Source organism: Gordionus sp. m RMFG-2023, chromosome 2 (genome assembly GCF_954871325.1).
Source record: "Gordionus sp. m RMFG-2023 chromosome 2, tfGorSpeb1-WG-v2, whole genome shotgun sequence".
Taxonomy (NCBI): Eukaryota; Metazoa; Nematomorpha; class Gordioida; order Chordodea; family Parachordodidae; genus Gordionus; species Gordionus sp. m RMFG-2023.
In genome coordinates, this window is record NC_088776.1 from 25,267,882 (window position 1) to 25,339,970 (window position 72,089).

At 25.9% G+C, this 72,089-nt stretch overlaps 2 protein-coding genes across 3 annotated transcripts in view; one reads left to right on the forward strand and one right to left on the reverse strand.

Moving 5' to 3' along the window:
* Window positions 1–416: 416 nt before the first annotated feature.
* Window positions 417–47,047, reverse strand: LOC135923161 (polyamine-transporting ATPase 13A3-like). The gene is made up of 31 exons (XM_065457756.1): window positions 46,933–47,047; window positions 46,694–46,887; window positions 37,487–37,654; window positions 36,242–36,294; window positions 34,327–34,519; window positions 32,308–32,402; window positions 32,154–32,228; window positions 27,801–27,870; window positions 24,298–24,432; window positions 19,045–19,111; window positions 18,517–18,648; window positions 17,875–18,030; window positions 12,628–12,773; window positions 12,338–12,541; window positions 12,233–12,297; window positions 12,010–12,151; window positions 11,875–11,967; window positions 11,671–11,824; window positions 6,990–7,110; window positions 4,359–4,483; window positions 4,103–4,311; window positions 3,929–4,060; window positions 3,731–3,853; window positions 3,519–3,628; window positions 3,374–3,470; window positions 3,251–3,323; window positions 3,059–3,209; window positions 2,841–2,986; window positions 2,699–2,787; window positions 2,559–2,642; window positions 417–1,449 (listed from the first exon to the last, which is right to left on the reverse strand). The coding sequence occupies exons 2-31, from the start codon at window positions 46,880–46,882 to the stop codon at window positions 982–984; spliced, it is 4,065 nt and encodes a 1,354-aa protein (XP_065313828.1). The 5' UTR covers window positions 46,883–46,887; window positions 46,933–47,047; the 3' UTR covers window positions 417–981.
* A 21,515-nt stretch (window positions 47,048–68,562) lies between these two features.
* Window positions 68,563–72,089, forward strand: part of LOC135923812 (mannose-1-phosphate guanyltransferase alpha-A-like) — a 10,736-nt gene continuing 7,209 nt past the window's right edge. Inside the window, exons 1-5 of one of the 2 annotated variants that reach the window (XR_010571275.1) lie at window positions 68,563–68,713; window positions 68,758–68,855; window positions 68,897–69,000; window positions 69,038–69,230; window positions 69,271–69,330. Coding sequence is in view for 1 of the 2 variants with exons in the window: in XM_065458761.1 (XP_065314833.1) it covers window positions 68,671–68,713; window positions 68,758–68,855; window positions 68,897–69,000; window positions 69,038–69,230; window positions 69,271–69,330 (498 nt within the window). In the remaining variant the exon portion in view is untranslated. The remainder of the gene's footprint in view (window positions 68,714–68,757; window positions 68,856–68,896; window positions 69,001–69,037; window positions 69,231–69,270; window positions 69,331–72,089) is intronic. The other variant, XM_065458761.1, reaches the window with a different exon arrangement.

The following is a 72,089-nucleotide window of genomic DNA, read 5'->3' on the forward strand; positions in this document are numbered from 1 at the left end:
CGATGTAAGGATATAGAAATTTAAACCTGGATGAGAATTCGGTACCCTATAGAATAAAATAAAAACGATAGTTATTTATTTATTATAATAGGATAAGTAAAGTAGCCAAAGGATTTCATATTAAATTAATTATAAATTTAATTCAGATGAGACCCTATTTTTTAGGTGAATTTTTATTTTATTTAATTCGATATTTTTATCAATTATAATGTGCAATTTATTTTATTATACTATGGTAGAGTGTCATTGTCAATAAATTTGAAATGATTATTATTAAATAAAATATTATTTACAAATTTTACAATATATATATATGACTAGAAAAGAATAATTTTGGAATTTCTTAAAACAATCGAGTAATAAAACTATTTGTAAACATTCATAACACATCATTTTTAATATATAAATGAAAAAATATATAAAATAAAAATAAATTGTTAAATATTTTATCATAATTATAGATATTGAATATAGGAATATATGTTCGTGTTATAATGGATACCAAAATTATATCAATATTTCTTTATACATTTTTCTATCATTTAAATTATAAAAGATTGTCAATCTATTATTACTATAATTGAAATTACATGAAGAAAGAGTATATGTATGTCGTAACGGGGTATGAATTCATGGAAATTCGGATTATTGTAATTTTAAATCATTTACTGAGCGAGATTTTTAAATTTGAAAAATCTGTTTGAACAGAAATGTATCCCAGCATGTATAGAGTACCCATATGGTAATATTTTTAATTTATATGAAAAATCTATATAAAAATAAATATAAATAAAATAGTTCAAAGGTTCACGACAAAATTGTCTGAAATTCACCCGATATGAACATATAAATGCTGGAATATATTTCCGGTCAAATCAGATTTCTCAAATTCTAAAATCGGCATCTGTACATGATTTAAAATTAAGGGATTCCGAATCCCCACGGATTCAAAATCCCCTTCCAACATATACACTATATTTATTAAAAATTACATCTAAATAATGGGAATAAAAGATGGGTATTATTTTGTTTACAGATCAATATTGCACGTTTTGGGCCATGAGAATCGTTGCGATATATCTTTTCGAATAAATTATTTGAATTATTATTATTTTTATTTAAATATTCTTCTCCATGTCCATTGATGTTACCTATTCTCACAGAATCTAAATTTTGAGTAAAGTCGAGATTCATTTGTTTTTTCAAGAGGCCCGTACTTTTTAAAGTTTCAGGTTTAGCTGATTCGGTTTCAAAATTATAGCCATAATCACTTTCGCCTGATCCTAAATTGATAAAATGAGTAGATGGTTCTAAACCGATATTCACAATCGAATCTGGTTCTATAGAACTCATTTCTTTCTCCAATCTTTGATAGGGATATTTAGATGATTTTCGTTTTTGTATGTATTTGTTTAGAGTATTTTTTAAAACCCTTTGAACTAATATTTTCTGTATTATATTTTTTTGAAATAATTAATAAAATTATTCCTGTTCAAATTAAATGTATACTTTAATTAAAGCAATGTTGTAGTAAAGTAGGGGGGGGGGGGGCAAGGGCAACTCCCTTCGGCCTCCGAAGTTTGCCTATCCTAAATATAATTTCAAGCGAATAAAAATTTCCCCCTACATCTCCCCACCCCCTCTTCCCAAAAAATTTATACAATATATCACTATAAACAATCGAAAAAATAGTAAAAGTTAACAATTTTTAAATAACGACTATAATTCAAAATTGATTATTTTTATAAAAATATAATATAGTCTATAGCTTATAATAAGTGGACCTAAAAATCTCCAATAAAATTTATGCGGAAAAACCCACCTAATAATACCCTCCCCCCACCCAGCAAAATCCTGGCTACGCCTATACTTTAATTAAAATAACCTTTAATAAACGAAAGCTAATTCAAACATAGTAAGTAAAAACCTTTGCCTGAATTCAAATATTAATAATTATACTTAATAGAATACTTTTTATTTATAATGCCTTTTAAACTCTATTTAAAAAAAATCAAAAGGGGGAATAATTTGAGTAAGGGAAACAGAGGATCTTATGAGCTTGGAGTTCTTGTAAACCCTGTAATTATTTTCTGATTACTATCCAAAATTTTTTTTTATCATATTGAGCATTTACGGCTATAATTTTTTATTTATTGGATCTATAAATTGTTTTTCCAAATTCTTCAATTTTTGAAAAATATAAAATAGAGGTTTCAAATAACTTAAATATATAATATACTACATCGTATTCTATATAAAATTAGACTTTGAAAAAAATACATTTGGATTAAACCATCATAAAATTACATTTTAAGGATAGGAGGATCTGTGGCTTTTCGGAGGTTCATAGGGTACCAATTTTAAAAACCAGAAATTATAATGTAAACAATTTTTAAATAAAATTTATGATGCATACGAGTAAGGCTCATATTTCCCAAATTTCTTTTTGAAAAAATGATTGTGGTTAAGTATAAAATACATTTTTTAATGATATTTTTTTATCCAATGTATAATTAAAAATATAAAATATTGAAATTTTATTATTAAAGAGTAATTACCTCATTCAAAATTAGTAATAGAGAATTTACGGCGACAACAGCTAAAATTAATAATTTAAAATTCATGTCTGGAATTTCGCGATACTATTAATAATAATAAAAAAATTATAGTTTATATATAAATAATTGATTTGTTATACTTGTAAAAACATAAGAAGTTTTGGATGTCCAAACAATAGAATGTAACTACTCACAGTCAATAATATTACTACGGCAGCAATAAACCAATCTTTTTATTAAAAAAATAGTTTTAGTTTTAAATAATTTATATTGTAAATTTACAATTAGTATATAAAGGCATTCTAAATGGAGGGCCCTTAGAAAATATGACAGCTAATATGATGTATTGAAAATTCGAAATTGTGAAAACACAAGCATTTTGATAACTGTAATAATCTTTGGTATGAGTTGGCACTAACGGTTCAAACCTTTGTAAATATAAATTTTTACGATATTTATTAGTATATCAGTATTCCAAAAACATCATTTTAAATACTTACCAGGGTTGTTTGGTAACCATAATGAAAACTGTTAGCTGGGCACATACATTAATCACGAGGCAAGATATTATAGAAAATATAGGCATAAAGCTTATCAGGCTTAATGGTGGACGTTCCTTTGATAGATAAGGATAGGCTAATGTTCTACCAACTTAAATTTAATTGTATTTTTTTAGTAAAATTATGTTTTACATGTTATGGCTAGAAACATCATTTCAAACAAATCGACATATAAATATTCGAAATCAGTAAGACTAGCTTTTACCTATAATAATATATTTATATTAAAAAATGATGCAAAAACTATGATTAAACCCAATATAATATAGTCACTGAAACAAATTGGACCATGCTATAACTGGCCAAATATTTGAATATACCGAATGAAGTGGTTAAAGCTGCTCGCCCTTCTCTAAAATTGATTGATTGATTTATGAATAAAATAATAGTATTATGTTACCTTAATAACAAAGGAACACATGTAATACTTTGAGTTTTAGATGTAAAAGGTGAAGCTATTGAGGATTCATTTTCTGATAAGGATATTCCAGCGTGAGCCATCTTTAAAGCCTTAAATATAAAATTGGAATAATTAATTTGTTAGATTAAGTTATAAACACAAATATAATACTTTCAAGTCTTAATAAATTTAAAAAAATAAAATAAAATAACCCCACAGTCATTGGCCCCATCTCCACACATTCCTACATAATACCCTAAACTTTGAAATGATTCTATTAGTTGAGCCTTCTGCTCTGGAGACATTCTGGCAAACACAGTACCACGAGACAATATCTATGAAATAAATTATTTATATAAAATAGACGATAAATATATATTTCTATATCTATACAGGTTAAATAGGTTTACTTTTGGTAAAAGATATGGATGCCAAGTCTGAATAGCCTTTAGTGTTTTTCCATTTAAAGCAAAATGATATCTATTACGGTGTATTTTTTTAGACACCAATTCTAAAGACTCTAGTTCCTCCTTCGTTCGAGGCTAAAATTCTATAAAATTTAATGCAAATAGTATATTGATTACTTTGTAAACACTGCTTCTCCTCTTTTCTATATTTTGGGAATAAAAGTGACCCTTTTTTGCATATCTATACATAATCAGTGGTTTGCTTTCGTTTATTTCTGTCTTAAGAGTTCCTTTATTTTCAATTGCCTCCACTATAATAACATTCTCATTTTGTTGTATCATATCCACATCCTTCGCCACACAAAGAGCTGTATAAAGATTATCCCCTAATTAAAATTTCAAAGGGTCGTAACCTATAATAAGATTTTATTACCAGTTATCATGACTGTTCGCAAATCGGCATCTTGCAATAATTGAATAACTTGTCTTGAATCCGACTTAGGTCTATTTTCAAGGATCATAAATCCTGAAAATATCATATCTTTTTCCAAATCATTCCTATTTTTAAAAAAATGATTTGTTTGATAATAGAAAAAAAATCCCATGAAATCCATTAGAAAAAACCTCCCAATAAAAACAAAAAAACCTTAAGAAAAAAAATTTACCAGAAAATAAACCCCCAGAAATAATCCTCTTGGGAAAAAAGCCCGGGGCGTTTATTTTAGTAAAAATTATTTTCTATTATTTGTCTATATAACTTATAAAGATAAGTGTATCCATTATAATGCAAATAAAATTATAATCCAAACAATATACCCTTATTATTCGAGTGAAAATTTAATAAAAAAGGGAATTTTTTTTCAGTGAGGTTTTTTTCCTGGAGATATTTTTTCTTAGGGTTTTTTTCGGGATTCGATTTATTTTATTTTCTCCTAAAATTTAGTTAGATATCAATAAATATATATAAAACTAATACAATCAAATGTTTAATTATTCGATTCATTTCATATATATTATAAATGTAGTATTGGAATGAATCTCGATTGTAAATCATACTGAGAACGATTTTAAAGTTTGAAAATCCGATTTTATAGTTGTAAAAATTTGTGATGTGAAATTCATAGTGTAGGTTACACATGATGGAATACATTTATGGTTAAATCGGATTTTAAATATTTAGAAATCGCCCTCAGTAAATGATTTAAAATCGAGAGATTTTATATCCTCATGGATTGCATATCCTAATACATGTATATTTAATGTTATTAATATAATAATAAATGTAGTGCTGTAACGTTACTTCAAACAGGTTACTCGCTGCGTTAAAAAAGGAACTCGTTGCCGTTACTCGTTACCTTGTGAAAAGGAACGCGCGTTACTGGTTTACAAAAAGTAAAGAGTTATTCGTTACTTGAAAAAATAAATATTTTATATAAAAATTCCCTATATATAATGTAAACAAAGTTATACAAAAATATTATATTATAAATAAGATATTTTTATAATAATTTTTTATTTGTTTTTATTTACAATTGATTTTCAAAATTTTAATCAGATAAACAAGAGAGGGCTCAATACATCTTTCGTCGTGCTAAACACATGTTCAACTACTGCAGAAGATGGGAGTGTAGTATTATATTAAATAAATAAAATGTTTAATTAGAGGAATTTATTAAAAATTAAAGAATAATTTTTAATGAATAATTTTTAATAAGAAAAAAGCTCAATAGATCATCTACAAAAGAATTTTCATTCTGATCTTCATCAAATTTTTTTTATCTTTATCAGAAACTAATCTGGTATGTGTGTTGTTTTTTAAAGGAATCAAAGTTACTTTTCTTTGTCAAATATTTTCTCAAACTCGAAAAAAGTTCAAGCTTTCTACTTTCGTTGACCTATAATTTTAATCAGGGCTAATCTAATCAAACAGTGGGTGAATTATTACTGATAGTGTATATTAATTTTATAGATGTGTTCGATTCTATTGAAAATAAATATAATCAAAATATAAATTGTAAACAATATTTTAACTGGCATACCTTTTATCTATATCTTGAAGAATTGCATTAATAAGTAGCTTACAAAACTTGAAATTATTTAAATCTGAGATATCCCAAATGTTCTAAAATCGAAAGTACCATAGCCAGGTTCCATCACATAGAAAATCAAATATATATCGTATTTTTTAATTAACGCTAACCATACAATTTTTATCTATGAACGACTTGTCATTATCTAAAAATCTCTGCAATTCGGATTTATCATAAGATTGGTCAAATTGCCCAATCTCCTTAATAAGCCGATTAATTTCACGGAATTATAAAGAGAGTTCCATTTTGTTATAACCAATTTAATTAGATATCTTTCCATTTTCCTTAAAAATGGCTTCACAATTTCGAGACTGCCTATGTTTATTCCACAATTGTGGATATATTGAATTGGGACACAATTTTAAAAAGTGTAGACGACTTTGTACCCTTACTTCTTTTATTGGGATAAAACATGTTCCATATTGGGGCCAGGGCAGATTAAATCATCTTCATCTGAAAAATGTACAATTGACATAATATTCTTTATAAAATAAATTATTTGAGAATAAGAATATAAATTAACGTATCTTGATTGATTCAATATTAATTAGATTAACAAACTTGACTGGAAATTTAACAACGAAAATTTAAAATAAAAATGAATGTGATGGTTAATCTGACTTAAAAACTCGGCTTAAATTATTTATAAAATTTAAAATAATAAAATAATTTTATGACACAATAAAATATGTTTTTTCCATATTTTTTTAAGAAAAAATTTAAGTAATGAGTAACATTTTGCATTACTGTTACTCAAAAATAGGAAACGCCTTACCTCTAGAAAAAGGTAACGAATGGCTTTCCTTTTCATCAAAAAAGGCAACGCCTTTAATTTCGCATTTTTTGACATTACTTTACAGCACGATAAATAGTAATTATTATATTAAACATCAATTTTGATATATTTCAAATTTACTTGATTTTATATATAATTTCTTAAATATCTTTTAAAGCATATGATAAATAATTTATACCTTGTTAAATTTGGGATATCTTTAGTTAAATTATTAACTACGATTGATTTCCATGCCAGAGCAATAACTCTATATCCTTGTTGAGTGTAATGCATTAGTTCTTCTGCGAAATTTTTTGGCACTGCAATTAAAATATAGTCATTGTATGTACAGGTAAGGATCGTTAGGAATTTTCGAAACAGATATAAATACTATTTTACAAGATAATTGATAAAAAATTTAAAAAGTAAAAAAAAATAACTTAAACTTTGCTTTTTATAGAATAAAAAATGCGATAATTAATATTTATAATTTGAAAAAAAATATGTGTAGATCAATTTTGGTAAAAAATGGACAAAACTTTTTTTTATAAATTTCCCAAAATATATTTTAGGAACCGAAATAATATACGGAAACGAATTAAATATAGATTGAATTTGAATAAATAAGAATGATTTCATGAAATAAGATTGCCGAATCAGAATAAATGAGATTTTAATATAATTGGAAAATTATTTTATATACGCGCGATTTATATTTTTATTAACATTTTTTAAGAAAGTATATAAATAATAATGATTATAATAAATCCACGTTATTTTTAAGTATTATTTATAATATTCAAATATACCTTATAGCCTATGACGAGCTGGTCTATTGACAATGTTTGAAAATTTAAAAAATCCCTACACTGGTATATTGAATTTAAGAGAAATATCTTATATATTTTTATAATTAAAATAAGAATCAGATATAGCGGCTAGAGGTGGGCGCGGGCCGTGAAATTACGCGTGACCCATCGTGTTACGGTGGGTCACGGCGTGAGTGTGAATAAATTTTAAATTCTAAGGCGTGGCTGGGCGTGACGGGCCTTCGCAAAATTTTCCCCGGGCGTGATCTAGCGTGAACATAAATTTCCCGTGAATCACGGAAATTTTAATTTTTAATATTGTTTTTTTATAAATATAAATTTGCAATTTTATAATTATAAATTTATAAATTGCAATTTTATAATTATATTTTATATTTTCCTATTTAATTTAGTTCTTTTTTTAAAAAAATTAATTTATGAAAACTAAAATTCTTCTGCATTTTATAAACAACATCCGGTATTATTTCGTTAGTTCTTTTTTCTTTTTATGTTTAGGTGTTTTTTACCGCGAGACTTTATGCTAAATTTTAAACATTTTACAGAAAAGTCAGTTAATTTTTTTTTGTAAAGATCTTCAATCTATAAATGCAACAGAAAGTGAAGGATTTTACAAGCTAGGCCAAGAGATTTGGTGTTACATATGGATAACAAAATATAAAAGTTGTGAACCGAAAAACTCTCATGAATACTGTAGGTCCAAAATATAACATAAGATTAAAAGCATGATCCATAATAATTATTTGTCCATAATCACTGATATTTGATGACTATAAAAATCTAAGTTTTTTAACCGGACATATTATCATTAAGAATTTTAAATTAAAAACATTGTTTTGGCCACAAGGGCAATGGAAAAAAAACGTCAAAATTTAAAGTGCAGTCAATTCAATTTTAGGAGAATATACAGAAGTAGAAAATTATTTAAATAAATGTATAGTTGTGAGTGATAACGGAGCAAATCTTATAAGTGCATTATAAGATGATGAAACGCTAGCATGTATATGCCATATACTAAATAATATTATGCAGTATATTTTTGACAATTGTTTAATTGAAATAGCCTTAAATATAAATTGTGTAAAAAAAATATTACAATATTTCAAACAATCTACAACTAATAGCAAACTAAACCACACCTTTAAACAAGATGTAATAGCGAGAATAACGAGATGGAACTCTATATACATTATGATACAGAGTTTCTTAAAATCATATTCTGAAAGGTGTACATGTTTAGCAAGCAAGAATTAAATAGATTAGCCACAATTGATATCAGCATCATACGCGAGTTAGATAAATTTTTATCAATATTTAAAGAATGCTCGGATAATCTGAGAGCAGATTCTCGTCCCACAAAAAATGAAGTTTGTCTATGGAAACAAAAATTAATAATATTTTGTTAACCTTCTGAACGTGATACAATAATAATCAAAACCTTAAAATACAGAACAAGATTTCTTTTAAAAAATTATTATGCAGCCACTACATAAGGTAAGCTTAATTCTAGATCCGAATTTAAAGAAGAAAATGATATATATAAAACAATCTTAAAAATGCTAAATGATATAAAATTAGATGATATGCATAAGTCAATGCCAACTATCATTTATAACTTTCCTAACTTATCCTAAACTCATAAAAAACCGTATATTCTAAATGGTCAATACCAACTATCACTTTCCTAATTCATCCTACACTCATAAAAGACCGTATATTCTAAATAAAAAATTTAGAGAATTTCTAGATGATTCTGATGAAGCATCAACATCACCGATGAAGGCTGTGAGGATTAACTTAAAAGATTCATATAAGATATATAACAAAACAATATTTGAAGTTTTGGAAGCAGGAATATTCATTTCCTTTTTTGAGAAAATTATAGAGTAAAATTTTGTCAGCTGCAAGTTCGGCTTCTAGTGAAAGGTTATTTTCTGTAGCCAATCTCTTATTAGAGGAAAGGCGTACACAATTGAAATAAAAAAAGATAAGCATTCTTCTTTTTCTAAATAAATTTCGATTTATAGATTATATTTACTTTTTGTTATTAATATGGATTATGAAATTAGGAATTCAAAAAAGTGTAAAATTATAGCAATCTTTTTGAAAAATTAAAAACACCGTGAATTTTCGGGCTTGACGGGCGTGGATCAAAATATTGCTTGTCGTGAGCGGGCGGGTCGGGTCGAAAATTATTTAGTGGTAAGCGTAATATTTTTTATTTGCACCGTGAGCGGGCGGGCCGTGAATGAAAAATTAGGCCCGCGCCCACCTCTAATAGCGACTAAAAATGCCATTTTAAAATCAATATTGAAATCATAAACTTTTATATTTATTTAAAGACTCTTTTTATTATACTAGACAAAAATGTATAGCCTCTCATAGTAACAATTAGTTTGACCCTGTCAATAGCTATGACCAAGAGATACTCCTTTTAATATTCTTGTTTCAATTTATTTTAATTCAGAGAATCAATTATTTATATAATGCTTGTTCATTTTAATTTAGACCAAGATTCCAGCTATTAATCCGTGGCATAACTAATATTTTTAAAAAAACTAAGACCTGATAACCTTGCCATTCTTTCATCTATCTCATTGCCATAGCATGTAATGAATTTAAAAATGGCAGGGGTATGATTTTACACGTTTTATATTTGTAGTCATAGGCGCGGATAAGAAGTAGTAAGGGATGCCGCTCGACTCTCCCTGGAACATTAAACTGTAATATTATTTAAATTTTTTTTAAATATTCGTATGCATGGCCTTGGCTCTTAAAATTATAATTGCAAAACCCACTGCGCATGTCGGGAAAACCTATTAAATTATCGTCTTATCTTTTATTTTAACCTATTGTATATTTTATCTTTAATATTTTTTCCATATGGATAAAATTGTAAATTATTTCAAAAAGGCAAATTAAATTAAATTATATTTTATATATTTAATCTTGACAATATACCCAAGGATTCAAAAATAATTTCTTTGTATATAACAATATTTCAGGAAAGTACATATTTGTCAATATCCCTATATTTTTTTAGACATTTTTTTATTAACTTCATTCACTTCTATTGTAATATTAATCAAATTGATATAACATATAAATTTTAATTAATAATATTGGTTTAATCATATTATTTATTGAAAATAAACGCAATAAGTATTATCTTAGTCTGTTAATACTTCATAATCAACACTTAGTATAGTTGTGTTTTCTAATAGTAAAATAAAAAAAATTATAAGTAATTTATTTTCTTGCTTAAAGGATGACCCTAAATGTTCACTATAAATGCAGCAAGTAGTGTAAACAATTTCAATAATGATATTGAATTATTTATTTTTAAAATCATATTTACAAAATAATATTATACACCTAATAAAGTAGGGGAGATAAAGCCCGAGATATTACATTAAAATGGTATAATATAGTATGATGACTAATTTTTTTTAAGATGAGAAATCTCAATGGGTTTAAAGTAAATTAATTTTTCTTTTTATTTAGGATGAGGATTGCAATTTTAATTAATAAAATTTTAGATTATTTTATTAATATTTTTGATTACTTTGGCAAATTTTAAACTATATTTTTGTAACAATGAAAATTTTATAAATGTTTCGAATTATTTTTTAACCAAAAAATTCTGAATAAAAAAATCGACCTGATAAATCCGAGCCCCTGTTACGTTAGATATCATTGAAAACAGAATTTAACCGAAAAGATGCAAATTCAAGTCACCTAACTGTTTATCATTGCCACCCAACAAACAATATTTGTCAAAATAAATGATAGCATGTCCATAGTTTTGAAAGATAAAATAAAGTAAAACAAAACGATCAAAGGAAAACAATATATTCAATATACAAATGAAAATTCGGATTAAAATAATGACCATTTAAATGTGGCTTGTAAAATTGGGCAAAAGGTTTTTTTTTTAAAGTATCTGAATAAATTCGCAAATCTACCGAAATTAACCATGGGTTATGCTACCAGCTACTGGTAAAATAAAGCATAATTTGGGATTTTGATTTATTAAGCCTAAAATGAGATAACTTGATTCTGGTGTGCAAATAGTAGCGAGTTTTTCGGGAGATCCTTTGATATAAAATTCTAATTTATCAGAGTACTCTTGAATCAATAAAACGGACATGCTTTGGGAGGATGACGTGAAAGGAAATTGTTTGATTACTCCTAATTTTGGCATTTTCTAGTAAAAAAATAATTTCATAGTTAATAGTTAAAAACTTTGTTCCTTACATCTAAAGTTTTAGAATTGGTTGATTTATAAAACTCAGCCACAACATTTATTTTAAAGTTATCCTCTATAATTTCATATGAGTCTTTCATAATCTAAATTTTTTTAAAATGATTATAATGAAAATATTAATTTACCCAATGTGTAGCGTTAAACATTTTAATATCCAGCGGGTCGCCAATAAATTTTCCATCTAATTTTGTAAGAGAATGACAACAAATTAAACCTTTTAATAATGGTGAAAACGTCAATCCTATTATATCTTGGCATGATTCAAAGCTTTTAATTTTTGTGAAATAAGAAAATATGTTAAACAACAAATTAAAAAAAATATAAATTGTAGTTCATTTATATAATTACTGGTTATCACGATCAATAGGAACTACACCCAACATATCAAGATCTTCCATGGTGATTGTGCCAGTCTAAAGTATTTCAAATAAAAATAAAAATAAATTAAATTACTTTATCAAAACATATTAAATTTAGAGATGCAACTATATTTATAGTTTTGGGACTGATACAGAACACTCCCAACTTCTTCAATCTACTCTGTGCATAAATGACTCCAACAGCCATTGAAATGGGCAATGCAGGTGATACGGTTATAGTAATTAGATCTAATGCTCTTATAGCTATGGTAAGGGGATCAGCTTTATGTGAAATTATCTTAATTTTGTAATAGTTATATAAAAAATATGGATTAAAAATTTCATCTTGTTTATAATAATAATTATATCGAAATTATAAAAAACCATCAAGCCTAACGTATAGAAAAATCCAATCATTGCTATCAGTGCCAAGACTCCTATAAACTTGTAGGTGTGCTTGTTAAATTTGAAATCGATGGGTTTAGGAAATAATATGGACTGTATAAGTTGACCCTTTAATGTCATGAAGCCTAAATATATATAAAACGCAACTATACCTTGATAAAATTCGCAAGTCTTCATAAATATAATTTCAAGCGAATAAGAATTATTCCTCTATAAAGCACCTACCCTCTTCCCTCCAAAAATGAAGACAATAGGTGATTATAAACAATAATTTTATTTTAAAATAATCGTTTGAAACTTTAATAAAATAATATTTTAATATAAAAAAGTGCCAAACCAAAATTAAAAATGTAACCCGACCAAAAAATCTGCAATAAGCGAGCCAAAAGCAATCAAATTAAATTCAAGGAAGGAAATGCCACCCAAAAATTTCCCCTCACTTAAAAAAAATCATGGTTATTCCTATGAGCGTTGGAAGGGTCTAAAGAGTTTAGAAGGCTTAAGGAAAATAGGATTTAAAATATATTGAATTACAGTAGGGCAGAAGGTGAGGCATGTCAAATCATTTGATCCCATTTTTAATTTAAGACACTGTATTTAAATTTTGTTCTTACATAGATCAGAGTAATTTCAACTACTAATTAATCATTATAAAATATATTTTATTTTTTCTTTGGTTATTTTGTTGATTAAGTATATCAAATTTCATATTATAAAAAAAATGTGGAAGAACTAAATATTAATATTAATAAAATTATCAAAATTATATTTTAATATTTATAAATATTTTAGATAAACTTTGTTGCATAATAGAATATGAAGATTTAAATTATTATATATCATCTTAAGAAACAAAAATGATATTTTTATCCATTATAGGTAAATAACACTCAATAATTTATAATATTGTTTCTCAATAATCTCACCGATTATTATTATAACTTATAATTTCTCAATAATCTCACCGATTATTATTATAACTTAATATCAGGCGCGTACGCAGAAATTTGGTCTGGGGGGGGGGGGATAATAAATTTTTTAAGAAATAATATTTTTAATTAAAAATACTAAGCATAAATTTATTAGGATTAATAACTTTTCTAATACACAATTTTAAACTAATGTGAATTAAAAAAATTATATATATAAACCGGCATTTAAATGTGAATCATAAAATATAAAGTGAATATAACCCACGATATGAATCACTTAAATGACCCAAAATTGAAATTTGAATTTTTTGAGCTTTTAAAATATATAAAGTATAAAAAATTTAAATGTTGTAAATATAAATTAATACACAAAAAGTTTCTTAGGAATAATTGTATTTTGTATGTTTTGAGCTAATTTTTCAATTATCAATCCTTGCTTGGCGTTTAATGTCTATGAATATTCAAAAGATCCAAATCATTCAATCTACTTCAGATGTTGTATTTCATAGGTATGTTTTTCACAGACTTGCAGGCCCGGCTCCCGAATTTTAATTTTTTTAAATATACCCGGGCCGGGCTCGTAATTTTTTTTTTTAAAAACACCCGGGCTGGGCCTGAAAATTTTTTAAGAAAAAATATCCGAGCCGATAGGTATATTTTAAAACCAAATATTTGAAATCGCCATTATTAGCTATAAATATCAAAAATAAATATAATTTATTTTAAAAAATTCGGGCTAAGCCAGCCGGGACGGGCCTGAAAATATTTTAAAAAAAAACCCGGGCCGGAAAAAATTTTAAAATAAAATCTGGGCCTGGTCCTGCAAATGGTACCTCTGCAAGGCTCTGTTATTCTTCTTAAAAAAGTGAATGTTCTCTCATTAGTTTACTAAAGAGCTGCTAATATATATATAACCATTTTAATAATTGGGAGTATAATCTAAAATGTGTTTGAAATAAAAAGCATCCATAGCATTTTTTGGGACTGTATCAACCATAGTTAATCTTTTAATCATAGTTATTCAGCTAATAAGGCATTATAAGATATTTTAACATCTTCATGATAAAAATATAACAAATATTTATATTTTTTTTCTATCACCATATGAAAAAGGTTGGGAGAGGGGACATTTGTTTTATAATACTCTTCTACTGATCCTATATTAATGTTTTGATGATGAGCTTGCTTGCTGCAAGTCGAGGGGGACAAATATTTAACACGTATAGCTCTGCTTTTGACTCAACAATAACATATAAAATATGAAATTCTTCAACAACACTAGCTCTATTTCCTTGAGTTCTAATAAAATGCTCTCCTCTATTCTCATCTTCTTAATCAAGTCAATGTTATGTTTTTGAAAAGTATTACATAAAATAGTTGTATAATTAAATAATACATTCTAATGAGAAAAAAAATTTGAAATAAGTATTGAATCCAATAATTTTCTTGCTTCTGAGGAAATATTTCTTTTAAGCCATTGTGATATAATAATCAGCTCTTCTAACTCCAAAATAGCTGTTACTGTGGCGGAGACTCGATCTCGTTGGACAAGCTTGCAATTTTTTTCTCCCTGTTGGACAAGGAGTTTCAGAGATAATTATTATTTTATTAGAAATTTAGATAAATATTACGCCACTAAAATTTGAAAATAATAGGTAAATTACGCCAAGGAAAACTTGAAATTGAAATTGATTGATAAAATAACTTAGTAGATGAATGTGATAAATAAATGTAATTAAATATATATATATATATAATATATGAGATAAGAATAAATATTAACAAATATAAATTAATATTAACAATAATATTTTTGAAAAATATAATCCGGCATCTGCATTTTTTGGCTTTGGGGGGGGGGGGGGGTTTGTCCCCCTGTCTCCCCCCCCGCTGCGTACGCGCCTGCTTAATATTAATGGTTAGAATTTTGAACATTTTACTACTATTTAACATTTCTTTATTTTATAACTTTTTTTAAACTAATTCCAATATTTTTATAAAACAATCATAAAAATCATAATAATACAAAAAATATATATAAAAATTCTTTTCTTTGTTTTACAATTATTATATTCCTCCGCGTTAATTCTTTATCAATCAATATAAACAAAAATCAATATTTTTTATGTTTCTAAATATATATTAATAATTGATTGACATTTATCATTTAATAATATTAATATTGATAAATATATATATATAATATACCAACATATATGAAATATCTAATACAAATATATATGAAATATATATCAATAGGCAGAAACAATGGTTTAGGAAGCCCCATAAGGCAGTTTGACTATCCTTAAGATTGAGGTCTGCTAAATATAATTAACAATTTATAAAAAATCCAGGCTTCTGCAGCAAGCTCATCATTTTTACTGTAAAGAAGCGTTAACATCTTGATAAATGCAATTTTCTGTGATTTTTCTCAAGTCAAATTTTGACAAATGAATATATAGTTTTTTTTTGTAATTTTCTATTATCTACCATGGCGAAAACCGAAATTTTTTCCCATGCCATTTCTTTTATACCTTTATTAGTCTCAACCAAATTTCTAAGATACAAAAATTGCTTATCGATAATAAAATTTTGATTTTTGGAAAAGTCTCATTAACTATTTGATTAATGATTCTACGATATACCTCAACTAGATATTTGTTAAGGGAATCACTAAGCCGTCCATATTAACATTCCTAAAAATACATATTGTTTTACGACTAATTAAATCGATATATTTAAATTCTACGTATGTGCTGTATAATATCTCATTTCGGACAGTTTTTTATTATAAGATAAAGCAATTTTTTAGCTTTTATTTTTAAAGATGCAAAATCTATCCAAAGTTAAAGAAAATTTGGCATCTTAAGTTTTCACTCTGAAAATCTAAGTTTTTAGTTTACATATAGGGGAGACGGAGGCTAGTCGCACCGATTTTTGCAAAACAGGCTATAACTCCTGTGTTTTTTTAGATGTTATAAAGAACAATTAAATTGATACCTATTAGCTATACTCCATAAAGAAGCCTTATAAATATTTTAAAAAATATAATCATATTTTTGAAATTTTTTTCTTGTAAAATTTGAAATTTTGCCAGCCCCAATAACGGGGTTTAGGCAAACCACAGCAAGGGGCTTCCTAAACCATTAATTTTTTTAAGGAATACATTTTTATTTATTAATAATGATACGTATAGAATAATCTTATTATTTTATTGTTTAAAATATCATTACTTTTGAAGCAAATTATATAAAAATTGAAACTTAATTTTGAATAATTTAATATACATTTTGGACAAATAAGGATCTTAAGGAGGGATTATGTTTTCTTAGGATAAATTCTAAATAAAAATCATACACATGAAATTTTCTTTTCAATATTTTGAAATATTTTTTCATATTAACTGCTATATTTGAAGTGTATGGTTTAGCAAACCCCGCTAGCTCTAAATTGATTAATCATAATTGAAATATCTAGACAAAATAAATACTCGTAAAGCTTTCTCAAATTATAAAAGGGGGTTAAACTTTGCTATAAAATTTAATTTATATGATTATATAAATTAATAAAAATTTAAATTCTGCCATATAAAAATCTTTTAAATTTGACATCAAAATTTTATTTTCTAAATAAAATTTTTAATAATTAATTATTTCAAAAGATTTTTTGCCTGTATGCATACTAATAAAAGTTATATTATGATTTGCCAAGCCCCAGGGTTCACCTAACCCCAGTCTCTTCAACCTAGTAAGTATACTATAGTATATTTATCTAAAAGTGATTGGACTCAGAAGATGCATTGGGGTCAAAAGTTTTCTTATGAATTATGTGTCGTAAAACACTTAATGCAATGGATATTGATAATATATTCATAAAACGGATATCTCTCGTGCTCACCATCTTACTTCATCAATTTTTTATACTTTTCCCGGTTTTAACATTTTGCACATTTAACGCCTTAAAATTTCTATTCAAAATATATGATTTAGAAGTTAAACCAGGTCTAAAGAAATTGGAAAAAAAAATCAGGACTGGGTTTAAAAATCTTTGCACATAATTTGTATTTATTGCTAAAAAAAATTAGTTTTATTTAGCGATAACTTTGAATTTTGAATAATATAACAATGCATCTTAATAGAAAATAGGCGGCCCAAAAATTTTCTTACTAGGGGAAGGTGCATATAAATTGTTACCCGACTAGATCACTGATACATAGCGTTTTGATTAAGGGAAATAAAGCTTATTTAATAAATATTTTATAATTTAATAGAAATATAAAAACTGTCAAATTTACCAGTTCTAATAACTAGTGCCTTGACTGGTTCTCCATGGGATGAACGAGTTTGCAATATTTTTGTGCCATTAAATAAAATTGATTTTGATTCCATTTTTATATTGAAAATTTTATCTTCTGGAGAAAGAGGTGTTTTCGTAAATGCCACGCTTTCACCTTGAGATAGATATTTAGAATTAAAAAACTAGCGTGGTCTCTAAAAATAAAATGAGCCTATCTCATTAAAAAGATTATTATCACATTATTTATTATAGAGTGATATATAGTAAATTCAAGGTATAAGCCAATCAGATAAATCAAATCATTTATATACGTTGAATAGCCTAATTTGGTGTAAATATGTTTCAACTTGTATATAGTGCCTACCCTATGAATTTCGAACAATTCTGTGATGTAATTAAATTAATTCCTCAACTTTTCTATAGACTTATATATAAATTCAAGATTTCGAGGCGCAATTGTCTGAAATATATGGCATTAAAGGCATGCCGAAATATATTTCAGGTGAAATTAGGTTATTTAATGTTTAAAAAGGCACTACAAATGATTCAAAATAGAAAAATTGGCGAATTCTCTTAATTCATTTAAACCATATGGCATATTATATAAAATTCAAAACACAAATATATATTTTAGATTTACCCGTAAGCATACTCTCATTTACAATGACGCTGCCACTCAATACTACCGCGTCGCACAACATTGTACTCTCATTTTCAGGTACTAACATTATGTCACCTGGAACTAATTCCTCGTATGTAATAGTAAGGATATCTAAAAAACACCAAAATTTAAAGCAGGGTTCTGGACTGACAAAATATTCCCCAGGATTGTTACAAATCCAGGTTTGAAATTATTTAAAAAACAAGTTAGGTCCAGACAGATTTTGACAGGACGAACCCAAACCCGGTTGTAAACTGGATATTTTGTCGGAAAATTAAGTGTAGTGCGCATATGATAATGTTTCATTAAGTTCATGTTAATGTATATAATATTTAGAATGGAAAAATGTAATTTAATGGCATATTGTTAAAATAGAGAAAATACTAAGGTGGGGCAGCATTGGAGTAAGACTAAATAAGCATAAGGGCCAAATTTATATAGCGAAAATAAATAGGCTACCACTTTTTAGCATCTCTAAGTAAAAAATAAAATATAATTATTTTTTACTTTTCAAGGAAGTAAATATTTGCACTGTGCCATTCATTGTCACAAGGTCTCTTAAATCCATTTGCATCTAAATACCAATCAAAATTATTTGAAATATTGTTTATATATTTAATAAAATTTGTCTGTGAATTTTTTTTAGTAAATAAATTAATATAATACATATACATACATTAACTTTTGAGTGCTATAATTGTACAACAACCCAGGGATATTCAAATTGTTACTACAAAATGAACTCTCAATGTTTTGACCAGTAGCCTCCAATTTTATGCTAAACTATGCTTATACAATGTTTCATATATTTTATTGAATGATTTTTATGATATAAACTTTGGATTCAAAAATAATTTTAGATCTCATAAATTATTTTTTTAAAACACGATATTAATTAATTATAATTAAAATTATGATTTTTAGTATATACATTGGCTTAGTTAGGGCTTAACTAGGTAGGGAGGGGGGAGGGTATAAATGTTTGTCAGCTTTGCCTTCAAACCCTAACAATTTCCATGTTGAAAAAATATGATTAGATATTTTTTCTTGCTTTTCAAAATATGTGTCAACCGCTTCACTGCAATTTCCAAGGCCATAATTCTAGACACATCATCATTAATCATCGCAAAAGCCCTTAAAAGAGCCAATATCCTATTTTTCTTAGAATCCATAGGGTTAAATTCATTGGACGACAAAAGACCAGATGGGTTGACTCTGATACCCTAGGGGAAAGGTATTGGTCTCGCTTGGGAATATATCTGCATAGATATATTTGCCAAATCACCATGAAATTCCATTTCCTGAAAAACAGCAAAAAAAGAAAAACTCATTCCTAAACAATGCCCGCTTCGTTCCCGTGGTACCACTACACTTGGCAATTTTAGACATGAGGCCCTCGCCTTTTTAAATCTATAGGAAAAAAGCTTTCGTGTTACTGATGATCATAAAGAATACTAATATCTGCGCCATAATATTGGCTCAAAAATTTGCAGATCAAGTTTTTATCGATCCATGGTTCCATGCAGTTTTCATAGATTTTTTTAAAAAATTTTTTTTATATGGTTTTTAAATTTTATTTTAATATAGTATATATTATGTTATATGGCTTTATTTGTAAATTTTGAATATATATTTTTTTAAATAAATAAAAGTTTTAAATAAAAAAATAAATAACATTATATCCTTTGCATTAAATTTACCAAACAATTGGAATCACTAGTTCTAAAATATATACCAATGTTTCATATTTTATTAGTAACTATAATTGCTTTAACAATTATAAAGTAAAAAATTATTAGTAACAAATTTTTGCCAACCTTACGATTGAAAAACGACTGAAAGCATTTATTCTTAAAATTTATCAATATTTAGGGTGTGTCCTAATTTGACTTATTACTAAACAGCCGTAAGTAAGAGAAAAAAACCACTAAACAACATCAAATACTTAAAACGAACTAAAATTTCGTTTATTTTGCATTAATGATTGTGTTATTTTTTTGTTTTTTGCGTTTTATTCTTTCTTTTGCTTTTAAGGGTGTTAAGTTAATACTAAATAACCGGCTAAACAACTGACTGTTTAGTAGGCTGTGTCCTGGTTCGACTTAATTTTGATACTTAGTTGCTTTTTAGCCTAGAATAAACGGCCTCTGACTAGGACGTACCTATTTTGGGTTGGTCATAAATTATTGTCTTTTTTTTTGTTATATTTTTTTTCATTCTTTTTTTGTTATATTTTTTTTCATTTCTTTTTGTTACTAAATATCTGGTTTAAGTTAATATTTAGTCCTTGGCTATTAAGGGAGACCCGGAATAGTGTTATCCCGAGGCAGTTAATTTCTTCTCAAATAATGTTAAAACTAATTAACTTTGATATTTGAATTTTAAAAATGTATTTTATTACGATGCTTACTTATAAATGTTTTAAAAGTTCGGCATACACATGAGATGTTTTAAATGAAAATTTAAATTTTTAAATTTTAACACGTCAAAAGTAACTTTTTATTTTTAAAATTTTTTACCAATAAATTTGTTTATAAATATTACAATTCTAAATGATAAAGTATACAGTACACTCAATTTCACCCTTTACATGTTTATTTTATATCTTAAATTATTTTATTAAAAGTGAATACCTGGAGCAGGTTTTGACGGGCTGCGTATTAGCAATTTTCAAGTAGGGATTTATTTATATTTAAAAGAATCCAACTAAATTTATAAGAGAACTAGAAGCCCTGAGTAATAACAATATGAAGTTGTGTGACTTATTTTTTGTAAATATATAAGTTAAAGTGATAACAAGTTCTTTCGAGTGATATATATTACATGCATGAACCTGATACTTTTAACATATTTGATAATGTATATTTATTAACTTAAGATAAATATTAATATAAATTTTTTTAAAAAATCTGAAAAATAAAGAAGCGCATGTAACACACCGTGTAAAAGGTACTTCAAGTGTTTTTTATTTTTATTTTTTGAAATTTATATAAATAAAAAACCAAAAGATTTTTTTCTTAAATACTAATTTCTACCGTAGAAATACATATAATGAATAACTACGTTTAAATATTGTGTTTACATCAATATTCAGCGCTTTGCTTATTAATTCTTCAATCAATACTGACAACCACAAAAAGGTAACCAAATTATAAGCCAAATAAAAACTCTGGAAGCATTAACTCTGATTCATACCAATAACTGGTGCGTATTTGGTAAATTTTAATGCTTTAACCCGTTTGGTAGAGGGTTTCAAGAATAACACATTATTGACAACTAAGGAAAAATAGCAAAGATTAGCATCATGCTAAAATAAATATAATAAAAGCTCTGAATATCTGTATGCGCAAATATGTAATACCTGCTTAGTATACACCAATTCATCAATTAGCTTTCCCAGTCAATAAAACAGAAACCAGTGATAATACTTTTTAGGCTTAGTCTTAAATATTGGATTTCCAATTGCGATTCAAAAATCAATTTCATCTAGAAACATTAAGATCTCTTTTTTTCCCGATTCAAAATAATTTTAAATTTTATGATTCTGCTATCTATTCGATATTATTTTTTTCTTTTCGATTTATTAAATAGATTTAGAGATAAATAGTTAAAACCTAATATATTTTGAATCAGTTATATTTTCAAAAATTTTATAAATACTTTTGAATCTCATATTGAACCTCTGTTAAGTATGAAGTTTGTCAAACTTTTAAAAGCACGAATTCTAAAGCTTAGGCAAATAAGTAATGCTTAACTAGTGTACATTTCAATTTAATCCTTAAATCCGTTTGGTAAACAGTATAAAATAAAAAAGGTATTAGAAAAATAGAAAATTTCGAAAATTAATATCAAGATTCAAGACAGAACGAAGAATATGGAAGAACAAAAGCAATTATTATATAAAAAAAATTAAATTAACGAAGTGTATTTAAAATAATTATTATCGTTATATCATAAAAATCAACTTTTTATCGTATTTTGAAATATGAGACTCGATGGGTAGTAGCTTTGATACTTTTATAATTTAATAGAGATTGCATAAATAAAGTCAAATAGATATGTGGCAACTTTGAAAAATATGATACCAAAATAAGATGGATTGATTACACTGAAATTGAAAACGATTTAGATGATTTTTTACCCCCAAGTTCTAAAGGTTGAGAAATTGTTTAGTAAAGTAATAATAATAATAAGTGCATTAACAGTAAAGGTCAGTCGGTGCACAAATATAAGCATCTTTTGAATGTATCCCGTTTTTTCAAAACAATTTTTTAAATGTGATTTGATAGAAATAGAATTTAAAAGAAATAAAAACAATATCTACATCAGTAGCGCTAATTGGTGGGGTGGGGGAAATTGGAAGGGTCTCGAGCCTATTGAAAAATTTTAATTTTTTGAAAATATACCAAAAAAGAAGGTAATTTTGGAAATATTGTAAATACAAAATTTTACTACTTCTATTTTCCATGTGGCTGAGGAGTTCAACTCCAAAACTCACCCTTGTATCTGCCACTATGTAAAAATATGAAATATAATTATAAGGCAATTTTGCTTTATTTTCGATATTTTTTTAAAAATTTTTGATCTTTTTAATTATATTAAAAAATAGCATGATATAAAATCTATATTAAATGAACATTTAAAAAAAATTAAAATGACATTAAAAAAAAATAAAATAAGTAAACAATTTAAAAAAGACAAAAATAAGTTTTATAAAAACCATGGGGAAGATGGCAAAAAAAGAGACTATTGAGATCCGAGGAAACTAAGATAGTTGCCTCGAAACACAGCGATTTGAGTTGATGTAACATTTTAAAAGAGGATGATCACCATTATTTAGAATTTTTTTTTACCTAAAATCTTTAAAAAATGGTAACTTAGGGGGCCCAGAGACTCATTGGTGGAAATAACTATTGGGATAAAGTGAAAATCAGAAAAGTCGTAGTACTTTCTAATTTTTGACCTTTCAGCTATAATCATCGGATCAATGTTTGGGTTAGAGGAAAATTGAGAAACACACACAAGTGAAATCCAAAATAAGGTGTTTTCCTCTAAACTAAGGAGTGCTTGTAACCCCATCTAGTCTTTTCCCATTAGACAAGGATAAGTGGACGGGCTTCAGACGGTTAGAGTAGTTAGCCAACCCTAATTTATTAGAGATTATAGTGTTAATAGCTCTATGGCCTGAACCGTCCTTTAGAATATAAACTGTTAGATCATGTCGGCTCTTAGGATTGGAGTCTTTCCCGCACCCCCTGCATTTATGTGGTAGGTCACAGCCAAGTCTATATCCTATGGTCTCCCTTAGCTCCTCGTCGGATAGCAAAAGACCAAGATTGGCACTAAGGACAGCGTCAAGTCATTCATGGCTAGAGTTTTGTCCCAAGTAATATTTAAGGATTGAAATGTCTTCAAGGGAGGGGTGATCTCCACCTATTTCTTAAAGTTAGCCAGAAGGGGGCTAAGAAAGTCTCTTTGTGGCGAGTACTGTAGAAGTGATACAAGGCATAAATTTTTCTTCCATAAGTTACAGGCAGTTTCAAATAAACTATTCCTAGCCCTCGCTTATTTATAACCTCCTCGCATTGAAGACCAGAAGAAAGTTAAGGTTTAATTTAATATAGTACAAAATATCAAAGTTTAACATATTAATTTAGTTGTGATATAACAGTTTAAAAATGGGAGTGAGTTATTTCCATCTTATTACTCAAGTGTAATAAATTGTAAAGATATTATTGATGTTTTCAATATATTTCATACCTTACGTGTCCTTCGAATAGTTATCGTTATTAGGATTATTGATAAGCATATTATATAGGAAACGAAATAGTAGTAGTCTTGAAAAATCCATAGAATGCATGAATACACTTGAAAGATGTAAAACGGATTTAAAACCTAACAATTAAATAATGTAAAAATATGACAATTCAAGGATAAATAAATTTATTCTGCTGTAATATGTCTTGATATATATATTTGTCAAATTGATTAATATTAAATAAATTGTCTCACAAGTCTTTAAATAACATTGAATAAATTATAATTCTGGCATAATTTACTAAGGGCGTGCCGATACCACTTTTTGGAGATCGATCCATCTTATATTGCCGATATTAAATTGATATCGGCTGATTACCGATACGATCCTATATCATATCTGATTTTGCATTCTGTAAACATACAAATCGTTTTAATTTTTAACTCATCTCATACTTTTTAATAGTATAACATCTATAATTTAACTATACCATAGCATAAGTCATTTAAATATATTGTAATGATCAGTTATCGTTTATATTCATGAATCTAAAGGTATGTAAAAATTTTTTATTGATAAATCACTTATTTATATAACATTGTTCTATTTGCATAATAAGTAACAAACAAATATATTATGAAATTTGAGTTAAATTTTTTAAAATTAAGACGCCATTTTATTAAATCGGATCGAAAATTTTATAATATGGCATAACCGATATTTAAAAAAGAAGAAATACAGACCCAATCCGATAAAAATTATCTGTACATCCTTATAATTAACACATATTATTATACTACAGGCAATTTTCCAAATTAGTAAATATAAATTGCCTGAAAATATTAGGCAAGAAACCGATTATTTAGAAGTCAAAGCAGTACACATATTTCTAAAATTAAGCAAACTAACAATAAATTTTTTTCATTGATTAATAATTTTATATCCATATGTTAGTCATAGTGTTTAAATGCTAGGTGAAAAATAATTTTGCATTATTTGGAGACAATAATTTAACATAAGTGTGGCTGAAATTTATCTAAGACCTGTTTTTCGGTCAGCCAGAAATATTAGCTCTTATTAATTATGAAAATGACTTACCGGAATATAACATAAAAACGTTAACCAAAGAGCCAGAGTAGAACCTGATGCCGAACCGCAGAACCAGAGGAAGCAGGATCAAACACCAATAGAATAGAAGGATCACCCAGATCACCCAGGGAAAGATCAGTTCATTCATGAATTAATAAAAAGCATTCAGGGAATAACCTGACATTGAGTAAAAACTGGGCATGATCAGAAATAAAAAAACTGCAGCAAGAAAAAACTGGCAACAGATAATTTTGTATTCCGGCATAGTTCAAATATAGTGGTGTTGAAAATGTCCCAGAAAATACTGATAATAATGCCACCGTTCCCATCCCATTACTAGGATGAGATATCCTCATTAAGAGCGTTATACTTGATCTTAGTAGCACAAATTATGCATTTAAAAGTTGTTGCCTAAATGTAATGTCAACGGTTAAATAGAATAAGAGCGGAAATGGAATTGAAAGAGTAAGTTAAACTAGGCTAGAAGCAAACGATGCACATCAAAGAAATGCAAACGTTTTAACTCACGTATAAAATTCAATAACCATATATGAGTTAAATATGGATTGCTATTATAAATGGTGAATTTGAATTATGCTTTTATTGCCTTATTTTTTTTTATTAACTGTCATATATTGAAAAATCTTAATAAAAAGGTGAAGAGTTTTTTTCGAAAATTCATTTTTTAAATTTCATACTTACCAGTTTTAGAATCGATTCCTAGAAAAAATAAAACAAATACACATATTCAACTCACTTCGGTTTTAGGTTAGAGGATAATAGGGTGAAATATTAGTTTTTTTTAAATTTGTCATAGAAATCGATTTTAAACTTAGTAACTCTAATATTATTTAAAAAAATTCTAAATAAATACTTTTTGGCAATCACCTTTCCTATTTATTTTCTGTAAGTTGATGAGTCAAACATTAAATATTTCGTATTTTTTTCTAGGAAGAGATTTTAGAAATATTATTAACTTTCAAAGAAAATTATTTCGCAATCTACCTTTAATTTTTCGGTTAGCTGAAGAGTCATAATATAATATTTTTTATAATTTATTTATAAATCGATTCTAAACTTAGTAATAACTATAAAAAAAAGTAATTCTATTTAACAATCTACTTTTTCTAGTTCTTCAGTTACGGTTGTTGACGAGTCAAATACATATTTTAAACTTAAGATTAACTATAACAAATATTTCCAAAAAGAAAACTCTTTAACCATCTCTTCCAGTTTTTTACTTAGGTGACAGGTTTTTTAAAATACTTTTCTATAAATAGTTACTAAATTTCGTAAAAATGTGAACAAAACTATAGAAATCTGCCTTTTCTAGTTTTTCGAGAAATTGACAAGTCAAATATAATTTTTTCCCATAAATCTAATATAAATTCAACCTTTACTACAAATATTTTTTTAAATAAATTTTCAAAGAAAACGAATTTAAGTGCTACTTTTTTTAAATTACATTTTGTTTCTGCCCATGTTTTCCTCATAAGAAATTATTGATGAATAAAAAAAATTTGATTGCTAGATTATTTTATATATCGTTTCAAGCGATGTTGGTAAAAATTATATAAAAAGGAATAGGTATATTGTCTTATTAACACTTATGCAATGTTTGCATTAACGGATGAATCAATAGTACGTATTATGGCAGGATTTCTAGAATGCCTGTGATATAATATTGGTTATGGTCTAATTTTGGGTATTTATTTTACAAGAAATATCTTGTACTTACATTGGAATTCATTTAAAATTTTAGTGTTGTTAAACGGATCGACTTGAGCCGATTTTTAAAAACGACTAATCAATATTTTTGTCGAAAAATATTGCCTAAACCTGATTTCATTAATCGATGTATGCCCAAATCTTTGTGCCATCTATGACTAAAATCTTTAGACTTGCATAATATTTTTATGGGTAAAATATTGAGATAGCCGTTTTTAAAAATCAGCTCAAATCGTGCCATTTAACAACACTATAAATTTAATTGAATTAAAAGAATAAACCTTAACTTAAAAAATGTAATTTAATGATATAAATATACCAGACCTGCAGGCCCGGCCCTAAGGCCAGCCCAGGTACACAGGCCGGGCCGAATTTTAATTTTTTTAAATATACCCGAGCCGGGCCTAAAATTTTTTTAAAAGAGGCGAGGCGTTTATTTTAAAACAAAATTATTTAAATTGCCATTATTAGCCATAAAAATTAAAAATAAATAGAATATATTTCAAAAAAAATCCGGTGCAGGCCTTAATTTAAAAAAAAAATCCGGGTCGGGCTATGCAAATGGTACCTCTGCAGGTCTCTGAAATATATATTTCTAATTATTTAATATTTACGAAGATTGTATTTGTCTCAACTTATATTAAAGTGCATAAAATAAAAACAAGTGAATAAAAAATAAACAAATTACTTCTAAAAATAAAAGTGTTAATCTTGATGTAATTTCTATATGAATTTCGTTCTGTTCGTATAGATTTCGCCTGATAAATAAATTAAATTTTTTATAGTAAAAAAACATCATTTTAAATATACATGAATGATAAATGTTCAAGTTAATGGGAGTTGCTTATTTGTTAATGTCAGTGGCGTAGCAAAAGGACTCGCAGACTTTGCGGCGCGGGAAGGTATCAAGGTTCTTGAAAACTTAAGGACACCAAAAAAATATGTCAATTTTTTGAAAAATGATATTACCCACATCCTTAGTCAATTCAAGCTTATTTAATGTATGATAGGTGGGAAAGGTATAAAAATAATACTACCAAGCTCAGGACAATCATTCTAAATAAATGTAAATATACAATGCATAGAATTGTAGACGTGATAATAACATTATCGTGAGCCAATCTTGCTATACATGGGCACAATGATATTTATTATGTTAAAAACAATATTTTATAATTTTTTCTGTTTAATAAGTTAGCAATTATGATTAAATTCTTCAGAATTTATTAACTTTAAAAACATAAAAAAATTATATTTAAGCCAAATAATAGGAAAAAACTTATTTTCACAATTTCAAGTTCTATTAAAAGATAATAATTGATTGAATTAGAGAAATTTATTTTATTCAATAAAGAAAATAAACCGACTGAAAAGAAAATAATGAACCCTTCTTTCAGAATTCATAACATCTTATATATTAAAAACTCTATAAAATTTAAATATTAATATTAATAAATGAAGTGCGCTAGGATACGAGGGAACTTTTAATATGAGTGGAATATACTCAATGATGCAGACAAAAATTAAACATAACCGTATAACTAACAAAATTTCAAAATGTTTTTTTGCATTTATGGGTTTATTAAAATGTTTTCAATCATATCTAAAAGTTCATAAACTAATACTAAATAGAAATGTCTTATTTTATCCTATATCAAAAACAGCTATTCCATATTTTATTTTTTCGTAAAACACATATCTTTTTTTACAAGCGCGAATCAAAATCTTATTCATTGGCTGTTTCTAAAGTTATTTTATATAGCATTATGTCTTATATATAAATATTTTTATAAATCGTCATTTTAGAGCCGTAAAGTTATGAAGGATCTCAAATCGGGGCATGATAATTCAAAACTTCTTAGAATTGCCCACAGCTTAAAAATCGAAATATATTTTATGCCAACTGACTAAACATGGAAATCCAAGATTAAAGATCTTCGATGCTTATAATATTTACATTATGGTTATAAATTTAAAACTAATGTATTCCCAAGAATGGCAACATCTTCCTAAATACCAAATAGTGGAACTATGGTTTCTATAAACAACGCCGAACAAAAGAAATTTTTTAAAATTTGCAGGAACTTAAAAATGTCTTAATCTTAAATATTGTTATCATTTTTATAATAATTTACCATATTTTATGTAAATAATTTGTTTTAATTAATTTGCGATTATTATTATGATAGTACTGTTAATAATGATAAGTTAGCTTAAAACTTAACATTTTACAAAAAATTACCTTCCACAAAATGTCTACTATAATGATATATTTTAAATCTTTTATAATAATTGTACACCACTAAAATTATTAGGGATAATTAATTTTTAACATTTTATAAATACAAGTAACTCGCAAAAAGTTTCAAAAATAACACAAAAACTGGTAACTAACATGCCCGATTTTCCATTGACGATAACTAGGTATATAACATAATTAAATTCATTATAAGTGGGTATATAACACAATTACAATTATTCAAATAATATCATATTTAATATATAATCAATGTTAAAATTTGTTTTTTGTTTCTCCTGTAAATTTCAAAATGATAGTTAGACAGTTTTGCAGTGAAAACGATGTGTACACTGTGCTTAGCAACTTGAGCCTAGTATTAAATACTACTACTAATAATATTAGTAAAATCAGAAACTTTTGTGATATTAAAGAATTTGAGATGGTCATCTAGACATGACGCGATATTTTCAGTTCGATATAAACACACATCAATAATGAAAGTATACTAAAATTTTATAAAATAGCCAAGCAGGGATCCAAACCGAACAGCTAAAATGCATCTGAACCGGTTTGAGCTTCATGTTTTTATGCTTATAAAATAATGTGTAAGTTATTACTAGTATATTGGAATTTTTTAAATTATATTCGAATTGTTTCAAAAATTAATATCAATCACTTTGATTGATAAGTGTCAGTCATAATTTTTATAAACTTTAGTATATTGCTATTTTACAACATATTTTAAGCTTTTAAATTATAATACCTAGAAAAATTAAATCCAATGTATAAATTATTTACATATAGTATTATAAATGACACATCAAAATGTAATATTATTAATTGTTATATAAATATGAAAAGCTATCATGGAGCAAATCTTGAGCGACACATATAAAAAGACCACCCTCTAGAATTTGATAAAACTAACAAAATATCACAGCAAAAGGCTAATAAAATAAAAAAAGTTTATTTCATTAAGCAAACAGATGATAGAAAAAACATTAAAAGAACAAACAATATCAGTAAAACTAAATAAATAAAATAATAATCGTTGTTTGTACTGAGTTGGTCACTTCTGATGGCAGATTCAAATTAATCGATGATAGCGGGTTTAAAAAAAATCTCGATCCTATATTAGAAGGCATGGGTAATATTAAAATTAATTATCAAAATATTCAATCCAATGTTGCAGAACTAGCCTTAAGTATTCAGCAAAATATAATCAAAGAAATAAATGATAGGTTATTATCTCTAAAAATTGACTGTGTTACTCGTATAGGCAGGTCCATTATTGGGATTAATCTTCAGTATATTCAAAAATTGCTCTGAGAACACTAGCAATGAAAGAAATGTTTGAACGACCCACTGCAGAAATTTAAGACTCCTTTTAATAAAAGTATTAAATGATTATGAAATGAAAACATCACAAATATACACTATAACAACTGACGATGGGGCAAATCTTATTAAGATCATAAAATTATTTATGGAGGATAGTGATGATGACAATCAAATGTCTGAAAATGATGAAGAAGAACATTACAAACTGATATCATACTGGCAGTTCCGGCTACCCAATTTAGTGTGAAAAGATGTTTTTTACCAATTAAAATTTCCTTATAGATTTAATTTGAGTGAGACGAATCTTGAAAATATATTCATTGTGTGGCTTAATATAAATTTTTAAGTAACTAAAGTTCAATATTGTTCATATTAAAATAAATCATTGATATTTATTTGTTACATTTATAAATTAAATATTTATAATCAATTATAAAAATGAAGGTTTCATGTATATGTTTTTTATTTTAATAATGAAAAAAAAAATCTTCCCTATGCATAATTCGAATGTAAGTTTGAATACAAAAGTGCTCAAACCGGTTTTTAGAGGAACCGATATTTTTATTTTTTACGAACCGAACCGGAACTTTGAACCGTTATTTTTATCCGAACCTGAACCGAACCGATATTCGTTTCGGTTTGGAACCCTGTAGTTAAGAAAGCCAGGAAGCAAAATGTATTAGAAATAAAGTGGATTGCATTTATATTTCTCAAATATTATAGCATAATATCTATAATCTTCGAATATAACTTTGTCAAGGTGAAAGTTTGCAAAGTGGAATGATATTATCTTTAATCATATTGATGGATTCATTTAATTTTCTTCCTTAGTATCTCATAAATTTGTCGAAAGAAACATTATATGATTATGTAGAGCGAATAAACATATATAACAAAGATTTAAACGGTTCATTTCCAAATGAACTTTATAATTTCCGTTCGACATTATATAAAGAAATCAAAAAATTTTAAACAGTGCAAGATTTAGCAAAGTTTATATTGATCGAAAATACATAAATACTGCCAAGCTTTTATAATGTTAGCACCGTCTGTCTTCTGTCTCTGATAACACCGGTGGCAACACAGATAGTCAAAATTAATCTTCGAAGTTCAATCTTATCTGTCAACAATTTTGAACCAACTTCAAAATATCAAAAAAAAAAAATTTCTTAAATTTATAAAAATATCTATAAATATAATCTCCCTCATTACTTTTATATATTTTATACTATTGCTTGATTAATTATATATATTTACAATGTTTTAAATTTGTTAAAATAAAGTTAAATTTCTATGTAAATTGTGTCTTACTTTTAATTAATAAAATACGTTATATGGAAAAATTAATAATTAAGAAAAGAGCCCCAAAAACAATTTTTCGACAGGGCCCATATGAAGGTTGTTACGCCACTGGTCAACGTTATGATATTATATATACATCAATATTAAAGGTTAATTAACCTTTTACATCTTTCATCCAAGCTCAGGATTTGCATTTTGTAAAAATTTGAACACAGCATACCTTCTTCAATTCCTCTGCAAAATATACGAATTAAATTACAGTTGAAAATTAAAAATTTTCATAAAACAAAATTAATGAAAGAGATATAAAAACTTCAATTGTTCAAAATCTTTTTCTTCGGTTAACCAGACATATTTGATCTTTTTATTGATAAAAAAACGAATCGTAGGTTGCTTCAAAATTTTTACCTGGGTTAAGGATTTGTATTTTTTATTAAAAATTAATGAATAATCAAAATTAAAATATATTAATTATTCTAACGAGAATTGTTTTTGCTCTATGGAATTAATAAAAAAGTTATATGATTTATATAGCATATTTTGAATCATGCGCAAACAGAAGTTCGAGACTGACATAACCCGAAAATTTGAGTTGCGCTGAAAGTGATTAGCATAAATTAAGTGATATACCATTAATTAATTTATATAATAACATATGTCAAAGCTAAGGTGCAAAATTATCCAGTTTGCAACCTATTTTACTGATCGAAGATGGTATAAATAAAGGCTGCCACAGAGTTATTTCCATTTGACGTATACTCGTATTAATTATTTCGATTGACTTACTGAAATTCATTTTGTCCTTACTGACAAGAGTGATATAAAACAAGTTATACTAGATCAGATAAACTTGAACAGTTTGCCCAAATACTATAAACATAACAAATAAAAGGCTAAGACAGCAGCGAAAAACATTAGATACTAAAAACAAATAAATTATACTTGGCTAAAAGGACAAAGGAGTTAAAAACCAATGAAACAAAATATCAGACAGACTTTAATAATAAATACTATGTAAACGATCTCCATGTGACAATAATCTTGCTAATAATTGAAGAAATTATTAATAAATAAGCAAAAATCCAAGAAAACGAAAATGTTAAATTAATAAATTCTGCAAACATTATATCAAAGAAAAACCCTGTTTACTCCTCGAGATTTACATTATATCGATGCAATTATAGCGACAGATAGAACTATAACTCAAATACCATGTGTTAAATAACAATAATCTTAGAGATTTTTCAGGTTATGCCAAAATTTCCAAACCAATGAGCAATATAATATACAAATAAATGACCAGAGTTTAAACAGCGAAGGATACCAGGGAACTGGGAGCGCTTTTGGCATGTCTAGCACCTCTAATAGGAGGAATATCTTGAAAAAGTTTTATACATCTGTCAATATGATCGGTTTTCTTTTTCGAACCATTGCTACTATTGGTTATTATTCCTTAAGTAGATTTCTAGAAGAAACGTCATCAGTGTAGGTTTTACACTTTTTAGTGTATTATTATTAAACAATAATGAATTGATTCCAATAATTTTTCAACTGCCGCTCTAATTGAAACAATTTCATGTAGATATCTGGGTGTAAAGCGGGTCTTCTGAAAAGTCGAATTATACTCATTTGGGATATCTCAGAGTCTTTTAATCATTAAACTATTATTTTAACTAGAGATGATATTTTTAGAGCGTGTTTCTCGAAACGATTTTTCTAACTCTTTGTATGAATTTGTAACTGTTTGTATAGTATCAATATCTCTAGATCTATAATATGGCAGTAGCTATTTATTTTTCGATTTCCTTCTTTATATGATTCATAGCTAATTAATGAAACCGTCTTTCAATCTTTCCGATAGTTATGACCGGAGAAATAACAAATTAGGAAAAGGTTAAAAATTTTTAAAATTATTTAAGAGCAATATTATAATAGTGGCTAGAAATATCATTTTTCCGTCTCATTAAATTTAATGTGGTTGTTTTTTTAAAGAATCACGTGATAGTTTTTAATCTTACCAAAATTCTAAAATGGCTGAATGAAAATAAATGTTTCAAAGTTTTCTATATATGTAAAAGGTTAATGCCCAAAAAGCTACTCTAATATCTAAAAAAATCTAAATTTAAATATAATATGAAGACATTAAGGTGATCGTTTTTTATTGAGGCAGATAAATATATTATATATGTAATTGGTAACTATCAAGAACAGAAACTTTTTTAAAGATATGGCTTTAAAAAAATAGGTCTATATAGATATTTATTCATAATGGCCATGAGGAAATATATAAACAAATTTTAAATTTTTTTAAAGTAAAGTTCTTATTTTTTACCAAAGTAGGCGTAAAGTATTGATAATTTTCATCGAACAAATAATTATGATTTGCTTCTTCTGAAGTTTGTTTTAAATGTAGATTTTCTTTTTCCTCGGATAATACCATCATTTGCTCATCGCTGTCATGTTTTTTTAATTTTGCCGTGTCCTTGTAATCAACTGTTGTTTTAATATTCAGACTATTGGCGACCCTAAATTTTAATTATAAATATTATATAGGTATAATATTTAATTACATATTTATTATAGTAATAAAGATAATAAAATGTAAAAGGTGGTCTGTAAAATATAAAGTTTACTGCTGCCCCATCATTTCAATCAACCATTAAAAATTATAACATACAGGATCTAACGCATACACTCCAAGCCAATTATAATATTAATCCCTAACAGAAATAAGAATATCCAAACTAGCAAGAAAAAAAAAGGAAATCCAAGTTATTGAGAAATAAATTAACGAAAAAAAAGGAATTCAAATCATCTCAAATCTAGCATAAAAAAAGACACTCTAATAACACAAAGGAAATCCAAATTAAAAATAGCACTAAAGGTTTAAAATTAGCATACTCCTTAGCCGTACATTTATTTATCCCCCCCCCCCAACACTTCCTTTAATGTTATTTTAATGAGGACATCTTCACAAATCGCTACCCCTCTTTAATTTCCATGGCAATCTTGCGTTCAAATTATTAATATATATTTTTTTATTTGATTATGCGAAATACCCTCTAATATAAATCAAATCTAATCTCGAAATAGTATGATATAAGCATCCCCTCGGATAATTTTTGAATTATTAACAAATAGTAGAGAAAAGGTTTGCGAAATTGTAAAAAAGGGTAAAAATTCTCAAACAAATGATTCTACATGCAAAAAGGAAGACATTTAGTGACAACTAGGATAGATCCTTATACGACTTAGTAGATACCCAAGTGGTACAATTATTTTACTGTTTCATACCCACTTTTATCAATTCATTTGTCCTCACCTCACCGGTGGCCTAATCCTTTTCAATTGAACACTTATTATCTAACTATTTCATATATTGAATTCCTCACCATTTTTTTTATTTCATCATTTTGAAAAATTGTCCCAACAAATATTAAAACCTATGTCATATGTCCTAATTTCTCATTTTTCATAATTCATCTTTAATTTTAATTCTTATACTATTTTATTTTGTCGGCACATATCTTGAAATTTTTTTTCAAGTCTACAATTATTTAATTAAAATTATTTATTTTTAGCTTGTTAAATTGAATTTCAATTTTTATAATTCTGTTGAATTAATTTCATTTTACTATAATTTTACATTTTAGATCATTATTTTTTTTTACCAAGATAGTTAGAAACTATCAAATTCTTTCAATTGCTATTCAACAATCTCGCAATATTTTAGATTAATAAGCCAATAGCACTATTTTTCCCTCCTTTATTGATTCTGGCCCTCATATAACCCTCTTGAGTGTAAAGAATAATGCCCCACAAGAAGCTTTTGATACCTCAATGAAAGCGCTGCTGAATAGCATTTATATAATTTTATGTAATATGACATTTTTTCATGTATAATATTAATAATTATATTAAAATCTTATATATTTCTTTTCACTACTATAACAAACTCTCCTAGCACTCCTCTCCTCATTCCTGTTGCGTTTTCAGCAAATGAGTTCCCAACTCCTTCCGAGCCGCACCGTCGAAAATCAACTCAACCACGAGAATAATTCTGCAGCTTCTTGTATATTGACATCTGCTAATTTCTTCCCTAAATCTATCAAAAATTGCCTATTTTCTTATATATCCTTGAATACTTTACAGTCAAAATAAGTTGTATAAAATTGAGAGATTTCATATTAGATATGAAATTATATATGTAAAAAAAAATATTGCATTTAATTTTTATTTGATTATACTTATCTAATCTTTTGATCATAATATCTTCCACGAAATATTGCCCATATTGATCCTATTTAAAAAAAATTTTAAAAATCTAGTTTTTAATTTTATTAAGTGTAAAGTCGAGTTAGTTTTTTCAAACAGCGTGTTTTCAACTTTAAATCATTTATAGAATAATTTTTAAATTTTTTAAGTCTACTTTTGAAGGAAATATAATCCAACATATGTGGAATTATGAATTAGACCATTTTGACATAACCATCTTTAGTTAAGGTTAATTAATTTTTCCCATAGATTCATATAAATTTTAAATGGCTCAAAGGCTCCTTACAAATTTTGAAATTCATAGAGTATGTATTCTATATATGCTGGAATACATTTCAGCCAAAATTAGACTTTTTCAAATAAGCGCTCAATAAATGATTTAAGTTAAAAAAATAACACATTGGTGGATAAAATAATAGTAAAATCTTAAATTTGTAATTAAATATTATTTATCAGAATAACAAAATTAAATAAGACTAATCAATTTTTATTCTGATTTCTTAATTATACAGAAACATTTTTAGATACTTACAAACTTTGAGGTTTTAAAAGTGGGAGAGAGAACGAAAAATAAATTATTTATTTATTTAACTTATATCTAGAAATAATATTCTTGTCACGCTATTAAATATTAATATAGATATTATTAATCGGTAGGTAGAAACTAAAATAATTGAGCAAGAATAAGAATAGGTCAATTCAAACTAACATAATTGGAATAATATTTATGGACTCATTTATTCTATAATCTAAAAATTCGATAAATTTTAAAGGGTTAGTACATTATATGAAATTTAATTTGATGATGGAGGCACTTTAATTCACATTTATAGATGGATCTGATTTTAGATATAGATATTTAATTTTAATAGAATTGAAATTACTTAGCGTTAAGACACTAACTTAATATCAAAGACTTGCAAAGCTACCAATTGCACGGCCCGGCTAGGATTTTTTTAAAAGAATCTTTAGGACCGGCCCTATTCAAAAAAATTGCCTCGACCCGGATTTTATATTTTGGATATTTTTGAAATATATTTTATTTATTTTTAACTTTTATAGCTAATAATGGAGATTAAAAATATATTGCCGTCCGGTCTGGGCATTTTTTTTAAAAAAAATTTCAGACCCAGCCTGCAGGTCTCTGCTTTATATGTTAAATCATAGAGTCAGTTATATATTCATAAAAACTATAATTTAAATTTAATTAAATGTACTTGGAGCAATATTTTTGTGCACCTATCTAAAGGGCAAATGTTGTGAGTCCACTTTAAAAACCATTGATGTTTCCAATGAAATATCAATCTTAATAAACCAACAGTTAATAATATACATACCCATGTCATAAATTGCTTAGGCCGTGATAATTCGTACCCGCAACCAATCTAAGCATTTATTTAAATAACATATAATCCATGTAATTAATGCATTTGGTAAAGATATATTATAGCATAAAAATTATTATAAAATAAAAACTATTATATTAGATGTCTAAACTAGTTTGTTTTCTTTTTCGATATTTTTATATCTAAACTAATGACATTAATACTAATATAGACTGACATTTCATTTATTAAATATGTATATGCAGTGAAGTGAGCCATAGTCAATGTCATTGACTGTAGTAGATGCCATCGAAAGTAATTTCGTCATGCCTTCCATATTTTGTCTAAATAACTTTCAATGACGGACTTCAATATATGTTACACTTATGTATGAATTGTCAATCTTGGCTAGTAATAATAACTCTAAATTCAAACTCTCAGATAAAATAATATAATGGAGAAGAAAACTAGGGTGACCAGTCAGTCAACATGGCCACTTATCTCTGGTCTTACCAAATTATAAACAATAATTTTTTGAAATAATAAGCATAAGTTTATAATTTTTTTTAAAATATTCACTATAATTGAAATTTTTCAGACAAAAACATTTTAAGGTCTATACTAAATTATTTTTAAAAAATGTAACCAGGTAAAAGTCCTGATGTGTGCCCACACCCCTCTATTCTAAAACCATCCAATAAAATGTATGAGGACAAAAGCCGTCTAAAATCCCACCCCCTCACCATAAGCCTATGCTTTGTACTATATTTTTAAAAATATATTGTATATTTTTTCTCATGAAAAATTATAATTTAAAAAAATATATAATTACATAAATTTCAATCTGATATCTATGAAGAATTAAGAAGAACTAATTATTCTATTACATCTTGTGACAGGAGTTGAAATATTTTATACTATCTCAAATTGCAATATAATACATTATTAATTGAAAATTTATACTTTTTGTATAATTTAAATAGAAATATAAAAGAATATGTTCTTTCACCCTGCAATATTCATAAAGATAGGCAAAGTGGTTTTTAGTTTCTTGAAGGGAAATAAAAAGCACAAAATTATGCCCAAAATAGAGGTGATAGCTTTTCGTGCAAAAGTGATTTGCATACTTAAAGGTGAAATTTTATTTACTATCGAAAGAAGACTACAAGTTTTTTATTCATAATATATGTGTTTATTCGTTATATTTTTTACAATTTACGATTCTTGAAAAAATAAAACCACCACCAGCAAAAATTCCATAACCGAATTAATTTTTTTTCTCTTCAAAATAATATATTAATACATCCTTTTTCAATAAAAATTTTATATCTTTGTTAAAACTAAAATGTAACAAATAAATAGGGGAAAATATAAACAAGAACAAAAGTTTCAAATATTTCAGGTTTTTTTTGTTGCTAAGCCTTAAGCAATTAATTAATGGGATAAGTTGGATTTAATAAACAATTTATTATTATTTATCAATATTTTTTGTGCTAGCATGACATAATCGTTATAAGATTAAAATGTCATTTAAAAAAAAATTATGATGAATGCCTATAATGACTTTAAACCAGCTTAATCAATTCTAGACTTGGTCGGAATACTTTAATTTGTAACATACTTAGGTCATTATTTATCAAGCTAATATACTTAGTTTTAATTAACAATTTTTGATTTCAAAATAGTTTAGGATTTTTCAATATTAATTCAATTTTAATTTTAAAAAAAACTTATAAATTATGAGGAATTGAAAAAAAAAACATTAATCAGACTCTTAATGATTATAGAAATATTACTTTTTTTAATTTCAATTTTTATCATATAAATTATTTTTCATGATTCTACCGCAACTACAATATTATTTTATTTTATCATAAATTTTTTACTCACGCGAAATATAAAGTCATGAGATGAGATAATTTCTTTCGATTCCTTTTAAAAATTTTTGCCTAAAAGATGTTAGAATTTTAAAAATTTCAAGCTTAAACCGGAGACCCCGGTCCCTATAATACATACTAGAACATATTGTTTTACTATTCCAAAATGTATACCTAATAGTTAAAACATCTGTACAAAAATTATGTATTCAATTAATATCTACATTTAAATATGATATTATATAAAATAAAATGAAAATGTTATGTGTATGTGTATTAAACATTCTTAACAATAATAATGAATGGTTCAGAAAGAATGATTTTTTTCTAATCCAAAATTCGTGATAACGTTAAAAAGGGGATTTCAAATTCAAGTTGAATACTTGATTAAAATAATTATAAACGTCATATTTTATACTATAAATAATAAATATACATGATTTAAAAGCGGAAAAGGAATTTATAAGGTTGTATTCTATTTAGATTTAAATTGGAAATGGAAATGGGAAAATTGTTCTGGATGAGAGAAGGGTTATAAAATATCTATTTAATTTTTCATAGCGAAGGAAAGAGCATTGTATAGGTTTTACTTAGTTTTAGCAGTTATCATAGATGGAATCTATAAAAAATAATATTTTATACTTTTTTTCAAAATTAAATATTTAGGAGAAAAGTTTTCAGAATTAAATTTTATGAAATTTACAGGATATTTTCCACAATATTTTAGCTATCGATTGGACCTATTTCAGGATTTTTAACCTATCTAGAAGAATGACTAGAATTATTTAAGTCATATGTTTACATCTGGGGTTATATAACAATGGGGAACATGGTAAAATTGAGAAGCAAGAATCTACCAGGGCAACGATCTCACAAAATAGTTATAAGTTTTCTGCTCATATAATCTACTTATTAACTGATATTTTTACAGTTTCCGATTATATTAATGATAGATCTAGAAATGAAACTATTTTGGATGATGTTATTCCTGATATTACCAAAAGCGCGAATGATCTCGGAATAAGTGATGAGTCATTAGCCAACTCACTACCTAATAATAATAGTGATATTATAAAGTATTAATAGATTCATCAATCCATGGGCGGATTCCTGTACCAAATGGGGGCAGAAATTATTGCTTCAACTCTAATAATGTAAAAAAGATATTTAAAAAGAAGGATTGGAATTGAATAGTGTGCTGCTTAATTATAATAATTGCAAAAAGCGCGAAGATTGGATATAATGCACCAATTCCTTGAATGGGCATATTCAGTATGCGAAGGGTCCATTTTTCCCTTATTGCGAAGATAATTTTTTAATTATAGCAATAAAAAAAATAATTGTGTTTAATTATTCTAATTTGATTTGCCATTTTACCTCGAATGGTTTGCCATCTTCTCATGGCCTTTGGTAATAGTAAATAGTAAAAGCTAAAAAGTGTTCACAATATAGAAAGTAGGAAATGCGATTTATATTTTTCATTTTAGACCAATGTTAAGGCTCTACAATGTTGTACAATGTAATTCAGTGTGTTTAATTTGATAAAATAAAATTAAAATATTACATTTCCTATATCTTTTTAACCCTCTTCTTAATGCGGAGACTAACAATAATAAATTCGAATAAAAAAGAACGAATTTTAATTTAGGTTCAAATATTATAAATTAAATTATATGGTAGCTTGTCGTCTCATTATGACGTGTTTAAAGACTCGAATTAACCTCTAACAACATGCCCCACGTTAATAAAAAAATTCAATTAAATAAATAAGTTTATTTTATCTTATAAAAATGGATATATCATGTTATTTTTTTTCAATATGGGAAGGTTTTAAATATAATTAAAAATTTTTTAACTAATAAAAGTTTTTAAAATTGTAGAAGACCTGTTTCATGAAATTGGTTTATCTTTAATCTTGACAAGTGCTAAATTACCTCGAATATCTCTTTAGAATTCTGAAATCTCCCTTTTAAAATAGTAGATACAAAAAATCTAACTCATTTAGGCACTCCTATTGACGATCCTGACTCCACTAAATATTCTCCCTGGTTTCAAGGAATTGATATTAAAAATTATCCTCACCCCATGCCTTCTTGATTAAAATTTTCCTCTATATCCCAAAATAAATCCATGGTTTTCGCCTGCCCCTGCTTTTACATGCACAAACCTTTTGGTTAATTATGAGGCTCAGGTGAAGCAAAATCTGGAGGAAGTTAGCAACTTAAATTCTCTCCTTTATTATGAATCTAGGCTTCTCTCCCATCCAAATCAGGTGGTCCTGTAATTCAGTCTCCCATGCATCTTTCAATAGACGCTCTTATTATCTGGAATCTCAATCCTCATCCCTGAACGTTGCGTTGAATTTATTCTTTCGAACCAACCAGAAGATCTAACCAATTTCACATTCGAAAATTTTGTTAGTAGGTACTAACAGATTGAAGTCATTCTCAGGCGACCTAGGTCCTATCTTCCCTAAAAATAATCAAGTATTTCCATTTGGCTACGCATTATCTTTGTAATAGACAGTTCGATAAAAATGGCAATCACCCATTCCACTGCAAATTTTCGAAACCGCCATTCTAGGCACCCATAAATAATATCATTTCAAAGCCCTTTAAAGAGCCAATATCCCATGTTCCTTAAAACCTATAAGGCTAAAGATATTGGATGGCAAAATATCGGACTGGTTGACTCTAATTCCCGAGCAATGCCTTCCTCTTGCTTGGGATTACATCTCCATAGATATATTCTCCAAAACCAGTCATGAATCTCTTTTCCCTAGCTGAAAGCAACAAAATAAATAAATATTCACTCCTAAGCAACGTTGTTTACTTCGTTCCCGTGGTTATTACCAGATTAGGAAATTTCGATGATGCCCTCGCCTTTTTAAAATCAATAGGAAAAAGCTCTCGGTGCTATCTGGCAATCCAAAAGAATACTCATACCTGAGCCAGAACATATGCTTAGAAATTTGCCTATCAAACTTCTCATCAATATATGTTCCATTCAGTTTTTATAGAAAAAAAATATTTATTTTGTATTCTTTTTATAAACTACATTTTTTTTAAAATGAAGTTTTTATTTTATATATCTTATTTTATAGATAGTTTACATATTAATTTAATATATTTTTAAAGAAAATAAATTGATAACTCTGTCAAAAAAATGGTATATTTAATCTATTACAAAAAAATCCAAATTAGTGCTCAAATACAGGGACGAACTGGGAGGCTAAAGGTCCTAGGGCCATTTTTAAAAGGGGCTCCATAGTTGTGGGGCTTCGCCCCCATCCTCTTTGCGAGCCTACGGCCCGCTTTTACCCTGCCTCTGGCCGGAAATTATAATTTGACCATTTCTCAAACCTATGGTCTTTTTATGACTAACGCTGCGGTATTTCCGTTTTTATGCATATGTCATCGGTCAGTAAAAAGATTATTGGATATAAATAATGCAATAGAGCTTCTAATCCCAATCTCACTATAGGAAAATCTTTAACATTTATATTGGGTTATGTTATATGATTTTAACAAATATAGTTCATTTTAGTTAGGGGGGGGGAGGTTATAAATCTTCTTAATACAAAGTGCACATGCAAAAATAATTCGCCCAACCAGCATTTTAAATCATGGACAGAGAAAAGTTTTTAAGGCTAGACTAGATAATTTTTATTTTAACTTAAAATAAATGTTTTGCAAATTAAAAATATTTTATTTTTATGGTAAAATTAAAATGAATATGAAAGAAACTTCATTTTTTATATTAATATCTTATCTTATCAATTATTTTTATAGGTTTTGTTTGTCTTTAATATTTTCAATTCGGTCCATTCCCATTAAATATTTATATACATATTTATTCTATTTTCTACATATAAACTATAAATATTGCATGTATATGTTAGAGGTATAGTTGGATAATCGACTTAGCCTACCCGATTTTATCTGTTTAAGGCTAAGCCTACGCCGATTTTTTTGGCTAAGCATGTGCCAATTTTAGCAAAGGTTGAGCTTAATTTTGATTTGCCAACGTTCTTCTTTACTGTAAATTTTACGATAATTTAATTCAGAAGGGTGACAATTGTCTTATCTTCATTTTAAAACTTTTCCAATGTTTTTTAAAATGAAATTAGATAAAAATGAATATTTTAAACTTTGTTTTAATGGAAATTCAATAAAATTTTCTTATTCGTCATTATAAAACTTTTAAGTACTAATTAATTTCTAAAATCTGTTTTAGTGGAAGTTTAAAAATAATGTAATTCAGAAGTGTGACACATGTCATATTTGACATACTAAAACTTTCTTAGCTAAAATAAATCGGTTAAGACTTAGTCTTAACCAAAAAAATTGTCTTAGGTTTAGCCATTGCCAAATAAATTAGGCATTCGGCTTAGTCCTAGCCTTATCCAAATAAAATACGCGATTACCCAACTATAGTTAGCGGCAATGTGTTTTTTCCTGCAATGTGTTATATTTATAACTTTAAATCATTTTTTGAACGCGTTTTTTAAAATCATAATTCTGTTTTTACCAGAAATGTATTCCAGCATGTTTAGAATATTTATCCTCTGAGTTGTAGATAATTTATCGTTAATTTTTGAGTTAAGAAAAATCTATGGAAAAACTAATATAAATTATATTAAGTTTAAAAGTTCATGGAAAAATTGTTAGAAATTCATAGGGTAGGTATTCAAAACTTGATGGAATACATTTCCGGTAAAATCAGATATTTAAACTTTAAAAACGCGCTCAAAAAATGATTCAAAGTTTTAGAAATAATATATTGCCAGAAAAAAAACACATTTATCATATATATTTATGTATTAAATATTTACTTGCGGCTATTTATTTTAAGACAATAATAATACGAATAAAATGTCTTTTCATTTAATTTCTATTGGATCCACATTTTAAGAACTAGATTAATGAGGCTAAACATTTAAATCTAATTTCTTTTTATTTCTTTATAATTCCACCAGAAAATTAAATTAATATTTAATAAATGTTTAAATTTATAATATTTAAAAATTATAGTACCAATTTAAAAAAAAAAAATCTTTATTCTTCCTAAGACCCCCAAAAACACCCCTAAATTTTTAAAATCTCGAGGTCCCGTAGGACATTTTTTCACTAGACTTACTGACCAGTCCGCCCCTGATTAAATGGCCCAAGTTTTTTCAAACAATACAATCTCTTTTAAAAATAAAGTAAAAGTTTTTTACGAGATTGTTGAAAATCCCGAGCTCATATAAAATCCTTTGACCTTTATTCTTTAAACGAGCCAGTTTAAAATTCTCTGATCGTATAAATAAAAATAATATATTTTTTATACGAGCAGCTTATTTAAAATACCGAGCTAGTATAGATCCTATCTTTGTTTTATACGAGGTGGTGCACTACTGTCTGAAATTTATATATGTAAAATTGCTTTGTTCTCATTGCATCCTTGTTTTCTGATTTTAAAAAATGAAAACATTATTTCCTACGTCATTTTTTAGAATTATTTTTAGGCCTACAGGACTCATCTCATATAATTTTTTTTAGCATACTTAAATTTACTAGGACATTTTGATAAGGCATTCAATCCTTGAATGGTAAGTTGAAAAAAAACGCGAATTATGAGGAATAGCTCATCCCTATTTTAAAACTATTATATCGCAATCTAATTTCCAAATTATGGTGCTTACAATTGAGCAATAGTTTAAGCTTTGTTTTTTTATAAAACGCTTTGTTGTAATTGAAGTGTTATATATTAAAAATTAATACACAAACTATTTTGTGTTTTTTCAAAACAAAAAGGGTTTATTAATTTGGCCGCTTATAATAAAGTATTTGAAAAAAAAATGCAAAACGAAAAAGCCTTAATTGTCTCCAACTCTAATAAAGAAGGTAAATAAGTGGGGGAGAGCATCATAGGGATATCTTATGAGGGCACATCGCTCCTTACAATAATTTGATATATAATACGTTATGCAGGGGCCGCATTTTGATTTAGGGTGGGGCCTGAAAATATAAAACTCGGGCCTGGCCGAAAAAAACTTTAAGAAAAATCCGGGTGGCCCGTGCAAATGGTTCCTCTGCAGTTCACCGCTTTTTTGTAAGAACTTTGATTTGATTTAAAATTAAATTATTTTCTATAAGGAGTGTACCAATCTGCGTTATTTACAATCAAGCTAATAGGTATAATTTGTAAATATGGACAGAAATGATAAAAACGCTAGGATAAAATTCGAAAATATATGTTGCAACATATATCTAAAAAAATTATTATCACTGTGAATAATCCGCTGTGATTTCAATAGCGTTAAATACTATATTTCACATTCCAGGCCCGTAAAACATTTTAAAAAAATCTTAATGGGCTTTATCGTGTTGATCGCTGATGTGAGACTATCAACTTGGTTGTTGTAATCATTAGAGATTTTGGAAGGGAGTTTTTTTAAACACTTTGTGACTTTTACACCCAGTCGAGGAGACGGTGATAATATTCTATCCAGATCAAAATATAGATAGGTTTTTTTGTGGTAACAATTTAAAAATCTCGGGTGTTGCTATGTCCTAATATACTATGAATTATTGATAATTGGATAAACATTATATTCCTAGAAAAATACTATTAAAATCTGTTAAATTTGAAAATATTTTTTACAGGGATATCCTGTTATATTTAATTAACAAATTCCCATTATGATTCTAATAAATTAAGTCACTCTGAAATGAAAAAAAACTAAGCCTTCAAGACAAGAACGTAGCCAATTGTTAGGAAAGCGGGGGAAGGCTATTAAGTAGAGCTTTCTCAATGTATTTTATTGAAAATCCTTAGGTTCACTTAAGGTAGACCTTTGTATATTATATTTTTATAATAAAATGTTTTTTCCTGAAAATTCTCCCGCAAAATAGGGGGTATGGGGGCGTCATTATAAAAAAATTATTAACTTTAACTTATTTTTCTTCAAATTATTGTTTATAATGATAAAAATATATAAATATTTTAGGGAGAAAGGAGTGGAGAATTTGTAGCAGGGAAATTTTTAGAGGCGAATTTTCAAAGGAGGAGAAAGCCTTACATGCTTTGAGATGTTACTTAAAGTTTCAAAAAAGTAAAGTATAATTTTGATAAATAATTTTTCCAAATATCTACAATCTTTTTATTTCTAGGCTTGTAGCCAAATAAAGCTAATATAATATCGAATATATTATAATTCAAAAAGATAATCTCTTACCAAATCTAATTCGTCGTCTCTAAGAATAGTTCTGCAGGGATCTTTATTATTGCTTTGAGATCTATTAGATTCGTTAATTGAATAAACAAGTTTTTTTCTTCTTAATGCATATTCCTTGCTATATACTTTCCGAGAAGTAAAATTTATCGCCGTGGACCTTCTGGAATTATTTAGGTTTTTACTCTTCATGACAACTAGATTATATTTTACAAATTATTTAATTTTGATAAATAATTTACAATGTGTTACGATAGAAATTCATGGATTAATTTTTTTTTATTTTTCAAATTATACTATATTCTTTTTAACTTTTATATTTGATTTTTCTTGCATCGCGAACTTTTAATCTTGCTCATACATAATTGAATAGCTATTAGTTAGAGATTTTATTCAATTAATATTTTTAGATTGTTTTTTAATTACTTATTATTTTTTCATATTTTTTTCATAATTTAAAATATTACATAAAAAAAATTAAATTTGCTTATGATAAAAAATAATTTATTTTATCGCAAATAAATTCATAATCATATATATTACTTAAGGTTAAATTATCGTTTTTTTAAAGAATAGAACAAACTAGGGGTTAAATTAATTATTTTTTTTGTATGGCCCAGCCCAAAATTTTATATACTCACCCTCTATTTTTCTATGTCATGTTTTTTTATTTAAGAAAGTTAAAATTATATGTCAAAATTTATATTTAAAAATATTTATTGATTAAAGCACCAAAAACATTTAAAATTTTTTTTTAATTATACTATAAGTTTACAAAAATAATACTAGATTATAATTTATTTTTTGATTTAATTGCACCTATTGCTACCATAAATCATTTTCGAATAATTATCTGATGTAATTAAAGGTCATAATTAAATATTTATTATAAAGTAATTTTTTTAAAATTAAGTAATTTAGGAGCGCTCTCCTGCATTGCATTCGAATTCATACGCTACTCCTTTATGAGCTATGTGCGAATTATTAGGGTATAGGGAAGTGAATTTTTTTAAAATAAACCATATTTATCTTTTTCCTTGTAAATTTAGAAAATGCATATAAACCATATTTTTTTATTTCATTATTATGTAAGCAACGCTAAAGCTTTGTTACTATATAAGATTAACATTTACAAATTTAAAAAATTATGATTTACAGTACAACAAAGAGCGCACATTCGCATACAATATTTCCATTATAATAATAATCTTATGTATAGTTATATATATTTTTTAATTCTTACTCCGAGCTAAACTAATTTGCGATATGAATTAAAAACTATGATAATAAAAAAGAGAAACCAACAATATGTTACTATATATCTTAATTTATTATTTGACATAATGTGTATATAATTCAATAAATAAAAATATAATTGTTAAATTTATTGTACATTATTTATAATTCTTTTACTACATCTATCGGTTGCAGTTTGATCCTTTATTTATATATTCATCCCAAAAAACAAAATAAATTTTTATAAATGATAACCTTAACCAATCCCTAAACTTAATAATAAATAAAATTAGGTAAAATTTTTAATTTTAACAAAATATTATAAAAATGCAATTTTTAAAATGAATTATGAAATAAATTGTTTGTATAAAATAGGGCTATACTATCAAAATATATTATTTACGATATCAGAGACCTATAGGCTTGGTATGGCGTGGAACCCAGCATGTATTTTCGAACCAGTTTTAATATTTTAAATATCTGAGCAGGGTTTAAAAAATTATATAACAATTATAAACAAATTGGAAAATCTTAAAATGAATTCAATATATTTACTGCTCATATTTTCAATTTTATTTTAAAATAATCTACCAAATCTAAAATTATTTTACCGAAATATTAAAAATCAGGGCAGGGCTCTCTGACAAGTGAAAATATAACAAAATTGAAAATTTAGTTTTCAAAAGAAGAATAAGGATTATCTAAAAAAAATAATAAAATATTATTTCAACGCAATTCAAAAATATAAAATCAAGTATATTATAGGAAGTTTTGTTAAAAAGCCCGATTCGGGTCGATTTTAAAAAACGGCTTGATTAAGATTATTTATAACCAAAATAACATTATGTAAGCATAAATATTTTGATCATAGCTGGCAGGAATGCTTGGACATCTATTTACCAAATCTCGAAGCTTATTAGTAATCTTAATCGGGCCACTTTGAAAAATCGACCCAAATCGGGTTTTTTAACTAAACTTTTTTTTAAAATATTTTTTTGTTAAATGATATTGTTATATCGAAACCATTGGTTGTTAATTTTTACACATATTTTTTTATATTTTTTTGTTGAATGATAATTTTATAATAGATTGGATAAAATTTAATAAATGGAAGGGCAAATTGGATAATAAAATCTTTATGAATTATAAAGATGCCGCGCAGATTTGTAATTTAGATACCTTTTCCAATTGTTTTTCTTATTTAGATTTGCATACTTTTATGAATTATAAAATTTTTTAACAGATATTTCTTTTCAATGATCAAAGCTTTATTTTTAATTGCATATTATCCTAAGCATTGACTCTTTATTTAAAATAATTTATTTTACAAATTTAAAATATAAAAATATATAACAAAGTATATGTTCTACACATTTATAATAGGGAATGCTTGAATAATATCTTCCAAAACATTTAATCAATAGATTTATATTTTCTCTCTTCTTTAAATAAATATATGTTGCTATGTAATCTTCCATAAACTGGGACCTCATAGATTTAACAGATTTTGTTCTGAGGCCACACTAAAGACGCTCTTTGGACTGGGTATTTATGCTTCTATTAGCCGGGTCCACAAAAAAATATTATTTTCATTTATTCTCACTATTAAAAAAATAATTAAAATTTATTTTTAAAAAAATATTAAAATTTAAAAAATTATCTTATTATATTATATAGTTTAATTTTTTATTATTTTAAAGTTATGACATCCCTTAGTAGGGAGATTAAGAATAAATCTTGACACTGTTAATATATTAATTCCTTATTTTCTGTATTCTTATTGTTATAACCAGATTAAATTGAATGAAAATTATTATATCATAACAATACACTTCAAATATCAAATTTAAATAAAGAATTATATTATTAATTTACGACTTCTAAACTTTTAGAATAAATTTATTTATATTATTTCATTTCATCGTAGATTTGACATTGATCTATTAATTTATATATTTTATATTAAATCTATTTCCGTTACAGAATCCGTAACTCACCACAATAAAGCTAATTTTTAAATACAATTTAAAATTACAGGAAATTTGTTTAAAATACTATTAAATAATATACATTTATATCGATTATTCGAACTTTTAAAATTATTTATTCCTAAATTTAAGAATATTGAGTTTTTAGTCTTTGTGTGTTATATGAATTTCTATTGCTAACAAAATAGGATAATACTTTAATTAATGATATAACTTTTTTATATACGAAATTTATTTAAATGTCACTTTAAAAAAAATATGATCTAAATTATATATTAATTAAAATATGATTTTTTTAATAACGCCAATAATTTATATCAATGACAAGAGGCAAACCCCCTTCCCTCCCAGCACAAAACTTTTTTATAATTCTCACTAAATAATTTATATCAATGACAAGAGGCAAACCCCCTTCCCTCCCAGCACAAAACTTTTTTATAGATCTCACTATATCACAAAGCGCTTTAAATTGAATGGTAGATAAAAAAAATTTGCAGGAACGGACTGACAGTAGTTTGACAAATCCTGTGTGGCTACTTAAAAATGGAGTTTAGGGCGCTGAAAGGCTTTCAAAAAAATAACTTGTAATTGGTGGCTTCATTTAGACCCCAAAAATATAGCCTAGATCTTTTATTAAAATTTTGAAAATACTTATATTTTAAATAAATGAATACTAATTATAGTTTACATCACTTATTTTCTAAAAAGGAGTTTCGGGTTTAGGGTTCGGAGTTTAGAAAAATAAGAACTTATAAAATTTCGTAAAAACAAAAGAAATATCAATTTATTTTAAAATTAATTTTATTGTATTTTGTATTCAACCATAAAAATAATTTATCATTATAATAATAATACAATTCAATTTAAAAAATTATATTCGATTTTGTTCTTATCTACTCTTCATAAAACCCAAGCTGAGCTATCCTTAAAACTAGCTGAATAAGCTTGAACAGTAGTCTTTCCAGGGAGTTTTCCAAGACTTATTCTTCCTTCCTTATTTCCTTCTCCATTATATTCTATATTTCTTCTTTATTTTTTAGCTTAACCTACTTTTATATAGTTACTAATATATTATTATACCCTTAATTTAAGTAATCATATTTGCTTTGTCAGATAAAATAGTATATTTAAAAAATACAATAAACGGCAATAGATATTCTTAAAATATATATTATAATATATTATCTATTATAAAATTTACAAAATATTGTGGTATTTAAAATAAAATATAATAAAAATTATTCCACGAAAAATGAAAAATTATTTTCACAAAAAATGTTTTAATGAAAATAAAAAAAATTCTTGAACCCTGAATCTTACATTTAAAAAATGGGTTCGGGTTTGGTTCAGTAAAATCTCGAGGGTTAGGGTTCTCAGCCCTATTATGATCTCAAAAGATAATTTAAAGTTGAAAGTTTCTTTGAAGCCCCAAAAATATATTATAAATGGGTGAAACTAATTCCAGTTATTTTATTACATTATTTCATGCAAATTTATCATTAGTTTTCATGCAAATTTATCATTAGTAAGTTATGGCGCAATATTCATCCCCTAAATTTATGAATTTGTGACATAAGCGTAGAAGGCAAAGGGGTATCCCCCCCTTCAGAAATATGAAATTTTTTGTGAATATCATTTTAAGTTAATAAAAAATATCCTGCTTAGAGCCCTTCTCATCCCATGCTCCTCAAAAATATATGCATATATCTTAAACAATAAAAGGAAGAATGTATAAGTTAATTAAATATTAAACGGCTGAAATAATTAATGAATTATTAAATTCTAAAAGAAATTAGATCTAACATTATAAATTATTACAAAGTTTTTGTATTATATGGATTTTATTATATTTCATACAAACTAATAAAATATATTTCTTATTTGTTTCAGACTTAGATACCTTTTGATACCATCTCTTGGAAACCAATGTACATTTTAAATAATGATAATAAGTTGTTTTTATTAAAATTAACTTCCTATCCTATAAAAATATTTTCTAGCTACATATAGGCTAAGGAAACCCCGCTGGGGTCTGAGGAAAGACCCCCCCCCCCCAGATATTCATTCCCCTTAGGCAAATTCTGTACGTATATGATTCGCGATATAGTACATGTGCTAACATTGAAGCGAAAAATTTGGTTTATTAATTAGACTCTCAGACTATTTTAGTTAGTCATCCAGGATAATTAAATAAACTCCAAAATAAATAATTCTATTTCTGAGCCAATATTTTTAAAAAGACAAACAAAAGTAGGCGCGGGAGAATGCACTTATATGAATGCTTGGAGATGATTCTTTAATACCAACTGCTGTAATTTTCATTTTTTTACATATATTTTATTTTAACAGATGTATCTATAAAAATAAATTGTAAAGATCACTTTATAATTTGTGAATTTGTGAATTTATTTTATAAATAATAAAATGAAGAGAAAAAAAAATCTCATTTCAAATTAATTATAAGGTATTATCATCAGCTGCAATACTTCTAAATTTAAGATAAAACTCTCGTTTCTTCGATGAATTTGGCAGAAAGTTTTCTTAATTTTTTACAATTACGAAATTGGTGCCGCGAACGACGGATCTAATTTTTTGTGGCTATGTGAAAATATCACAATGTCATAATTCCGTTATATTATCGTTGCTGCGAAATTATCACTGTCTAATATGTCCTTTAATATTAAAATAGTAGAGAGGATGCCGCTACATCATCCAAAGATATTATTGAGAAGTATTTAAATTCCTATCAAAATCATTTTACCGAAGCTACTATTTATCTATGCCATTCTTTATTGGTATTCTTTGCAAGAATTAAATGCTAAATTATCCACTTAGATTTGATTTGCATGGATGAATATAAATCGACGTGAATAAAAATATGATTTCACCTGTGGCCCAAAGAATTTAATTTCTATTAAAATCATTTTTCCATAACTAAGATTTTATCTATGTTATGTTTTACTGGTATTCTTGGGAAAAAATTAAATCCTCATATATATTTATTCAATATCGTAATACTATGTTATCTTTAGTATTCTTTAAAGGAAATTTTATTTTTAGAGTGAATTATTCCAGGATATCTAATTTTTAGGAAATCATATTCGAAATATGAAATGGTTATATATGAATTATCATAATAATAGAGGAGATGGGCTAAAGAATTTTTATATAAATTGTTTATATATTATATTAGGGATTCTAATTGAAATTCGTGGTGTTACAAGGAAATTGTAAGACCCGAGAAAATTCTGATCTTTTGGGTTGGGATGAAGGCTATTTTAGCTGGCCTCTAAATTTTTAGGCTGAGGGGAGGGGGATTTGCCCCACCCAATTGGCCCACGCCTGTCTAGGAAACAATATGATCAAATATGCGATTAAGGAAACTTGGTTCCCAACTATTGCCCCTAAGTAAAAAGTTCTAATTACAGTCCTAGGGGCATCATAAAATCATTCTTAAAATGTTATCGAATGTAAAAATCCTTTACAGCGATTTATATAACTTTTATATTATAATTATTGTCTTGTATTATATTGTACTTAAAGCCCAACCTTATATATAATGGTTGTAACATGGAACATAAGAAGTCCTCCCAGCTATGTTTTTTTTTAGTTTCATATGAATATGATATATTTATACCGATCGAATTTAATTTTACATTAACATCCATTATTTTATTTTAATGATTTTACATAATACAACTAATTTTATTATCTAAATTGCACACTAAATTTATCAAAATTAAAGTTTAAAAACCTTGGTGTTTAGATTAAAAGAATTTAATAAAAATAATCTTTTAATTATATCATAGATAATTTTAATTAACAGTTCGGAAATTATAAATTTAATTTCCCAAAAAACTTTTTAGATATTTTTATAAAAAACATAAAAATAATTTAATCTTTTTAAAACTTATTCATTATGTTTGAATTCACCTGATTTATGTTATTAATATGTAATTTTGACTATCTGTTCTAAAAACTAAAAATACTATATTATATATTCACTTATTGGTTCATTTATGAATAAATAGTTATCATTGGAGTAATTACCACCCCAAAGTTAAGATTGGTTAGTAATCACTTATGTAATTAAAATAATACAAATACGTTTTTATATACATAAAGAAAAAAAAGAAGCAATTTTGACTATAATTTTAAAAAGTAAATTGTAAATGACAATTATATAAATTACATTTTTTAAGTAATATAAGTGTATGTATAAATATTAAAATCTAGTGAAAATTTAATTTTTTTTCTCATTCATTCATAGATTCATTTATTTGCTTGCAATTTTAAATCTCGCAATTGTCATAATCTGAACTTGAAATTTTTAATTCTAATAAAGATGTTGAAATTGGAGATAAAGTACAATCCCTAAATTCCAATTCAACTCATCAATTCGAATAGATAAAAGCCAGATTAAGTCTAAATGCACAACATGCAAACATATTCAGAGGTTAAAATCTGAAAAAGATAATCAAGGGGAATTTCAACAGCTGGGAAGGCTGGGACACACGGAACCGGATTTTGTAAAACTATATAAAATCTATAAATATTAGCAACAATTATAGAATAATGTATCAAACGGTAGCTATATAACTTGTTAATTTATTTTTTCACATATCTTGGGTTTAAAAAGTTTAATTTAATTTAAATATTATATAATAAATGCAAAACAGTTTCAAAAAAGTTTTATTTATTAATTTATTATGTAGAGTATCTATATAAAACAGAGACCTGTAATAATTTTTTTATAATAAATCAAGGACCGGCCTAATTTTTTAAAAATAAATCCGGGTCGAAAAATAGATTTTTCTATAAACCTCCGAATATTTATCGATTATTATGGTGTATAATAAAAAAATATATATTTAAAAATTGTATCAAAGAATGGCATATCACATTTATTCACTTCATATTTCTATTTCTTTATAAACCATTTACCTCTCGTTAGAAAATACCCAACTATTTTATAAAAGAAAAGTAAAATATTTTCTAAATTATTCATTAATTATAATTACAATAATTTTAGTCTAATCTAATCACACCATTTTAATTTATCCTTATATACTCAATTATTCTAACCAAATAAAATGGTTATTTTAGATATAAAATTTTTACTTTTAATCAAAAATTACTTAGAAAAAAATTAGTTACTATTCAAACGAATGTGATATAATAACAAAATCCAACTAATATTACAAGTAATTTCATATATAAATTATTAAATTTTATAGATTATTAGAAAATAATTTGCAATATAACCAACCACTTCATTTTAAAGACGCTGAAAAATTTTATAAACCCGGGCCTAAAAAAAATTTTTATATACCCGGGCCAAAATATTTTCCGAGTCGAAAAAGATTATAATTTTAATAATCCGAGCCGGGCCGAAAATTCTTTTTATAACCCGGGCCAGGCTGCAACTAGTACATCTACATTTCACTGATATAAATATTACTAGAAATTAATATATGTAACAATTTATTTTATAATGTTTTTCGTTTATAAATTATACCCCGAACCTGAATCCTGATAAATTTTTTATCCTCCTTTTTTGTTGACTCTTCTACAACTTAATCTCTCATTTTATGTCTTTATTAATATTTAAATTTAATTATAAATATTAATCACCAATTTCTTTAATCGATATAATAATAAATAAAACTAAACTAAAACTAAAAGAAAATTACTCTTTTAAATTAAATTTTCTACCGGCACCATATTGAAGGGGACACGTGAATGCATAAAATAGTTATTTTATTTTATAAATTTTCGATACAGGGACTTATAACAGAACGTTATGGGAACGCAACTTGAGAATTATTATGGAACAAGGGAGGAGCGGGAACTTTATTCCGTGAACGTTCATGGAATAGTTCTAGTTAAAATTTCAATTTATTACATAATTATAAATATAATATTTATAATTTTTGATTCGTAAATTTAATATTTATAATGGCTCATTCATAAATATTTGTTTTTCGTTTTAATTCCAGTTTGATTCACTAACAAATATTTCCATTATTTAGTATTGAAAACATTTTATTTTAAATCAAATTTAGAATTTGTTATAAAATTAATTATATATAATTAGTGCTGTAAACGTTACTTCAAAAAATATACGCGTAACTTGTTACGTCTGAAAAAAGAACGCGTTACCATTATTTCTTTCCTTATAAGAAAAAAGGAATGCGCGTACTGGCTATTCCAAAAAACGGGATACTCGTTACTTAAAAAATTAAATATTATATATAAAATTATGAAAAAATAATATATAATATAACTTTTAATATTTTACTATACTATATTAATATAATCTTTTCATTACAAAATTTAACAAAAAAATAATATATCAAAGAATATACAATATTATATATATTAGTAATAAGGAGAAAAAATACAAAAAGAGAGGTGGGAAGAATAAAAAGTATTGAGGTTAAAACGGATCATCTTGTGGAATGAGACTACCTATAAAGCTAATATAATTTGCCTTGTGTATCGCTATGGCGATTCTTTGTCTTAATCAGAAACCTTAGCGGGGTTCACCAGTTAGTTGACGAATGTGAGAGCCAAGTTCCTTGAAAAAATATAAGGCACCCAAAAGTTGTAAGGGTTGTGGAAATGATGCGAATGAAAATATATTCTTGAGAGATTTCAGAATATTTAGCTATTTTAAGTGACTCCTTTTTCTCAAGAATATTAAATGTTTGGTTTGATGGAGCAAGTGGATCAATACATGAGTAGACCCAGACCAATAATTGACCGCGCTTACAAGGAATTTCCTCAGGCCGTTTCCCATCAGATCTGAAAAGACCGGAAGGTTCAAGAGTCATATATTTTAATAAAAAGAATAGTTTAATTTGTCATAAAAAAATTACAATCAGCGGAAAAAGTTAACATTGAGGACCAAAATAAAATAATTTAAAAATCATATTCTTCTAAGCCATTATCAAATATATTATAAAGTTATTTTTTTAAGGGGGGGGGGGGTTAAAGATTTTTATAATATTTATTTATATTTTGTATTTTTAAAAAATTGGAACACCTTGCCTGCTGAACTAGGAGGGAAAAGGGAGTGTTTCGAAGAAACACTTGTAGTTCACCTTTAGGATTTCGAGTTTAATTGTTTGTTTAAGAGATAGGGACTCGTTTTTGACCCCTGTCCTTAATGAAATTCTTTACCCAATTGATTTTAGAACTTTAGGGATTGGGGACCGGGGGTTCCCAGAACGCTAAAAATTTGGAAAATAAATATAAAAGAATTAGGGAGGGATCTATATTTATTAAACTTATTGATTTGGAGTTCCAAGGGGTCGGTATTTCCGTTAGCCGGAAAGGAGGTAACACACGAGAGATCCCAGACAAGTCATTTCTCGATGTGCCAAGACGTCAAAGACATGCCGTCGGGACACTTACCGTCCGCATTTAGGAGACCTAACGGCTCCAAACTATTGGGGAAACTGGCCGAAATTAAGGCTTTGCCGATTAATCTATTAAGGTTGTCGTGCCTCAGAAAATGGCCATTGATTTTGATACAAGAAAAACAATGTCTAGAAAAGGGATCAACCTGTTTACAACAGGCAGAACAAGTGTCCACAGAAGGGATAAGGCAACCAAGCCTATGGCCAATGGCAGTTTGAAACTCATCGTCTGTGAGTAAAGTTCCTTTATACCACTCGGAATCGTGTCTAGCCATTCATGGCCGTTAGAATATTTTTTTGTTTCAATGCAGTTGAAGGTTAGTTAGATTGGTACACAGACAAAGTTTTTCAAATGCGCATTGAAGCATAGGGACCAGGAAACTCTTTAGATGACTGGAAACTGGCTGCTCGGATCTTAGCTAGAGTAAGCCACTCTTGTTTAGCTGGATAAAAGGGGATCCAGCTCGATAAGCGAGGAAATAGAATCGTTAAAGGATAACCGAGATGAAAGAAAGCACGCAATTGACATTAAGAAGGGAACTGAAAATCCAAGTCCTCCCCGGTAAGCGGGCATAGAGGCGAAAGATCAATTATAACCGGGAAAATTTAAGACTAAAAGGGTTCGATAAAATGTTTAAATATTAATTCGAAGGCATTAAGGATGGTATTATACTGGAAAACCGAGGAAGATAAAATGTATAAGAATTTCGGTAGGAAAAGATATTTTTTAGTGAGGAAAAAGAACTGATGCTTGGTAAGATGAGGAAGATTCTTGAGTGAATTGTAAAGAGATTGAATCAAATCATCAAAAAATTTTTGACAAAAGGAAGTTGAAAAACCGATAGGAGAACCTAAAAGACAGAGTTCCTCGTGCGGAATGAATATAAAATCTGGGGGAGGGATAAAATCCTTATTATTTATATAACTTATTTTAATAATTTTTTTTATAAATAAAATAAACAAAAATAATATATTATAAGATAAAATATTTTTGTAATAATTTTTTATTTATTTTTAACAACAATTGATTTTTAAAATTTTGATTAGAAAAACAAGAGTGTTTAGCGCTAAACACAACTTTAGTAAACACACTTTCAATGGGCGCAGAGGATGGGAGGGTTGTATTATATTGGATAAATAAAAATTTTAATTGGGGGAATTTATTAAAATTAAAGATAATCTTTATTTTTAAAAATGCTTAGTTCATCATCAAAAGAATTTTCATTAAAATCCTTATCAAATTTTATTTATCTTTATTAGAAAATGATCTAAAGTGTGTTTTAAAGGAATCAAGTCTGCCTTTTCTTTGTCAGGATCTTTTCCCAAACTGGAAATAGGTTTATGCTTCCTATCTTCACTGACATCTAGTTTTAATTTGATTTATGGCTGGTGAATTATTGCTGATATTATATATTCATTTGAAATAAAATATTAACTAATTATAAATTGTGAACAATATTTCACTGTATACCTTTTATCTTTGAAATTCAGAATTGCATTAATAAGTGTCTTACAAAATGATATTATTTAAAGCCATTTTTTAAATATTATAATAGTTATCGTGGGAGTAAAATTTCCTAAATGCATTTTTTCTTCTCTCTCTAAAATCGAAAGAGTAAGAACAGGTTCCATAATTTAAAAATTCAAATATATAGTCATACAATATTCATTTATGAATGACTTATCATTATCTAAAATCTCTGTAATTTGGATTTATCACAAGATTAGTTTAATAAGACATTTCACGGATTTATAGAAAGATTTTCATCTTATTATCACCAATTTAATCAGATATCCCATTTTTTCTTAAAAATGGCTTCACAGTTTGAAAAATTCCTTCCACAAAGGTTAAAATTGAGTTGGGGCACAATTTACAATAAAGTAAAACTATGTACCATTAGTGTTTTTCATTAGTGTAAAAAATGTTTCATATGGAGCAATAGCATCCTTTACTCATCTTCATCTGAAGAAAATTGTACAATTGACATAATATTCTTTATAAAATAAATTATAATGCTAATAAGAGTATAAATTTACATACATTGATTGATTCAACATCAATTAGATTAACAATCTTGACTAAAAATTTAACAATTAAAATTTAAAATAGAAATAAAGGAATTTGGTGGTTGATGTGAATTAAAAACTCGGCCTAAATTATTTATAAAATTTAAAAAGTAAATAAAAGTAATTTTGCACTACTATAAAATATATTTTTTCCATATTTTTTAAGAAAGATTTGAAGTAATAAATAACGTTTTGCGTTGCCATTATTCGTTACCTCAAGAAGAAGGTAACGAATGACATTCTCTTCTTAAAAAAAGTAACGTCATTAGTAATTTGACGTTACTTTACAGAACTACATATAATATATGTTTTAAATTTCAATGGATAATTTGTTTCAAGATGTTTAAAGGTATTTTCCGACAATCAAATTTATATTAGCACTACCGCACACAAATAAATGACAATATTTAGAGAATGTCTTTAATGGATGATTAGATGTAATAATTTATTATAAATGGCAATTAATATTATATATTTTTATAGGAATGCAATCCGAAACGTTTGGATGGAACGGAAAGGAAACGGAACAGGAAGGCAAAATTGATTTGTTTCGGGCCCCTGATTTGATCAGATTAAGATAATTATTTTATATTTTGTTTATTCAAGTGTATATTTTTTTTAAATTTTCTTTTTATAAGCTAACTAATTATTTTTAAAAATAAATAACTTTACAAAAAAATGGGTTAAATTTTAACTATCTATATAAAAAATTAAGAGCCTCGTTGAAAAAATCCTGTTGGCAAAGTTATTATTCCCATAAATCTAACAGGGGTAAGAGATGAATGAGACTTCGATGATAATGAAATTACAGGAAAACAATCCAATGTTAATGCAGGAAAAATTGAGATAGATCTAGATATGAATAGACTTGATTTTTACAAAGTATTAGCAAAAGAGTTAAAGATGCAATAATTGCAAGTTGCAAAACGCTTCCACACTAAATGCTTCAAATTTTATAGAAATAGGGTTTATATTAGATATATTAGTTTTTTTAAATAAAAAATATAAATTTTTTTTAATTTGGAAGTATTTAATTGTTGGACTTTCAAATCATCTTAAAAAACGAGATTGTTTTCATGATTTTCTAAATTAAGATATCTTAGAAGAAAATAATCAATACTCATGAAAATAATCAATTTTAGTCTATTAGTATTAAAAATTGATCACTAATGAGTTCAAATGATTTTAGAAATTCAAATTAAAGAGGAAAAAAGAGTATTACAAAATTAAATCGTTGTAAAATGTTTTTTATGATTTGAAGTAAGGTTCAGATGACATATTTTATCCCATTTGTAAATAAAGTAAAATATTTCTAAGACCCCCTCCCTCTCCCCTCAATCAATGCTATGTACCTACTACCCAATAAAGTATTCTAAAGTTTGAATACTTTTCATAATGAATTTGGAGAGAGGATAGGATAAAGTAAAAATAAACAATATTTTTAAATTAAGGGATTATAATTTATCATGCGGAATTAAACGACTACAGTTCTTAATTTGAGTTTCCGGCTCGAGTTCTTGACTTGAATTTTAGACTCGAGTTCTGAACTAGAATAATTCATGACTCGAGTTATAAAAATGAATCGACTCAATTGACTTCCGAATCTGAGTCGAAGTATCGCCAAAGAGAATATTTAATAACTACAAAAATACATTATTAAAAGCCATTCCACTATTATTTTTCCGTATAAAATCAGTATCACAATTATAACTAATTAATTACCATTAATGGTTAAATAATAAAAAGTAATATGATAAGGGGCGTCTAATTTATAGTTTGTTTAAACAGGTAAGTAAATAAATACGCGTTTTTTGTAATTCTTAACATATTTAACTTGGCATAACCAAAATTAATTTAAAAATGTTTGTAATCTATTGTTTTGCAAATTATGGTAGAGGCAGACCACATAAATAGAATGAAATCCACGGAAGGAGAAAAAGGGTAGCAAAGAAATGGTCTTTAAAACCTTACCCCTATACCAGAAAATTTAAATAAAACGATTAATATAAATTAAAAATATATCCAATTCTAATAATATATATGAAATACTATTTCATTTTTAATAAACATATACAAATTATTTTAAAAATGTCGGCTAGAAATATTTAGTTACAAAATTTATATATATTTATAATATGTACAATAAAAAGATAGTTTTAAATAAATAATTTTAAATAAATTCCCCTTCCCTAGTTATGCCTGGGCTAGGAATATTTTAGTATAAAATGCATCAAGACCTTTCTTTAACCGGAAACAAATCGCTAAAACACAAATTTTCAAATTATTTATATATTGATTATATTTTAATTGCAATATTTAAAATTTTTTTTTTTTAAATTAGGCATCAAGAAAAACAATACAATTAATATCAATCGGTAATTCCTAAAATCTAAATAAAAATCCTACCACTAGAGCTCATAGTCCCCAAATATTTTCATTTCATTTTATTGAGATGTTTTACTATTACCATTTAAAAGATTTTAAAAGTTACAGAAATTTTTTATATTAAATATTTAAGACGGTATATCAAATTAATCCTTGGAGTGCTGAAATTGAAGAATATTTTTAACGAGGATTGTTGCTGATTCTACTTTTGATAAATCCTCAAAACTGTTTTTTTAGATTAGGGCAAAGGGTCCTCCAATATTTTTGTTTAAATATGATATCAATATTTAGTCAACGTTAGTTATCGAAAGACCAATTAATAATTTAACATCAATTTTTGAGACTTTTATTATTATATAAATATAAACATTTTGAACATGCTTAAAAAATATATATTACTCAGGAAATTTAGAAGAATTTATAAAATTATTTTAAACCAGATAATATTCATTAGAATGACAGGATTTTAAGCGTAAAATAAATAAATTTATGGGTATCAATGCTAATTAATTACTAATTATATTTTTCAAAATCAATTAAAACTTTTTTAATTTTTGCAATTTTAATGTAAGCGAAGACCAGTGAAATAAAATACTACCTAGAATGACGATTCATTCATTTAAATGTGCCTCAATATAAATCAGCCGGTGACAAGCCCATTTGGGTTCTCATGTTCATGTACATAATTTATAAAAAAACTTTTAAAAACTTTTTAAAAAAATTAAGATTTATTTATAATAATTTGCATATGGGATAACAAAATGGCGCGTCACCAGCTGATTTGTATTCAACGACACTTCAAATGAATTTTAATTAAGGAATCATATTATATGTAATTAGCTAAGATATAAGTTTTATGTTACAATTTGTATAATAAATATCTGGTTTTCTCTATATTTTTTTTAAATACCGCTTTATTTAATTATGATTTTAAAACAAACTTTCAATGTCAAATTTTTGGGAACTTTCACAAACCTATTATTTGATTAATATTATATACATGAAATATGATATATACAATGAGCATCTAATTTTACCTAATCTTAGAATATAAGAATCGTTTTAGTTATCGAGATATTAAAAGTTTTATATTGGCATAGAAAAAAATATTTTAATTAATTTTAGAGAACACAATTAATATTACAATTTTTATTCTATATAATGTGTACATTGTATTTCAAAAAATATTCATAATGATTTTCGCGATAATTGTTTTATATCTTTGTTAGCAATTACAAACAGATTCTTATTATATTACATTAAATCAAACACATAAAATATAGTAACCAAGCGAAAAACGTAAATTTTTCAAATTAATCCCAGCAATTCTTTAAAAGTTGACCACTAAGGTGACTACTTTGAGTTTATCTTGATGGTTCATAAAGCTAAATAAGTTTTAAAACGATATCTATATCTATAACTATATTATGGTAATAAATAATCCTTATAGAAATAGAAAAATTTGTCATTTTTTATTTATTTTTAATATATATCGAAGCATTACATATAATATAATTATTATGAAAGTTATATGAAAACTAGCAGATAGCCCGTCAAGAGAGACGGGCTAATTGTGATTATATGAATCAGAAATTATTCTATATTATGAGGTGTGAGTCACAAATTAACTTTTATTTTGATGAGAGGTGAATCCGAAATTTGGCAGTATTTTTATGAAGAATGTTAATTAAGTATATATATAATACTTACCCGGAAAAAAGATCAGAACAAAATAAATCCATGAAAAAAAATTCTCACAGAAATTAATTCCCCGGAAAAACTTCCCCAGAAATAAATTACCAACTTTTTCGATTTTAAAATATAAAGTGGGAAATAATTCTCCTGAAAAAAAACAATTAATAATTTTTCTTTAAATATAAAAATAATCCCGCCGCCACAATAAATAAAAATATTTTTTAAAATATTATCTCGGTGAAGATGTATTATTTAAGTTAAAAATTTTTTGAATTTAGAAAATTTGTAAAAATAAATATAAATATATTATAATATGATTTCTGAAGATGAAAAATAGAAAAATGGCAATTGTCATAATTATTATTCTTATACTTTATCTTGAAGAAAATAAGTAAATAACATCATTTTTGGTTCAAACATATAGGTTCGAAACCGGTTCAAATAATATTGTATATTAGCATATATTATATATTAGAATTATGAAAAGAAAAAAACATTTTTTAAAATATCATCACTATTCTCTAAAAAATAATATTGAGCTATCTTGCTACTTATTAAGAGTCATTTATAAATTTTGTTAATAATTGTCTTCATTCTCTTAGGTTCAAAAACTTAAAAAGCATGGGGTCAAAATAAAAATACAATAGTTCTCATTTTTTATGAAGAATAAATAAAATTTTAATGAATATTTACTTATTTTAATTCGTGTATATATAAATAAACCAATATGAACCTGGCAACTTTAGCCTTAAAAATTTTTTATTAAAAGGGATTAGTAACAAAAAAGTTGGGAAAGTTTTGGTTATATTATATATCGTTAACCTTAAAACATAACAAATTGAGCCACCCTTTGAGCCCCGGTAAGCTTATAGATTTAACGACTCCACTCACTGCTATCCAGTGTATTTTTTTCAAGCGTTTTTTTTATAGATATCCGTGGTATTAATTAGTGGCATTATTTTTAAAATATAATATAAATAAAGAATTTGAGAGGATCATGGCAAGGTAAAAGGTTAAATATATATCTAAGTTACATAGTGAGCTATAAAAAAATTAAGATAATTTTATAATTAAAATAAGGGTATTTTCATTTTGTATGATTTTAAAATTTAAAAAGTATCCAATCTTAAAAGCCTCTAGAAAATTATTTGATTCACAGTTTAACCCTTCAATACTCTGGTGGGGTATATGAAACCCCAGGCATGCAAGAAATGATATTACATAAAAACGGTTGAATATTATGATCTGGATTTTACAGTAGCTTCATCAAATATATCTTAGAATCTATATTACAAATTATATATTTTGGTTGAGTAGTTTTTAAGATATAAACATTTTGTGACTGATTGGGGTTTGTGAGACTGAGACCCCACCAGAGTAAATTTGTTATTATTTTAAGAAATTTTTTTTAAAAAATTTTTAAAATTATAAATATATACTACTATATTATAAAATTTATTAAAACAAAATTTAAATATCTTATATATTGAATGAGATATATGAAAAACGTAAAGATTTTCACTGGTGGGGTTGTTTTATTTTTATTTTTCACCAGCTGACATTTCTCAAATTATTTTTATCATTTATAATGATTTTTGCAAATTCTGAAACTAAATATATAATTATTTAAGATGTAATATCATTTTATTTGAGGTGATTATGACAATATAATTAATAGTGAGGATGAAGATTTTATATATGATAGTGATCATGATACATAATCTGAATTACATGAAGAAGAAATGTAAGTTTAAGACAATAAACTTAATATTATTTAGGTAAATATGAAATCATTTATCAAAGTATATTTCTCTTTAAAATTAGCTAAAAAAAATAAGTTTACTAAGTGGAAAAAGGATCTTCCTAATCAAAGAATAAGAACTCATCAACAAAATTTAGTTATTCATCTGCCAGGAGTAAATGAATAAGGAAAAGAAGCTGACACTCCAGAAAAATGTTTTGACTTGTTCATAACACCAATGATTGAAGAGATTATTTATCATACCAATGAAAAAATTAAAATTATATAACAATACTGACAATATGAAAGTTCTACTAAAGACGTTGATGTAACACATTTCAAAACATTATTGGGAAATTTTTATTTAACTGAAGTTTTTAAATCTAACCATCAAAATAAAAAAAATAAAAAAATATATTTTTCAAATACTGACAATATGAAAGTTCGACTAAAGAAGTTGATGTAACACACTTCAAGACATTATTGGGAAATTTTTATTTAACTGAAGTTTTTAAATCTAACCATCAAAATAAAAAAAATAAAAATATATTTTTTTCAAATATGTAAAATAAATTTATGTTTAGAACACAATAATGTTTTATGTATTAAATATTTTGCATGTCAAATTTAACATACTTTAATGGTCTATATTTTTTTAGGTTTGAATGTATTAGTGTAATTTTTTATTTATATTGAAGAATAAAGATCCTTATTATGAATTATCATGATTATATGATAAATAAATTATTATTTTAATTTAAAATATGAAAATGAAAAAAAGTAAGATTTTTTAGAAAATTTTAAATTATAATTATCCTCATCATCATCTTTAATCTAAGCTTAAGAAATAAAAATAAATATTTTATCAAGTTTAAGGTTAGTTCTATCTTATATCCAAATATTAAATAAAAATATTTATATAACTGGCAGTGACGAAGCGTCCATAGAAGCAAGGGAAGCATTGCTTCCCTTTAAATTTTTCTTTCAAAATTTTTAAATAAACTTTATATAATCTTTGTACTATGCTAAATAAACTAAACTGACTTCGTTAAAAAAATTAATATAATTTTTATAACGTTAAAAAATTTACTATTATTTTTACTATATTAAGAAACTATTATTTTTACTACGTTAAAAAATTTACTATTATTTTTACTACTTTAAAAAAAATATACTTGAGGGAAATAAATTTAATATTGCTTATTTTTTTAATAAATAAAGAGAAAATCATGCTATGGTATTGTGTAATTTTACCATTAAAAAATAATTGGGGAAGCAAATAAAAAAAATGCTTATTTTTTTAAAAGAGAAGGAAATTTTTTTTATATAATATTTTTTTTTTCCTTACCTTTTTAAATAAAAAATTTTCGTTTTTAAAATCCTTAATTAATGTTTAATAATTGTAATTGTATTATTGAAAATTTATTAATTATTATTTAGCTCAGAAAATTTTGATGCGAAAAATTTGATTATTGAAAAAGGAAGACCAAAACCAATTTTACAAAACTTAAAAAAAGAAATCAAAACTTGTATCCGTAATTTTTCTATCGATAAATATGAAAAATATGAATGGCTCACTGGATCTGAAGTTTCTAATTCTTATATTGTTGGTCATGCCTATTATTCCCAAAGAAAAAATATGTTTGGAATGATAAAAGATTTTCGGATATGAATAATTTTTCAAAGGCAGTTAAACGGCAAAGAATCAACCGCTCATTTTCAGTCGATGATTCAATTAAAAACACTAGGCCAAGTATTGAAAATATGATAGATTCGATGCGCAAATTATCAATCGAACAGCATAATTCTAAAGTCAAATCAAATAGAGAAATATTGAAAATATTGATCAACTCTATATGTTTTCTTGGAATTCAGGAGCTCGTATTCCGTGGTGATGATGAATCTTCTAATTCAGTAAATAGAAGAAATTATAATGTATTAATTTCTTTACTCGCGGAAGAAAATTTACTATTGAAACTTCATTTAAAAATAGTGCAGTCTTTATTGGACTATCAAGCAATATTCAAAATGATTTGATTAATTCTATTTCATATGTCTTACACCAAAAAATATTAAATTCGTCGAATGGTTAGATATTATTAAATTACAAATAATCAATTCCCCAAAATATTTATTAGACAATTTTTCGACTTACACAAGCTGGAAACCGAATTAAAAGTAGTGCTTCGGGATGTTGAATTTAGGAAGAAAAAGAATGTTAATGAAATACTTGAATTTTTAATATGCACCGATTTGATAAAAAGTTTTAAATAGTTTTTTAAATTATGCAAATTCATCTTAACTTTGGCTTTAACAACAGCAAATGCAGAACGGAGTTTTTCATCTTTAAAAAGAATCAAATCTTATTGCAGAAACAGGATGAGCCAAAATCGATTATCGAATCTATCTTTGATTTCGATTAAAAAAAATTATTAAAAAATTTAAAATCTAGCGATAACTTTTATAATGCATTACTTGATCATTTTACTCAAAAACAAAGACGAATACCACTTATTTATAAATCTTAATATATTTATGGTTTAGACTAAAATATAAAAAATTTTTTGATTGCTTCTTTAGTAGTATACTTGACGCTTCGTCACTGATAACTGGAGATATATACATTTGAAATTAGGGTCTAATAAACCCCACCTGAGTACTAGCGTCATTTTTTTCACCGGAGTATTGAAAGGTTAATTATATGATTTATATGATTAATAGTACTTAATAGGATAACTTTATCGTACTATAATTTTTTCACTTTATATAACAGTGTTCTAATTTATATGATATTAAATTAAAATTATAAACATTAGTATTAGATATGATTTAACCTAAATTCTCTATGATATAGATAAAGCGATTGGTGAATTTTACATTATTTCTGCATAAAAATGTGTGATATATTTTTTTTTCCATCCAATTTATATAATAAATTACTTATAATTATAAAAGTAATATAAAAATTTTAAGAGTAATAATATAGATAATATATTAATGAAGCTAATCTTGCCTGTAAGTTTAGCATTGTACAACTACCTGAACAAGGTGGGGCACTTTAGAAAAGACCAATTTATCATAAAATTAAAGTTAAAACTAATGTTGGCACTCCAGCGGTAACTGAAAATTATACTCCATATCAATTCATACTAAATTTAAGCAAGTATTTATGAAAATCAAAAACTTTGTGAGGTATAAATCAATGTCAAACTAATTATAGAAAAGGTAAGATCTTTGTAAATATCGTTAGAAATCAAAAAATTTTAAGCAAGCATGTTATATTTTTGATAAATCATTTTAAATTTTGATTTCAAAGACGATTTATAAATATTTATATTTTTTTTGTTTGTGGATCTAAATAATGCCCATACACGTTTTTAAGATATTTTAAGGTATCTGTCAAAGTGAAGGTAAACACAAAATTTTACACATTTCTGTTGAACAATGGACAATAAAGCAATTATATTGCTAGGTGGGCCAGCTAAAGGTAGTATTGCTTATACAAAATTAATATATTCTATATTTCTGTAGGTACTCGCTTTAGGCCTCTTTCACTTCATAAACCGAAACCAATTTTTCCTATTGGTGGGGTCCCGTTAATTTACCACACCATTGAGTCCTTATCTAAAGTTAACTTTATATTCGAGTGTTTAATATAATATATTCATAGGTTCCAAATATGAAAGAGATTATTTTATTAGGATGTTTTACTGATCTAAATGAAATTGAAAAATTTATTTACATGTGTGAAGAAAAATTTAAAATTAATATAAAGTATTATTGCAAAAATATTAAATACAAATTAAATTAGATATTTAAAAGAAAATGAAATAATGGGTAGTGCTGGGGGGATTTTTAAATATAAAAAAGATATTTTGTTGGGTAAAGTTGACAATTTTTTTGTGATAAATGGTGATGTTCTTGGTGATATGCCTTTTAAAGAAATGCTGAAATTTCATGATAATTTTTGCAATCAAGAACAATATATAATAATGGGAAAATATGTAAACATTATTATAATAAATTTATTTATATATTTAATAGAATGACCCATCTCAAAGTTTCAATTATGGTTGTATAAGCTATGATGAAAAAACTAAAGAGGTATTAATAAATAAATAATATGATTTAGCACTATAATAAATAATTAACAATTGTTTTGGTAAAAGAGTAGATAGTGATTTGTGAGCTGTAATTAACCATTGAGTTATATATAAAAATTACAAAGTTGTGGCAATTTTGTTATTTTTAATATTTCCACATATCTGAACATTTTTTCCTCACATTGTTTTTAATAAAAGAATAGTTTCATGTAAAAATTAATTGAAATTGGAAATATAGAAGAGATTTGTTAAAAAAAATGTATGACTAACAGTTTTTTAGTGAATATAAAATTAAATTTTTTATATGAGGATTTGGAATCTCCTAATTTTATATGATTTATTGAGGGCTATTTCTAAATTTAAAAGATCTGATTTGACCATAAATTTATTCCAGTATATGTAGAATACTTATCCTAAAAATTTAAAACAATTTTTGCATGAAATTTTATATATTTTTTAGAACTGTACCAATCCACATATTTTTAACTTATCTGATCCAAAATTTTTCACCAATCTGATTCAATATTTTTTGATGTTTATTCAAAACCAAAATTTTGTATTCAATATTCATGATATTTGCTATAATCTGATATTTATATTGATTTTTTTACCATCCACCTTTGAACGAAATGTTATAAAAAAATTAATATTTTCTATGCAAAAATAAGAATTATGCATTAATTTAATTTTAATATTTTTATTATAAGACTAAATTTAAAAAAAAAATAATTATATTCCCTACAATGTGATAATTGAATTTTATTTTGAACATTATACATGTTGATATGAATATAAAAATTATTATAATATAAAATTATAATTTAGATTTTTTAAAATAAAAATGAGAACCCTTCAATTTTATGGCTATATAATTTTCTATGACTAGAACTATCTATATCCCTTAAAAATTCTCTTTATCTTTTGTAAAATCTCAAATGCCAACTTAAAAAAATTTTATATTAAAAAATGATAGTTCTTAAAAAGTATGAATAATAAATAAAATGGGCCAGTTGTTATTTGTAAAAAGAGATTAGAAACCATTCTTTTATTATAAAAATAAATATATAATTTGTTGAAATATTAAAATAATGTTAAATAAACTTTATATAAATATACAATCATAAAATAACAAAAAACAATCAAAAGATTGAATCAGATTAATTTTTGATTTTTTAAAAACTCTAAATATCAGCCCTTAATCGATATTTAATATTGGCACACCCCTAATATTTTTAATTTACATGAAAAATTTATATAATATTTGTAAATTTGAACAGTTCTAAGCAAAATTATCTCTAATTTGCTGTCTAATTACTCTATATATGTTATAATACCAGGGATCCAAACCGAACCTGAACGGCTAAAAAATTTCTAGCTGAACCTGAACTGAACTGCTAAAATGCCTCTGAACCGGTTCAAGCCTCATGATTTTATTCTTATAAAATAATATGTAAGTTATTATTAGTATATTGAAAAAATTTCAATTATATTCAAATTATTTTAAAGATTAGAATCAATCACATTTGATTGATAAGTGTCGGTCATAATTTTTATAAACTTTAGTATATTGTCATTTTACAACATTTTTTAAATATATTAAGCTTATAAATTATAATGCTTAGAGAAAAATTAAATCCAATATATTATTATAAATGACACATCAAATCTGATATCATATTGGCAGTGTCGGCTACCTAAGTTAGTGTGGAAAGATGTTTTTTAACAATTAAATTTATATTATCTCCTTATAAATGTAATTTGAGTGAGACGAATTTTGAAAATATATTTATTATGCGGCTTAATAAAAAAATTTTATGTAATTGTTCTAATTAAAATTAATAATTGATATTTATTTCTTATATTTATAAATTAATTGTTATTTTATAATGTGCAATTAATAAAAATGAAGGTTTTTTGTATGTTTTTTTAATTTTAATTATGAAATAAAAAAAATTTTTTTCCCTATACATAAGTCGAATGTAGGTTTGAATACAAAAACGTTCAAACCGGGTTTTAGAGGTTCAAACCGAACCGATATTTAGATTTTTTATGAACCGAACCTGAACCTTGAACCGTTATTTTTATCCGAACCAGAACTCGAACTGAACCGATATTCGCTTCGGTTTGGATCCCTGTATAATACATTTCCTATCAAATTTGGTTTTTTAGATTGGGCAAAGATATGATATTTATCTAGCCTTTGCAATATTAATTTTGTCACTATCTTCAATGCCATAGAACGTCTTCTCATGAGTTCTCATAAAAAATGTTATTCAGCTGATGACAAAATCAACACATTTAATTAAATGTAGCTCCATCAGATAAGATAAATATTTTTTGACTTAACCTCAAATTCACTAATTAAAATTATAGTCTTTGAAATAAATAAACAGTTGTCGTATTAGATTCAGAAGCAATGACATAATATACATTCCAACCTTTTGCCATTTATAAATATCCACACTTTTGCAAACGATATTTTGCAACTCTGATTTTTGGTGTCAAAAAAAATTGAAAGAAAAGGCTTATATAATATTAATTTGGTTATAATTTTAATCGAGCCATTTTAAAAACCGGGCTTTTTAACAACACTAGGGCTAACCCTGGAGAGCAACCTGATAAAATTTAATACTGAACATAAGACGGTCACCATATTTTATTTATATTCTTTCCCCTCTTTTTAATTAGTCATTATTTACTTAATAATAAAATGGCCGTCAAATTTATTAAGCAATAGGCTTTTAATATATTACAAATAAC

What these genes read in the sequence shown, in the direction of transcription:
- LOC135923161 (XM_065457756.1), bottom strand. Translation starts at nt 46,882, where the DNA reads ATGAAGAGTAAAAACCTAAATAATTCCAGAAGGTCCACGGCGATAAAT. An exon ending in GCGAACAGTCATGATAACTG is followed by an intron (nt 4,312 to 4,358) that starts GTAATAAAATCT and finishes AATTTTAATTAG; the next exon opens with GGGATAATCTTTATACAGCT. An exon ending in ATGGGGCCAATGACTGTGGG is followed by an intron (nt 3,629 to 3,730) that starts GTTATTTTATTT and finishes TTTATATTTAAG; the next exon opens with GCTTTAAAGATGGCTCACGC.